At 38.0% G+C, this 54085-nt stretch overlaps 1 protein-coding gene and 1 long non-coding RNA gene across 3 annotated transcripts in view; both read right to left on the bottom strand.

Annotated features, from left to right (window-relative positions):
- Window positions 1-32681: 32681 nt before the first annotated feature.
- On the bottom strand, window positions 32682-46930 carry LOC124626125 (uncharacterized). 2 transcript variants are annotated; one of them, XR_008393351.1, is made up of 3 exons: window positions 46596-46930; window positions 38425-38615; window positions 32682-33192 (listed from the first exon to the last, which is right to left on the bottom strand). It is a non-coding gene; the product is annotated as an uncharacterized LOC124626125 (long non-coding RNA). The 2 variants fall into 2 exon arrangements; XR_006980766.2 differs by lacking the exon at window positions 32682-33192 and having other exon boundaries at window positions 38337-38615.
- A 6566-nt stretch (window positions 46931-53496) lies between these two features.
- The window catches only part of nags (N-acetylglutamate synthase), a 10775-nt gene continuing 10186 nt past the window's right edge, over window positions 53497-54085 (bottom strand). Inside the window, exon 8 of the mRNA XM_017461971.3 lies at window positions 53497-54077. Coding sequence (XP_017317460.2) covers window positions 53900-54077 — 178 coding nt within the window. The 3' untranslated portion in view covers window positions 53497-53899. The remainder of the gene's footprint in view (window positions 54078-54085) is intronic.

The following is a 54085-nucleotide window of genomic DNA, read 5'->3' as shown; positions in this document are numbered from 1 at the left end:
GCATTGTTGCAGCATCACATCTATAATTAATTTAGCGTATACCACTGCTGAGGAATGCTCAATTCTGATTGGTCCGAAAGCAAAGTTATTATTTTTTAAATAACAGCAGCTCTGACAGTGTCACGTTATTAACGTAATGAAGGTTAGGACAGATGCAAGTGCAGATAAGAGCTTTTATAAAGAGAGGCAGGCAGACAAATCCAAATCATGAGGCAATAGCGTGGTCAAAAACAAGCAAAAGGTCAGGCGATCAGCAAACAGGCATAAACTGGGCAAGGCAAGAATCGAGAACGAGAAACAAGAAACAAGATCAAAAACCATGAAACACAACGAGGAACAGGGTACAAACGCTTGGTACGGTAATAACACTCAATACTTTCCAAAGTCATTGTGTTCAAACAGTCTCTTTATACTGTGGATGTGAGTGCTGTGAATTTGATGCGGGTGTGCATGATTAGAATGCATGTGAATGTTTCTGGGAATTGCAGTCCATGGCGGCCATGTTTGTAGGCTGCAGTGCAGGATGGGAAATCTAGTCACTGGTTTGCTGTGACATGACAGACAGTAGTACCAGCTGCAAAGTTTATATAATTCTATTTATCATTCTAATACATTATTATTACTGTAATAACAGTGTACCCAGGGATTTACACAGGATACATTTATTTGGCATTTTTGAAAGGGCATTCAAGTGACAATGCTTTGTAACACTCAGAGGTAAATCTATCAATCCAAGTTTTCTACCATGGGAACATCTTTAGCACAGAGGGCTTTGAGGTTTCTCATTTGCACAAGCTGTGTTTTTCTTGTCTTATTAACTTCAAGAGCAGGAATAAAGGACAGCCTTTGGGAATGACTGTCTATAGCTGTTATAATGTAAGTGATAACAGGAACCGAGCATTAAACTCAAGTGTAAATGCACAAAAATATGATGTAAAAATAAATAGTCATCATTAGGAAATTGCAGTGGTATAAGAAGAATAAAACACTTAAAGATGTGCTGTTATTGGTAAACACCCGATTTCATCACACTACTCTGTTGGTGATTATTTTCCTGTAACAGCATGCCTTATTATGCTTTATTACTTCCTTGGTACTGCCAACAATAGATACACTTTTTATGACAAGTGGTTGTTTGATGTGAATGTGGTCCTTATTTCCTATATACTGTACCATGAACTTTTGCGTCACAGTTGAAATTTTCCCCTCAGATTATAGGAAATGTTTAGATATGAAGCTACCTACTACACTGAAGGTGGGGATTGCCATTTCATCCATAATTAAACTTTCCTGTGTGTGGAAAGCAGCAGAATGCTGTCCGTTTACGGTCCTAAAGCAAAGCATGATGTCAGGTGAGGACTCCAGGCAAAATATTTCAGTCTCACTAGAAATACCTAGCACAGGACTACAACTGCAATGGAGTTCTCTCTCTCTCTCTCTCTCTCTGTGTGTGTGTGTGTGTGTGTGTGTGTGTGTGTGTGTGTGTGTGTGTGTGTGTTTTCAAGAGATTGAGAGAGAGTAGATGATTCATGTTGAAGAGGCTCAAACACTGTGTTGAGACAGATAGAGACCTCATAAGGTATACTTATGAAAAGAGGTATCTTAACCCCGAGGTGTTCAAGGAGTGCCGTCTAAACGCTTATTTACCCTTCATAAAATGTTTATAGTTGTCAGATTCAGCCCAGACATTGTAGTCTTGTACACTGCATGGTAACAAGACCAAAAGACACAAAAGAAAACCTTGATTAAATCGATATATACTCTATGCATCACACGCTATATAGGTGTTCCTAAATATAATGTTTTTTGTATTGTTCTATAAAGCAGACGATTTTAAAACTATATCTCACACGTTAAAAAAAAGTATGGTTTTTAAAATAGGGGCTCAAGCATAGGTGTCTCTTATTGAAGTATACAGTGGTGCTAGTAGTATTTTCTATATATCTGCATAAATATGATCGTAATAGTATCCCCCTGAAGAAAACAGATCTGAAAACAAATCGAGTTAAATGAGCGAGTAGCGTGTTATTGCAGTGAAATATTTAATATTTTTAATATTGTATTTCACCAAGAGTGATGAATAATATAGACGCATTGTTAAAATTTCATCGCATTTTAATGAAATTTTAGGGGGGGCTGGACTTCTCATGTAGCAATCACCTCTGATTTAAACATACATTACTTCCACTACATACAATACTTGCAAACTTGATCAAGTAAATCAGGAACGATGACATTACACCCTGGTGCCTACACAGAGATCTATCGGGATGAAAAGGGACAGAGTGGTGCTGATAATGATAATGAGTCTTTATTAATCACATATACATTATAGCGCAGTGAAATTCTTTTCTTCATATACCCCAGAATGTCAGGAAGTTTGGGCCAGAGCGCAGGGTCAGCCATGATACAGCGCCCCTGGAGCAGAGAGGGTTAAGGGCCTTGTTCAAGGGCAGCTTGGCAGTGGCAGCTTGGCAGTGCTGGGGCTTGATCCCCCGACCTTCCGATCAGAGCCTTGACCGCCACGCCACCACTGCCACTGATGACTTAAACTTTATGCAACAAGCTGTATTTTTCAGTCCCTTGCCCTGCCCGCACATCCTCTTGGTGCAAGCATGGCAGCACAACTGCTTTGATAACCTCCTCACGTTCCAGACAAATAACAGGGTGAGTGAGGGGGAGAAATCAGCCTTTTTAGAGCCACCTTGGCTTTGGTGGAGACGTTTATGAATCTCTGTCATTAGCATCAAGGTAAATTCAACCCTAACAATTACAGGTGCCCACCAAAGCCCTCCCTAGACTAATATATACAGATGGTGACCATGGCTAGATGATAAGGGGGATGAAATGGGGGAGCACAAGGCTCTCTATCCTTAGATGAATTAGACTAAAACAGTGGTAGATCAAATTTTTCCGTTTGGTCTATGTATTTGAGGCAGGTTTTGATTGGGTTTATAAGAGCTGAGTCAGCAAGATGGTTTAAATACATCCAGATGAGCTAACCACACTTTAAAACCACAATAAGAGATAATTTTTTTAAATCCAGGCAAAACATTCACAGATTTGCATATGAATTATTATGCTATCCATTCCTTTTCTGCATGTAGAACTGCTTCTGTAGTTTATGGAAAGATAGTACACCACCAACTGCTTACTTCAGTCAATCAAATCAACCACTGGGACAAATGAGAGAGTCTCTAATGCCAGTCAAGTTACGATTACCTTAGTATTAGTGTATGGGTTAATTTAGGCCCATCTCTCTTGCAGTCAGTTTTGTGTTGGTTGGAGCGATTTTGTGTCTCTATGAGAAAAGATACCCAATAAGCAAGCAAAATGCCCAACAGATCAGAATCCAGAATGTGTCATCTCTTTCTCAAAGTTTTCACTGGGATTCTTTTCTCCTAGAAGGTTTATTATATTGGTTCCTATTGAACATATAGTTCATATTGTTTGTAAAAGAACCTCTGTGTGGTCTGTGTGGTAATCCCAAGACATTTCATGCCTACAAGCAGATCTCTCATTACTTAAGCCCTGAATGGGCAATGCCACACCATACTTAAAGGACATACTCAAGGGACACTTGCTGGAGGTGCCCATCATCCTGGCACACCTGTATGCCACGCTGTACCGGATGCCTGCTCCTCTAGAACCCAACACAAACACAGACAGCTGTAATGATTGGGCCCAAGTATCCTGAGCCAGGGCCATGGAGTCTGCTTGTGTGTATATGTGTGTGTGAGAACGCCACCGGCAGAGCTGTTCCCCTGCCAGAATGTCCCAACCAAAGCAGTGTTTTTGGCAAAATGAAAGGGGACTCTAAGCTGGTTGGGCGGGGTGCAATTACAGGGTTGCTGGGTGTCTTCCTCACAGTTCACTGGCATCACAGAGGATGCATGGAGTTTTTTTTTTACATTTTAGACATCCTTGTGTTATACAGTCTATGATTTTACAGTCTAAGACTGTACCAGGATCAGTTTTGTTGCTTGTTTAAATACCTGGCTATGCAGCATTGCACAACATATAAACTTGACTGAAAGGTCAAAGTCCTTTGGTTTTTACCTTTGGTGGAATCTAAAAGGTATTTGTTGAAGCCTTACAACAGAGGTTTCCTATTAAAGACGGGTCCATATAGAAGCGAAGAGCACCTAACTACCCAAGAAACCTGGGAAGAAAATGTAGAATTTTCAGATCCAATTAACAGCAAAAAGGTATCATGGTCAGAAAAGAAGGGGGGAAAAATGTCCAAGTTTCACTCATCAGCATGCATGTGTGAAACAGCTGATGAGGTTTAGCAGATCAGCAGAGATGAGGCAGAGAAAGGGAGGGCTATTCTTATAGCTGAGCTAGAGAGAGGCTGTAATTTGCTGAAGCACTTGGGGAGAATGGAATGATATTTTTGTGAGGCTTAATTTAATCTTCTCTCCATCTGATTATGTGTTTCAGGTCGAGGCAAGGCTTCCAAACCCCTCCTCTTCAGCCTTTTTGTTTTTCTGAGCAAACCTGACAACTCTGCTTACATGATCAGAGAATGCAGCTGATAAGAGTATAAGAGAATAAGAGTGAAGGAATATGGAAATCTGAAACATCCTCATAGCTCAGAAGATTCATTTATCTTATTATTTAGATATTCATTTTAATGTAGCCTATATTATTTGTCACTACAACGGCTTTGTTAGCTCGACAAGCAACCAGAAAACTACACTACCCATCATCTTCACCCAGACTATATGTAAAGTCATACTCACAGGGATAAACCTGCAAAATACTTATCCCTGTTATCACTCACCACTACTGGTAACAATCACATGTTCACAGTCACACACACTCCTTTCAAACGGTCCTTCCAAAGATTCACTCCAACTATCTAGTCTGTGACATTACTGAGAATCTATGTCAGTCTGATGCCTGCTTTGTGATTGCCTTACCTACTACCCATTTTTTATTTTTTTTTTAATTATATTGTCTGACTGCCTGACCATTATGGGTTGTTTTTTTTTTTGTTGTTGTTGTTGTTTTTTAAATTATCGAAACCAAAAATCCCAATCAGCACTTGCATCCTCCTGTCTTCATCCTTAACTTGGACACAGTAGGTTTTAATGACTCATGTCAAACCATCACAGCTCAGGGGTGTGCACTGGCTGAGCAATGACTGTGACCATCCATGCCACATTGGAAAACTATGCTAACCAGCTGTTCTTAGCAGTTCCTAGCCCTGTTCCATCAGTGCCCATAACTCAGTCTGAAAGGATACTAGATTTGACCATTTTAGTTTCAACCATGCAGTCTTATGACAGTCTTATGATTGATCTGTTCCACAATTTCTTTAACCACTTGCATAATGACATGTAGTCAGCGAATGCCTCTTAACGCTAAAAAACACAGAAAACCTACGCCAACTGAGTTTGCTTATGAATTCCACACTGGTTGTGGGTAGTGTTTGGAGTGAAATGACTCTCATTGCTGCTTTCTGTTAGATGTTGAGAAAAGGCAGTAACTTGTCACTGGATGCCCTCATTGTGTTAGCCATCAATCTGTATAAACTCCTTTCTGAAAGAAGAAAGCTTGTCACAATTCAAGCCTTGTCACAAGAAGGCCTGCCACAATGAATTGCCTCCTTACCATGGAGAAGGAGGCAAACGCCAATCCAGAACTCATGCAGACTGACAAAACAAAACTGAACATTGGTCGACAGACACAATCACAACCTGGCCTCACCACTGCCACAACATATGTATAGCTTGCCCAGTCATAACTATAACATTCATGTCAGTAGAAAGCTGAGGTGGTTCAGTCAAGCAAAATTCCATCCTGTTATGCCAAATATTGAACTTTTTTTAAAGTAAAGTCCTGCCTACTCACAGACCCCATGAGTGTGCCAATGGTCTGCTCTCTGATACTACTGCTCCTAGGTTAAGTCTATTTCTAACCGTGCTGAAAGAATAACCAGGGAAATATATTTTCCTGAAACAAGACTGTATTTGACCTTGAACTTCACCTGCATATGTGCATGGTTCTTTTTCATTTCAAAGTAGGGGGTCCATCAGATCTGTATTAAATGTTGAGATCTTACCCAAATCGCAGTCAAGTGCTGACACCTGTTACCCCTGGTACCTTCCTTCCTAAAACTTCCTCAAATCTGTGACTCGAATTACATTTACAAGGGAATGACTGGAAGATGGCCTTCAGCAAAAGTCCAGTCACTATAATTATTTAGTGATACTATATGTCTTGGTCAATACCGACTCTGTGCTCCAGGCATTTATTAATGATGTTCTCTGGGGCAAGCAGGGCAAGTTTGTCATAACATACATAGATGACCTCTTAGTATAGTTCAGTTACCTACTTGATCATACCCTACACATTTTGCATAGACTCATAGCCAGTGACAAGCTGATATTACACTGATAATGGAATGATACATTATGAATGTCCTAATGTGTTCATTCTCAGTCCGTGTTGTGCTGAGCTTCTATGAGACAAAGAACGCATGGCATTAATATGAAATTTCTTGTTATTTCTCCAGCTGAAAAAGCAACAGTTGCAGTCACACGCAGTCAAAACAGTTTAAAACCTGGAGTCACAGAGGTCGGGAATACATTCCATTGTATTGGCCAGGCAGTACTGCTTTACTAAGTGTGCACAGTGAACGTTATAAGGCAGAAAGAAGAGTGAGAGAGTTGATGGAAAATATGACTGAGTCTGCACTGCCAGCAACAACAGAACAGTAGAGGGACGACAGGAATGAGGGAGTTAGAGAAATCTCTTCTTAAAGTGGGGGAAGGGTGGAATCTGGATTTTAGGAAGTAGGGATGCAAAAGTGAAAATGGTCAGAGGGACTAAGGTATGAACATATATCCAATGTAGAAAATGGATTAAGATAAGATTATTTTCCCTAAATACATAAGATAATAAACGCTCAGGCTAGATACAATGCAAAACTCAAAGTAAAACTATTTTGAGGAAAACATAAGGTAAGGTAATACCATTTCGACTTATTTATAGGTTGTACCCTTAGCGGTTTCCTTTCTGGTCAGATGAACCCTTAAAGTTTCTGTGGATAATGGTTCTATATGGCTCTAAATAGTTTTCCATATTCCACGGCAACATTTGAAGATTTTTATCATCACAAATCAGAGACATGCTTGGTCCAACTATATAAAAAGAAATAATAGAACCCTCTCTATTATTAGAGAATATTATTATTATTATTACTCTACTACTCTTAGAAAAAAGGTGAAATCTAGGGTACTTTGGTTCATCTCGCAAAGAACTCTCTCATGTTCTATGAAGAACCCTACAACAGAGTTTCCATTTTAGATAAGGCTCTAAGCAGAACCTCTTTAGGAGGATAAAACTATCCAAAGAACCCTTAAGGAACTAAGAGTGTATATTTTGTGTAACAGTAAAGGATTTTGAAATTTCAGTCTTGCAGTCATGAATGAAGCAAATTTACCAGTGTGAAAGCACAGTTTACCTGGTACACTGAAAATAATGATCTAGAACACTTAATGGCTCTTTGTCACTTTGGAAGAACCCTTAGATTCTTAGAGATTACCCATAGATCCCCTTACAGATTCTAGGTTGAACCCTATAATATAGTGGTTCCCTATACAAAGAACCCTTGAAGAAAGCTCATCTAATACAACCATTAGGCATCTATCACAGTTTGAGCATGAACCCTTTTTTTTTTTTTTATGAAATGATCATGCTATTTTGTAACCTCTGTTCACACTATTGGTGCTTCAGAATGTTTCCTTATGGTCTATTAATGAAATCTATCCAAGGCACCTGACTGACTCCTCATCACTGTACGAGGCCATTCCACTTTCTGCATAGGTGGACTCAGACAGGACAAAAAGGGTAATGGAATCTTCCCGACTGAAAGAACAAAGTAGATATAATAACAAGCCTTATATGAGAAGGCATGTTTTCCTAATTAGCAGCATGTGTTTTCATGCGGCCAGAAAAATAATCCCAGATCTCCAGAATTTTTGCTGTTTCACTGAGTTACTGATAATTGATGCCAATTGTTAGAACAATTTCCTAGGATCTTAGTAAAAATTCCCCACTGTCTTTTAAACATGTCTGAGAAACTGAGAGCTAAGCAAATCTTTCTATCCAGTTTGATATCTTTTGGTATTTTTCCAATCTTTTTTAGATTTTCATGGTTCAACAAAGGTGAACGTCATCCAATATGGATGTTGTAAGAAAAAATGATGAGGATGTCAAAGATCTCAATGAAAATTAGGAGAGGGTTGTCCACTAATCGTAGGGTTGGCGGTTCGATTCCGGGCCCACGTGACTCCACATGCCGAAGAGTCCTTGGGCAAGACACTGAACCCCAAGTTGCTCCTGATAGCAAGTTAGCACCTTGCATGGCAGCTCTGCTACCACTGGTGTGTGAGTGTGTGTGTGTGAATGGGTGAATGAGAACCAGTGTAAAGCGTGTTGTAGAACCACTAAGGTTAAAAAAAGCACTATATAAGTGCAGACCAAAGTACATGAAGCACTTCGGGTTCGTCAGAGTCAAAGTGAACCCCGAACAATATCAGCACAGACATTTTATACTGTTTTTCAAACTAGGTTTTCTTTGTTCAGGGATGGCTCTTGATGTCCCACTGCCGCTCCTATGCTATAACTGTGTGAATGTCACTGTAGGTGCTATTAGACACATGTTGCGGAGACTGAAGTGAATTGTCCCTTTGATAATTTTGCCGTTTTGGGGAACAAGCTTATCCTAACACATTTCGGGGTGAAATCTGCTGAGAGGCAGTCTGTAATTTCTTACAATGTGGATGAAATATCAATGTCTTTATATATCTTTAACAAGTTATTGAGTACAACTGAAACTTGGAGCACATTTCCACATAGCCTGTTACTTTAAACTACAGGCATTTAGTCACACTTTCATAGGTAATCATGCCTCAAATCTTCATTAGTGAAAAACAAAACCTGAATTAAATTACCATTGTATTTTGGTGCAAGGATTGGCAGACATCAGGTTCACCTGGTGCTATATCATGACTAGGGGCTAACAGACTGCATTTGTTTAAGAAATATTTTTGTCTCTTTTCTTCACCACTGTTGTTCATGTTCTCTATAGGTAAACATGCTTGACTTTAGTCTCAGTGGAATCGCAACATCTCCACATGATGTTTCATATTCAAAAGAATCAAACCAGTCTAGATAGGACAGTCAATTTGTAGAAATGTTCCACACAGGTACAGTACATGCTACACACAGAAAATGGTTTCTTAAGGGTTATTCAGATACTCCATAACTACATAAATGACTACTACTCGGAATGTTCTCTGACAGGGAAAGACTTTTATAGAAAATCATTAAGGTTTCCCACAGATTGACAAATTTAAAAAAATAAAAATAATAATAATAATAAAATAATAATAAAAAAATTGGGTGCTAGCTAGAACTGTTTTTCGAGGATTGCATGTTTTAGCCATTTTGTTTGCAGTGTTATTGGTTAATGTTATTCTTTCATCAACAATTTTCTATTCACATTCAGTTATATAGCTTACAACACATATAAACAAACTAGTCGTAAAAAATCAAATTGGTTCAAATTCTAACTCAGCTACATGTTTATTGGCTGATGAACTGTAAGGCATACAAAAATAGGACATTTAATACAATTTCTTGATGGTAAATCAGAGTCATACCAGGCTAATACTTCACAATGGTCAGGTTTCCAAACGGAACAACTTTTCCATTTGTACCACATAAAATATAATAATTTCCTTTTTACATCCTCAAACTGATATCCGATGAACTGAAGATTCACCAGGTAGAAGGATGAATCCGGTCTAATGCCTAAAACTAAAACTGCTATTATCCAACTGCAACACACACACACACACACACACACACACACACACACACACGTGCGTGCACACACTTTCTTTTTAAGGCCTGCAGAATATACTTTGTCCAGACCTGCGCTCTGCTGGAAAAATGTCTCACAGAAAGTCATCGACTTCTCCCTTCCCCCTTTCTGTGGTGTTCCAGTTGGGAAAATTAGTCAGAGAGTGAGCTCAGCCCCACGTCTGGAGAGCACATTACGTCCTCATGCTCTAGCAGGAGAAAGGGAAAAATGGAGTGGATTAAAGACTGAGGCTGAGAGAAAATAATGGAACTACAAAAAGACTCTTTTATATATATATTTTTTTTATTTCCTTAAGAGAAATTTGACTGTGTGGTGTATACAATTGAAACACAATCCCCGAGTAATAGTAGCGGTACATAGACAGCTACTGACATTAGAAAACCAAGATTGAGATTACATTAAGGTATGAAGGCACCAAGGGCAGGACAGAGGGCTTAGGGTTTTTTTTTATTATTATTATTTTTAATGCTTTTAGATGGCTAGTACTGAGTTCTTCCCACACTGCAGCACAAAGTCTTCACTGGAGGATAGCTTTTTAGCCTGACATCCTCCTCACCGCCCCTTAGAGTGACTCATAAGGGGACTATGTACGCAAACTTTCTCTGGGATGTATCCCTGTTCATAGGGGCTTGTCCAAATTCGTGAATAAGGCAGCAAAGGACTTCCTCGGACTATCATTGTTATTTAATTTATTAATTGTCAGATCCAACAGATCAGTGATATGTTTTGCAGGAAATACTGGTCCCATATGACCTTTTTTTTTTTTTTTTTTTTTAATAAAATGTTCTCCCCAGTGTGACTGGTGTTGCTGCAGAGCTTTGTGATGGTGCTTTTAATCAGGGCCTTATTTCACTGTCATGCATTAGCAAATTGTGAAGAAAATGTGACCAAACACTTTCACAATTACAGGCAATAGATTTGCCATGCAAGCATGCACTCTGCCATTAGAGATAGTTTCAGCACAGCATCAACAATGATGGCTTCCTAACAATAATTTGCTTATGCAATATCAACTCAGAAACATCATGAGAAAGCAAGTCCATTACATTTCCTAAATATCCAGTAGGCCTAGAAATATTATCATTTGCTGTAGAGTTATAAAATGTTGTAAGGGATGCAGTTTCCTCTTAGTTTCTGGACAATTAAAGATCTAGATTATTTAACTGCTAGTAGGAGGCAGTTAGTATTGTAAAAATAGCATCATGGTAATGAAAGTTGATTTAATGATAGCCACATCAGCATTATTGTGTGATTAGTATATGTTATTAATAATCATGTGGCTAAAATCTTCAAAAATATTTCTCAGAATAGAAACTAATATATATATGTACTTATACATACATTTTTGTCCAATGATACCCTGAAGCAAGTATAGATGTAGCACACAGACAGTATTTACTGTAAAATAGTAAACCAGAATATCATAGTATACCTAATTAATGCACAGACATTACACTTTATATATGTACTGAAATATACTATATTATACACTATAGACTATAACTAGTCTCACTAGTTTGATTGACTCCAAAGCAAAAGGACCATCTGCAATTTGTGCATTTTTCATTGAACATGTCAAGTGTCCCATAGTCAGTAGTGCTCAATAATGATGCACCATAAAGCCTAAAGGCTGCGCTTTCCTGTGTGTTACTAGCTCATCCAGCTGTTTCATGTTTCATTGGAGGGTCTGTTCAGGTCCGTGTGGCGCCTCCACCTCTGATAAAATTTAAGCAGCTCTTTTAAAATTCATACTGTAACTACTGTATAGGTTCCTACCTGTAGGTTATAGACAACATCTGCAATATACACAATCACAGCCATTAGACTGAAGTAGCACTTTTACCTTTGGTTATGAAATATGAAAGAATATTGAAACATTCTTTCATTTTCTGTGTTTCTGCTCTCACCTGTAGGAAATCCTCTGATTAAATCTGTTGTGTATTTGATCTCCACTCACATGCTGACATCAAAATATTTGACTGTTAATTGGCCATATACAAAAAAAAAAATTCCTTCAGTGCCATTCAAGATATGATGGTGGAAGCAAAGAATCACACAGAGGAAGCCAGTTTGGGGATAATAGAGGCTGAAAGCAAAGGTCTTATAAACCACCCATGCATGGATGGATTGATTTCTCTTTCTGATTCACTCCAGTCACTGAATAAATAAATCTGAGCAGTGGGTCAAACACACAATTTGACATTTCTGTGACCGTAGTCAACACATACAGTACAGTGTATATACCAAGGTGGGAATTACACAGATCGCACAGTATCTTAGGACCATGTAGGCATCTGTTTCTTTAACAGGACCCTGCTTTCATCCTTGCTAACCTTTGTGCCATTTAGCCAACTGGGATTTAATGTTTGAGGAAGTGGAATACAACATGATGCAAGACAATCACAGTACAAACAAAGACCTACTTATATTGTGGGGAAACCTATATATATATATATATATATATCCTATATTATATTTTAAAATCTCAATATAATATCATCATTAGAGTGCAATAGATACATCTCAGAATAGGGCGTTCTGCAATAAAGCAGCAAAAAACCCTGAAGTGGTTCAAACTGCTAAAAGGTGCACATATGGAAGCTGTCAATCTAATTTCATTGAACATGTCAAGCCAACACTCTCACTTTCAGTATCACTAGCTCTCTTTTGCCCTCAATATTAGCACACGCACACATTTATCCTAGTATTCATGTGAGGATCTTCCACTGATGTAATTATTAATACAACGAATTAATGTTATTCTCTTTTTTGGGTTTTACCATAGAAAAAACAGCAAAGCATTGAAAGAACAAACACTTTTTGTTAAAAAAAAAAAAAAAGGCAAAAAAAGAAAAAAAAGAAAAGAAAAGTTTTCCACGTGGTCAAAACTGTCAAATTTTCCTATCCTTGCAGGGACATTTGGTTCACACCAAGATTTTAGGTGAAAATTTTTAAAAGAATGTTAAATTAGCCCCAAGCATCAGTGTATATGTTTATATGAGTGCGTTTAAATCTTAGTAGGTTTCTTATTCAAGAAATAACAAGCTAACAAGCTAGAAACAAAAACAACAACAAAAAAAATCAAGTCATCAAAAGAGACATTTTCAACTGTGCAGATTCAGTGAATTTCCTCTCTTTCTTCTGTTTTGTAATGCCCTATTTCTATATTCCGTATGCTTGTGCCATATAAGGTTAAGACATTTAAAATGCTGCAAATTATGGTCACAGTACCATAAAAATGCACACACCCTTCAATCAGACGTTGGCTTTGCACTGGGCGTCTAAAAAAAAAAAAAAAAAAAAAAAAAAAAAAAAAAAAAAACACACAAAGAAAGAAAATCCTGGAAAAATCCTTTAGCACTGGATGGTCTTTAACTGAGACGGAGGAAGAGATTCACAGGAGAAGAAACTCAAGGAAGAAGGGGTGGGGGTGGGGGGAAATGAAATATTGGGGTGAAATTCCAGATCAAACAAAACTCCCTCTGCTAGAATTTTTTGTTCCCTGGATGAAACCAATGAAACTATTCTCTGTGATTTTGGACCGCCCACCTCTCTGCCTCAATCCCATTGGCAGGTGTTTAACAGGAAGTAGCTCTTTGGAATAGATTCCCTTCACAGCCACGTCTCGCTTGGATGTTGCCCAGCTTGACAAGACAATAGCAGATTTTACGTTTGCTCAACTGCAGTGCAAGGTTTCCCTACTTTTATGACCCAGCTTTCATACATTCCTACAACTGTTACTGCTGACTTTTCTGCAGGAGTCTTTGCACTGTTTCTATGGAGTATATTGTGATTACATTGAAATACCACAAGCTAAATGCTTTTTCTTTTATTGTTTACTCCCTCCTTCATGCATATGGTCAACCTCAATAGGACATGATAATCACTGACCCTAAGTGAGCATGTCATCCAGTCAGGTACATGGGTGCAGCTAAGGTGTGGCCAAGGCTGAAGTATGGCCACCCCCTGACCACCCCAGTAAGATGACATTCTTCTTCTTCTTCTTCTTCTTCTTCTTCTTCTTCTTCTTCTTCTTCTTCTTCTTCTTCTTCTTCCTCTTATTATTATTATTATTATTATTATTGTAGGGGGCACAGTGGCTTAGTGGTTAGCGTGCTTGCCTCACACCTCTGGGGTTGGGGGTTTGTATCCCGCCCTGTGTGTGCGGCGTTTAGCATCTTCTACCTGTGCCTAGGGGGTTTCCTCTGGATACTCTTGTTTCCTCCTGCAGTCAAAAGACATGTGTTGTAGGCTGATAGGCATTTCCAAATAGCCCGTAGTGTGTGAATGTGTGTGTGAGATTGTGCCCTGCGATGGGTTGTGTTCTACCTTGTGCCCTGAGCTGCCTGGAATAGGCTTCAGGCTCACTGCAACCCTGTGTAGGATAAGCAGTACAGAAAATGGATGGATGAATATTGTTGTTGTTGTTGTTAGTCAGTGTGGTTACCAATATGATGTGAAAACAAACAACTTGATAAAGCTCTCTGTGATAGGCTAGTTTGAATGATAACTACAACATCTCTGGGGAAAAGTCATTGTTCAGTGGTGAGTTGAGCTAGCTAACACTGAAGCAAACTATTTTTTCAGTGATAACAATATTCATTATTTGGAGGATTAACATTGGATCTCTTCAGTTCCTTATTAACTACCTTTAATATATTAAATATGTAATGCTAGTGTACTTCATAAGATGTAAGCCTGGTGGTATGTTAGCTGTAAGTTTTTATAGCATGCTACACAACAAACAAATGTTGCTTAGGTGCGTGCCTTTTGGGGATCCTTCTCAAGCCATATAATGATTGGGGAGCCACATTACGGCATCTTCTATGGATGCACATTAGTATTTTGCCTCAGCATAGATTACTACCATAATAAAGTCGTTTGGTCTTAACTGGCCACCCCATTGTAAAAGGTTTGGCTACACTTCTGGTTTGATGCAGATGAGCCCTGATGTCTGGTCAGCAATCCTTTCTGGAGCTATTTCACACTCTTCCCAACTGGATGATGGCCCTGCACACATCCTATATTAAAGAGTTAACCTTGCATGTGCCAGCCTTACTAGTCAAGTGGTCACTGAGTGGTCTCACCAAAACAGGATTTTTTTTGTTTTGCTAATTCATATGCTGTGATCAAAGAAACAAAATTCTGTCTGGTCTTTGCCTTAGAATGAATGTTTACGGTTTAAGGTCGAAATACACATGCTAATTATATGCCTAGAAATTTCAGCTCAGAGTTGGACAGGGAACACTCAATTTGCCGTAGGCAAGAGGATAAATATAATGTAGACATAATTTCTATAAACAGAAGATGTAAAATAAAGCAAGTGTATGGATCTTTGTGTTACTACAAAAAAAAAAATCAAACAACCCTGAACCGTATAAGTTGAGTAAATTAGACATTTTGAGTCTTGATATTCAATTTTTGTTTTCTGATTTTCACAATTTAAAGTGAGTGGTACTAGTAATAGCTAGTTTTTATAATCAGTACAAAGAAAACTCAGATTTGAGCATGGGATGAAATAAAATCACAAGGTAATATGGCTACACTGAAGAAGAAGAAAACAGTTTCAGACCATTAAGTAAATGTATGTTAGTAAGTGGGCATGGACTAAATGTTGAGCATGAAGGTTATGAAAATAGAAGTCTGTAAGAAGGTTCTGCTTTTGCTTTTGCAAATTGAGCTTTAGGTCAGGAGAGCTTTCCCTTGAACACACCACAGAAATGTAAAGAACGTCTCACTAACTATAATAGCTTTTCTCCTTCCCATTACTCTCACTCTTTCCCTGTCTGCCTCTTTCTCCAGTTTTACTCTCTATCTGAAACAGCCATGTTGCACACTTTCATGATGATTTTTCACATGTACAATTCCGGTATGTGTGTAAACCCAGCTGTTTGGAGACAGGCACAGATCTTCCAAACGGTATGGATGTGAACTGTTCAAATACCTGCAACAATTTCAAGAAGGTGGGAGGAAGAGGACAATAAATGGAAAATTCGACTTTCCAATAACGTGGCACGATGACGCATCACGCCTCAATGGAAATCCACCGAACCAGACCAGACAGACAGGAAGAGAAAGACAGAGAGAGCAAGAAAGAGAGTGAGAAATCAAGAGAGATAAAGAATAAGAGTCAGAAAGAGAGAGAGAGAGAGAGAGAGAGAGAGAGAGAGAGAGAGAGAGAGAGAAAGTCATTTTCGAATATGGATTTCGTACAGTGAGCTTTGCTAAAGACACATATTGCTTGGATTAAAAGGGAGAGGGAAGGAGGGGAGGAGAGAGGCTTTGAATTTTTTTCCATTGAGGTCAGTCTTCACTGCACTCAGAGAGCTCAGCACAAGCAGCACAGACTTCCACGTCTGAGCTGTCATTCCGCTACTGCTTGCTATTCCTCAAAATAAAACTTCTCTAACCACTTCTCTTCTCTTACCTCCTTTTGTCCTTTCTCACCCAGTGCTATTAGAAGGGAAGCTACCTGAAATGCCAGCTTTAATTTAATAACAGCACTGATCATTTGTTTACCCTGCAGATGTTCTGGCAGATGTTTTGATCAACCCAATTTAATGCAGACTTATCTAGTCAGTGAAGCTTCATGACCGTTTCACCATTTTAACTTGTAAAGTGTTAAACAAGCGTACGTGCCAAAGGGAAGTTGGCTGAAGAAAAAGTCCACCCTGAAGGACTTTCATATTAATCTTGTGATCTTCTGTGGCATACTACATTACCCACAATGCTGTTCTACCTGCTGATAGTGGTGCAGCCGATGCAGCAACGATGCAAGCTGCTTTTTGTCCAGGAGGTTTCTCACGTCTTCTTCAGTAAATAGATAATCTTCAACTTTAACGCTAATCCTGCCGTAAACGCCATTGTGCCTGTCATCTCGTAGATCGCTAACTAGCCGAGCAACTCACAGAGCAACTGTGTTTCACAGCTGCATTTCAGTCTTTCTGAGTCGCTATTTCTATATTGGATTTTGTTAATAATATGACAAATGGTGAGTCAGAAAAGAAGCTCTTGCTTCTTTGTTTTTCTGCAGTGAAACCTAGCTATTGTCGCTTTTATGTTTGATTGTTTAAATTTTTTCACCTGTTAAACTTTGCTAACAATGTCCCCATGACAATCAACAAACTAGCAAAAGTATCATCGAGCGCATCAAAAATATTTCAATACAAACATTATTTAACGTATTTTGGGCGGGCGTGGTGCCTTAGTGGTCTGCACATTTTCCAAGGTTGGGGGTTTGAATCCCGCTTCCGCGTTGTGTGTGCAGAGTTTGCATGTTCTCATGGGGTTTCCCCTGGGTATGCCGGTTTCCTTCACCAGTCCAAAGACTCGCGTTGTAGGCTGGTTGGCATTTCCAAATTGTCCGTAGTGTGTGAATGTGTGTGCGTTTGTGGCCTGTGATGGGTTGGCACCCTGTCCAGGGTGTCTCCCGTCTTGTGCCCCAAGTTCCCTAGGATAGGCTAGAGGCTCCCCCGCAACCCTGAGGTAAAATAAGCGATATGGAAAATGGATGTGTTTCAGGGTGGACTTTCCCTTTAATGCTTACTCTTTCAACAGAAGCCATCAACTCTTCACTCTAAAATTCAAAGTTGATGTACATGATCTTGATGATCTGCAGTGTTTCAATAGATGGTGTGTTTAGATGGTAAAACCTCTTTTCCAAGTCTACATTTCCAAAGTCTTATTGAATCTATATTTCTCATTAAAAAGTACTCATGTTATAAATAACCACACTTCCTGCTTTCAAAGCTGAATTATTAGGAAATGATCAGAAATAACCAGCCAGCCTTCAACCAGCCCAAAAGGACCCATGTTAAACCCCTCTTCATCTCCCTCCACTGGCTTCCTGTAGCTGCCTGCATCAAATTCAAGGCCTTGATGCTCATGTACAAGACCTTGTCCGGAACAACACCCCTCTACCTCAACACTCTCCTGAAGACTTACATTCCCTCACGCAATCTGCGTTTGATTAATGATTGACAGTTAATAGTGCCTACTCAGCGTGGGTCAAGGTCCCTTTCCAGAACCTTCACACTATCTGTCCCTCAGTGGTGGAATGAACTTCCAACCTCAATCCAGAAGCAGAATATGTCACGATCGTCAAAAAACAGCTAAAGACTCACCTCTTCCGTGAACACCTAAAATGCCAACCCCACATTATCCTAAAAAAACCCACCTACTGTGGCACTTACACCTCTACTCTGTGCACTTTGCTTCTTCTAGAACTAAATTAATGGATCTTGTAAGGTAGCACTACTTGTATTGTTCTCTGCTTGATATATCACTTTGTTTGTATTTCCTCATTTGTAAGTCGCTTTGGATAAAAGCATCTGCTGAATGAATAAATGTAAATGTAATAAAGGTACACAGCATGTGACAGCATTAGTTCATGGCTTAAGTATGGAAACCTATAGATTATGTAATGGGGAGTGAATTTATTATTTTAGGTGGTACATTATAGTTTAGCATCTGTCGTACTAAGCCACAAAACTATCATTGCTTGCAGTTTAAAGATTTGATGAAGTTTTTCTTTGTGATATCTTTATAATATTCACTCATCAGTTAGCTGGTTTATAAATCTGACTATTCTTTCTGTATTTTGCCAGACATTACTGATCTTTTTGTAAGGTATAACAACATACGGTATGTGTGAGCCTGACTTTCCAATTCAATCTTTTATTTCTTAAACAACCAACATGTGTTTACTGGAATTTTTTTAATAACTTTTTAAAAATTTTATTTCACAATTTCACATACATTTTTTTGCATTGGGGATGTTTCATTGGCCTGCATTTGCAGAAGTTATAGGGAATGACATGAATCATGTTCACAGTGAAACTGCAGAAGAAGAGGAATTTAATTCTATGGTACATGCATATTTAGGTCTGTCATACTGTTGCTTTTTTTAATGGAAAATTGATTATATTATTGTTGGATGATAGCAGGACTGGATATGTGGATGACAGCAGGACTGCTGGGTGTTTGCTTTTGCTTTCCCAGGATTAGGAACTTGTGCTTTAACTTCAGCTCCTGTGGTCATCTGAGCTTCAGCCCAGCCCACTACATCCTTAAGTAAACAAAGGCAGACATCTGGGTATAGTCAGCAGCCCCCTATCCCCGACATACACACACATACACACACATACACACACATACACACACATACACACACATACACATACACCCACACACATACACACACATACACGTCTCTATCTGACACTGTTTCTGAACCATAAACAGATTTCCCCAAATGTTAAACACACACATATGATCTATCTGGATTTTTTTTTTTTTAATCTTCATCTACCTTTTCAAATCGAGGACTACCTTGTCAAAATGATCCAACAATATCCAATAGTCTAAATGATTGATAGCAACCACACAGATATCTACGACTCCTGAACCTGATTTTGTCATTAAAATGCTTTCATCCCACTTGGAGCAGGCAAAGACCATCATATTCCACTTCGAATCTGTGTAAAGGTTATATTACTTTAGTAAATTTAGCCTTATGCAAGATATATGTGCAGAGATTGTGATGAATGTGAGTGCAGATGAGCAGAACTCATAGCCCAACTGTGCATGTGGAGTCTGGCTTCTGCAATCAGCGAGAGAACACTCACTCAGTCAGCACACCTTCCACAACCTGTTTGCAATTTCTGATATTTTATCATTAACATAGCCACAATGTACTTGTCATTGTGACATGAATATGCTGGTGGAAACGTTGTCTTGCTGTTGATTACTCAGTCAACAGAACCCATCAACCCATCACTCCTATGTTTCCTATATAACTATGCATTTAAAAAATTCTTAGTAGTTATATCAATAGTGCACAACACAGGCCTTGTGGTCTGACTCTGCAGATGGACTTCTGAAATCAGTAAAGGAGAGCATGTCTTTTTTTTTTTTGGTGGCTCCCAGAATCTGTTCTCAGAAGAAATTTGTATTAATCTAATCAAATAACAGCAATGTGCCTGAAGTTAATATAAGTTAATATAAGAATGAATCCATAACAAAACTTATGAATGCTAACTTTATCCTTAACAAGCCTGGTCATTTTTTTTCATTGGCTTTGATTTGTGAAAATTGATAGAGAAGGAAAGAATACTGTAAGAGTAGTCTTAGCACTATTTGTTATTGATCCAAAATATTATTGCTAGTGGATTTTGCAGACTAGCTGAGCAGCTGCTAAAGTCTGAATGGCTTTTCAGGAAGGAGCTAAGTGAGCATGAAATAGTATTTCATTGCAGTGAATGATGATCCAAATTTTAGTTAACTTAGTAAGCTCCAGGGACCAGCCAATAGGTAAGCCAGGAAAAAAAAGAAAAAAAAAAAAACCACTATCTGAGCCTGGACTGATCATATGTCCCTCACTGCTACACTTCTCTTTTTGGTCATCATTATTCTCTCCTTGGCTCATATAATTTTTTATTCCCATATTTTCCCAATTTTTTGTACCTGATCTGCTCTCAGTGCGCACGCTCGCTCGCGCTCGCTCTCTCTCTCTCTCGCTCTCTCTCTCTCTCTCTCTCTCTCATGTTTATTTGGAAGGCTCGGCAGGGCAAAAAGGTTCATTGCATGGCTTTTGTTTAAATGAGGAAGTGACTGAGTGTTGCCTTTGGGCCTGCTCAAACCCTCCTCTGTCCATCAGAGCAGGATACAACTGCTTGATATCTCAACTAGGATAGACTGGGGTGAACAAGCTATCTATCAGTTAAGAAGTGATCTCAAAATGAAAATAAAGTGCTTCATTTATCACTCTTATAACGATCATATATCATCTTTATTCTCCAGCTGAGTCAGACTCAACATTTTCCCCAAATATAATCATCCTACTGGAAATAATAACATTTTACACATACATTCTCATTAGTTTAGGTTATAACCATAAATCACAAGTCATTTGCATGCAGTAGCTCAACATCCCAATCAGTCGGATGTGTTCTTGCTGGGACGGAGAATTATGTAAAAAGTATGATGCATATTCTGCATTTTTCCACCTGGATGGTTTATATCTTTATGTAGGAATGTTTCCTGAAGGCATGATATTTCATGATATTCCCACTGTGCAAAAATTTCACTTTGCTTTCAACAGTGTTTCCAACTGTTCCTGTATGCTCACCAAAATTTTCAAATGAATGTGCTTTCTTCTGGGTTTTTTGGTTCTTCCCCCCACCTCCCAACAAATGCCGGTATGTGGATTGGTCACCAAATTGTGTATGAATTAATGAATGAATGAATGAATGATATACCAGACGTGGGGGGTGTTTTGCAGGTAACTTCCTGCAATAATTTTCTGAAAAACTTTATTTTATTTTGTAAAAGTATTTACTGAAGATTACTGAATGAACATGGTAAACTTGTGAGCAACCCACCACATCTAGTATGCTCCAGTGGTAATGAACTTTGTTTGTCCCACAAGCTTCATATCTTACTGCCTGCTCCTGGTCTGTAACCACTAACACCTGCAACTTTTTGTTGTGTCCCACAGGTCCCATGGAATTCCAGTCCTGACTCTCTGGAAGCATGGGATTCAGTCCTGACTCTCTGGAAGCATGGAATTCCAGTCCGACTCTCTGGAACCATGGAATTCCAGTCCTGACTCTCTGGAACCATGGAATTTCAGTCCCAACTCTCAGGTCCCATGGAATTCCAATCCAAACTGTCAGGTCCCAATGGAATTTAGTCATTTATTTTCACTTATACCATGATCTGTCGGAGTACTCGATTCTGATTGGTTGGAAGGTGTGCATTAAAACCCTGTATACCACCAGTCAGTATAATCACCATTCTAAATTAACATACAGTTAAACTCACAGCTTCATTATTAGTAGACAGATGCCATAATTCTCACACTCACAATCTCTCACTCTCTCTCACTTGCTCTTTCTCTCTCTAATTACTATTTACCATAGTCAATTATATTCATTCATATGTCATCTTATCTCACTACTTTATTTCTCTGTATGTATGATTTCGAGTGGGCATAATTCTAGATCTAACAGCCCATATATAAAATAACTAATAAAAATTAACCTTCATCTGTATCCTTTAAGTAAAATTTTGCGCCGCAAACATCAATGACAGATTTAACTTTTCATTGCTGGCAAGTGACCATGGTATAAACGGGATAATCCACAGGATAATGTACTCTGCTTCGCATCATTGTGCATTAAAATCATGTAACGCACACCTAGCTGTGGATTCTCCCTTACGTATTATGTTCAGTAATTACACTATGAAGTTCTGTAAAGTTCAGTATTAAGTAAGTAAATACTATGTGAGGATAGTTGAAGGTTCTTAGATTCCCAAAACGGATCTAGATCCCTAAAGGGATTCTACTTTGATTGTGAACCAGAAACCTCTGGGTGTGGGGTTCTACACAGAACCTTTAAGGGTTCCTCTAGAGAGTCAGGGATCTAGATTGAACGCACATTAGTTTGTTACACAACTAATACTAGGTTGGCATTTTGATATATCCATTTTATATGGCTATAATTCTATCCACATATCTATCCTCATGTTCAGTCAGGCAGTGTAAAACTATTATTAGTAGGTTTACACAATCAGCATGGAGTAACTTCTTTTTTTTTTTCAGTCCAAATGTAATATTTTAGACATCTGGGAAAGAATGCACATTTTTATTATCACATAGGTTAGCCCTGTCATTAATGCAAAGAGCAGGCCTCTATAGATAATGAAAGATTGGAAGTAGAGATAGCGCATGCCAATATTGAAAGGGACTAAACGGCATTTTGCTCTGGACCCAGATGTTTAATCAGTGGGTTCCTTTAACAAGCAGGATCACACCCACACAATACTTAGGCTGAATATGTGTTACAGTGTTCCATTGTGTTTCATAGGATAAAATATATGTGTATCTTCTTGTCTTGATTTCTCTCATTATATCTTTGATCTACATTTAGCATTCAGATTATATTCAGCCTCTTCATTCTTGATACTGGTCAGGAAAGAGTATCATATTAATCGTTTTTCATTGGATTTTGGTTCCCAGTATTTAAATCAAGACTTAACCATTAAAACAATTTTACGGTGTTATCACCAAATATTTTTAATTACTTTCTCAATTGTAAGCATTTTAGACAGATGCGTTTTGTGCTCAACTCTGTTAGAAACCTGTAAATGTAAAGCTAAAGTGCCTTCATTACAATCTGTACCATAAAAGACAAAAAGAGAAATAAATGTAACAGTACTGAAGGTTGGGAAGAGATCTAAAAAGTATATCAACAGGTAAAATACACTTATAGCAGAAATTTTTATCATGAAAAAGAATCCTTTTTTCCCCCAGATAGCACTTAAAACCTGTCTTCGTTGACCCAAAGCACTCTGTAATAGAATGTGTCTGATTCATATATCACTCTGTAACTTATAACCCACCAGCACTCTTTCCTCCCTCCATCTGCTTTTGACAGAGAGGGAAAATAATAAAAGCATCTGGAGCAGCTATGGAGCGTCCCTACAGATGCCTGATGAAAACAAAAACTTGGATTGGTGAATCCAATCACTTGGAAAGGATGGATTGGTATTGAGGAAAATCAAAAATGTGTCAGACACTGGTGTTCTTGGGGGGGTTAGTAGATATAATTTTGAAAAAATATTACTAAATAGTATAATTTTAATCTAGATGGTGGCATTACTACTAGGTATCTATAAATACAGACTTCTTCTAAAATCTTCAAAGCCACTTAAATATTTAGATTCATAACACTACTGTCCAAATAGAATCGGTAATAAATCATGTATGAGACACTGACTGCTATATTGCCATGTCTTATCTTATACATACCCTATTTGTGATAAGCAACATAAAGTTTGAAATAATTTGTATGTGATTATTATCACAGGTCCCAGGTCCCCAGTTTGATCTTGGGCTTGGGTAACTGTCTGTGTGGAGATTTTCCAAATTCTCCCGATGTCCTGGTGGGTTTCCTCTGGGTTATTCGGTTTCCCACGCTTTTTAAAAACATGAAGGTGGACTGGCTACGCTGAATTGCCTATAGTTGGGAATGTGGGTTTTGGCAGGTGCCCTGTGATGGACTGGTGTCCCATCCAGGGTGTATTCCTACCCAACACCTAGTTTTCCTGGAATGCATCCATCACGACCCCTGACCAGGAGTGGTGTGGTGTTAATTAAACGCTGGTGGTTTTATTGCTGCAGATTCGCAGCTTTACTTGCCCTGTTAAACTGGAGTGCATTATGACATACCCATCCTTAGCCAATTAAAGCCATATGATCAAATATTCGATTTTTTTATGATAATACTGACTGATGGTGGTGCGGTCTTGTCTGCAAATCCCTGTTGTCTCATATACATCTTCTCTTCTAGATATTTCTCTAATGTTTGTTTGCACAGGACCTTCTAAATTGGGAGATGCCAGAAGGTAATGCATTAAAGCTTTGCTCAGAAGAAAGCATGCTAAGGCGTGAATAAAATGTCAACCGATGTATGAGTGCAAATAATGACAGAAAACAAAGCAGGTTACTGCTGAGATCGAGGCATTGTTCAAACAAAGCTAACGAGAATATAATATTTTGAGGAAGTTTTTCGAAGGCGTTTTGTTGCATAAATAAAGACTAAAATGTATCTAGAAAGATCTTATCTTGGTTCCTTTTATGACTCATAAAAAGAATAGAATATAACTTTATATTTCAAGCTAAATTGGGCTGCTAATTGATTGTGTTAGCAATCCAAAGTGTAATGAGCTTTGGCAGGAATTTTTGAAGATATATCCAAACAGATGCTGTATCAAAAGGCAGAGGAGAAGATTCAGGGTTAAATTGCTCAACCTAGCCAAAAAATGACATTTTCTAAAATGTGCATGAGGTCTTATTTGAAATTGAAAGGTAATTAAAGATTGGAGTGATTTTATAGGAAAAACAGTGGTCTCCAAAAATTTAAATACTGAAATCCAGTTTCTCTCCTTCTTATCACTCCTCTCACTGTGCCAACATAATGAAAAGCTGGAAAGCCTTTTTAGTAGGATTTGGAAACTCATTGAGTTGGATAACAGATCTGCATTTGTCATTTCAGGCTGACTTTCTCTTGCATTTTTCTTGCAACAGAAAGTCAGATGAGTGGTGCAGAAGATATAACCGTAACCACATATAGAAATGTCCATCAATCAGCCAACCGGTCCAGTTTTCTAAAATAAATTCCTGTACTTGAATGAGATTCAGAAGCAGGCCTACGATGTCTACCATGAATAAAAAAATTTTAAAAAAATCTTCTTCTTGCTAAGAGCAAATACTCAAGCAACCTGCAATACTACAACTCAAAAGTTAGTACTGGAATTGTTACGAACAATTTACCCTCAAGTCTCCATCACTGAACAGTTAATAAACTTCAGTTCGATACAATAAACTTTAAGTTAAAACTATAATGAATTCAGAAATGACTCGAATACTCAAACTTGTAAGTTGCTCATAAGCTCATAAGTTCCTGCTAACACGTTTAGCCCTTTTTGACTATACAGTATACAGTTATAGAGGAGAATTTTTTTTTATAATCCAACTATCCAGTGTCATCAGAAGAGGATGGGTTCCCTTCTGCATCTTGTTCCCCTCAAGGTTTCTTCCTCATGTCGTCTCAGGGAGTTTTTCTGTTTTTAAATCAAGCTTTATTGAATGAGTTTTTCCTTGCCACCATTGCCTCCGGCTTGATCATTAGGGCTTAACTGAATACATTTAAAATTTATATCTGGAATTTATATATTTTTGTAAAGCTGCTATTTGTGACAGTGTCCATTGTTAAAAGCACTATAAAAAATAAAAATTTAATTGAGTTGAACATGCTCTAGTATCTATGATCTGTTCATGAAATACTTCCAGAAAGCTGAACACCAGTGGTAGCTCATGTATAGGGACAGGTGGGGCAGAGCCTAATTATATACGTACTGTATACTGGATGTTCAACAAATGTTAATAAAGTCCTCATTTACAACTTAATAAATGTCTTTTAAACACATTATGAAATACTAATAAGCTCTTTTGAGTGAAAAATGTCGCTACTGGTTATTAAATTAAATATTACTATTTGACAGATGTAAGCCAGTGTTGTGCAGATCATGAGGCAGCATCCTCACTGCCCCATTTAGCTCCATAGAGTTTTTTTTTTTTTGCACCTAGTGATCAAAAACCGAAACTACAACAAACGCTAGTAGAGGTCCACTGGGGTAGGAATCACTCTGCCCCATATTAATACCGTCTTGTCCCAGTTATATCTATGGTCACAAGCTGCTAGGGCTAAACACCTCTGTCTCTTTACAGGAGTGTCATCGGGGAGCTTTCTTTTTCAATACTTAAACACAGAGAGAGCCTGTAATGATGTTTCCTGAGCCTAACAAACACAGGTCATACATTCTTATCATTCAAACACCTCTATTATTACATTACCAAATAATGACCAGAGAGTAGAATAATTAGTTTACTTTAAAAAGATAAAAAATTATTGTGAAGTGCAAACATCTGAACACAGTTATAACAAAATGAAGAAGACAAAGAAAGAAAACAGGGCTAATATATCAACAAGTCATTTAGTTCATTAGGATTCACAGTCTGTGATATTAATAATGAAAAAAATATAGCCTTTGTCTATTATTCTTGACATTTCTATTTTATCTCTGTCAGATCGTAACAGTTGCCAGAAAAACATAATCCTGTCTATAAACCTTCTCTTTTGGTTGTTTTGAAACTATATTTCTGTTGTTGAGGCATATACAAGTTGAGTTTGCCGTGTATAGTTTGTTGTCTTGTTGCAGGTTGCGTGCACATTTTTAATTGAATGTTTTTGGAATTATATTTACTTATAGATAAGTTGTAAAATAAGTGCACATTTTCACTTTTCTATTAAAAAATGCACTGACGTTTTTTTCCTCTGGTAAACCTACTTTATGGTTTTGTTTTCTCAATCGTTTCCCATTTTTCATGGAATTTTGGATTTCTCTGTTTTAAAAAAGGATCTCAGTTTTATTATTGTAGTGCTTAGCACATTCCTGTGTTAACTGTAGGTTTTGGGGACCCCTCTCTTTACAACCGCACACCTGGACCTTGGCACACAGGTGGTCATTACAAGCAAGTATCAGCCTTCAGTAAGTCGCCATACTTTTCCACTGACTCCAATTATCTCACCTTCTGTTCTTCCTACAGCTTCAGGTTATTGTAAACACACACACAGTGCTCCAAAACCATATGAGAACTGTAAACCTGTGGATGTTTGTTCTGTGTAATAATTCATTTTAATTATTGATCCTGAAGGCACCACTGGGGAGAAGCAAAAGGGAGTGCAGTTATATGTGACAGCTGTCAGCATGTGAGAGGAAATCAGATCATCTGGACACTTGAAATAGGAAAATGTAGTGACATCTGACATGAATTCATAGGAATTAATTCATAATAAATAATAACATATTAAATAATAATTAATTATTTATGTGCAACTAAAGTGTGTTACTACTACTACTACTACTACTACTACTAATAATAATAATAATAATAATAATAATGCTTTCACATTTTACATTTACATCAATTTAGGTTCTATATTGTTCTCAAAATGTAGCCACCAAAGGAACAGAGAGTGACATGTGGTGTCCTAGTACTGATAGGCTTTACAAATATTTGAAAATTTTATGCTTGAATTCAGTGTGTGGTTTAAGCAGTTTATAAACCCCATTTATATAACCCTGGTTCTTCATGTTGCCCCTGATATCTGAGTACAGCTATGGCTGCTAATACACACTTGATAATCAAAGAAGAGCAGTTCATCCCATAACTAAGTGAATGCCATCAATAATTAAAATAATTTAATAATAATATCAAAGAACTTTGGCTAGTTAACAGTTCTAGTTTTTTGAATGGGTTTTTACGTAAAATATTTTGCGAAAGGGAAATCCTCTGTTCTACATAGAAACTTCAAGTGTTCTCTCAGAGGAACAAACTGGAGGACTTTTTAGGGTGCTAGAATTTTTGTACAATGCAGCTCTGGAAAAAAAAGACATCTATTATAAAGACACATGTTTCTCTCTCTCTTTCTCTCTCTCACTCTCATTTATATATTTTAGAAGAGGATTGTGTGTGTATGAGTGTGTGTGTGTGTGTGTGTGTGTGTGTCTGCTTCCCCTAAATTTAGGTTCAAATTCAAAAGCACCGATTAACCTCATACAGTGAGAAAACAGCCCAAATGTTTGAAGTCTGGTGACTGAAGACGATTGCCTGAGCCTGTCAGAGATCCTGAGATGGCGGGGGAGGGGGGGGGGGGGGAGCAGAGTAATTGTTGAAGCCTTCTCTTTGTCTTGGCTGAAGGAAGGTCAGACCAGTATAGAGCTGAAAATAAACTGAAATGAGAGGCTATGCAGACGTGGCTGGACCTCTCAGCCTCACGCAGATTACAGTGTAGTCAAACAGCCCTGAACTGCTCTGACCACCAGTCTCCTGCATGCTCCTCTCTGTCTCTCCTTCTCTCTCTCGGCAATAAGCAGAGTGGAATATGAGACAAGAAGAGTGAGGATAGAAGAACTGAAAGCGGAAAAAGAGAAACAGGACAAAGCAAAAAGAACAAAAATAGGAGGGGTAGCAATACAAGGTGACTGAAAGAGTATAAAAGAAAAGGAGCAAAAGAATTAGACAGACTTTGATGAAGAAATTATCCATCCAAAATGTATATTCATCCATCCATTTTCCATACTGCTCATCCTACACAGGGTCGTAATGGAGCCTGAAGCCAATTCCAGGGAACTTGGTGCACAAGGCAGGAGACACAGTTGCACACTATGGACAATTTGGAAATGCTTATGAACCTACAATCGCTGGGGGAGGAAACCGGAGTACCTGGAGGAAACCCCCAAAGCAGAACTTTCCCCCAAAGGAGAACATGCAAGCACAGGGTAGGGGTAGGATTCAAAGCCCCAACCCTGGAGGTGCAAGGCAAACATGCTAACCTCTAAGCTACTGTGCCCCTGAAGAAATTAGTAAAACACTGAATATGGCTCTTAGTCTAAGACTTAAGTCCTAGAAATAGTTTTATATATTATTATAATGATAATTTATTCATTCCTTCATCTTCAGTATTCATCATTCATCTTTATCCTGGTTAAGATTGAGGTGGATCCAGAGGAACACTAGGCACGAGGCAGGAACATAGTCCATCACAGAGCACCATACACACGCACATTCACATCTATGGCCAATTTAGTGTAGCCAATCCACCTACCAGCCTGTTTTTGAAACCCACATGGACACAAATTTTTCAGTATTCATGAATATTTTAGTAATTTACAAGTAACCCAATAATACATAAGCCAGTTCTTGCAGCTTTTCAAGATAATAAGGTAGATATACAGTTCAGTGAAAGAGTTTGATTAACTCTGTACAATCTGGAAAAGTTTTGGCAAGCACACTGCTGTGCGGCAGTATACAACCTACACTGATTATACACAGAATGCGAATTATAGAGTAGCATTCAGGGTGATCTGCTAGCATTCAGTAAATATGAAAGAATGAACCTGTTCGATTTTTACTGAGCATGGCAAAAGAAGTACAAAGATGTTACAGATGTAACATAGCTACAAATGAAAGGCTGATTGAGCAGCTAGCAAACTAATGGCTAGCTAGTAGCAAAACAGGTTATCCAGCTAAAGATCACAAATAGCTAGTGATTTATGCTCCAAGTGATTTGGAGAAAGAAACAATCAGGTCTAATTACTTATTAGAGACATCTAATTACTATACCATTGACATTACAGACTTCTGCAGGACAACTAGTTTCCTACTAAATGATGTGTTAGTAAATACAAGGTGTCCCAAAAGGACTATGTTTGCCAGCACCACGTCGGTTGTGCCTTTGTCAGTGGGTGTTCATGGACATCCACTTCTTGCTTTGTCCACAACACTTCCAGTAAGTCCAACTAAGTGCGAAAATTTTAGAAGACAGTTTGCTAAAAAGTAAATTACAGTAAATTACAGCGGCAATATGAAATCTAACAGCTCAGCAGCAGCTTTCTTTAAATTTAGCTTAATGTCCTGGTTGCACTTGAAGTTTGTTTGTGATTTGTGGCTGAAGGTTTATCTTCAATAAACGAAAATCTTTATCTGACGTACCTCCTATATATTTACCCAATTTTAGGAGGTTTTTGACCAATCGATCTTAAGCTTAAGCAAACAGCAGATCCTTTTCCAATGTAAACCACTTCCATATAGTGACTGACCACCTTTAATGTCAGTCATGCCTACATAAATACATGAATCTGATCACACAAAGAAAAAATCATTACTTTGATCAATGTAGTTTGACTTGTAATGGAATTTGACATGCTATGTTACCAAACTAAACATAATGCTCGATGTAGAACAATGCATGCAGACTGTATGAAGAAACAATAAAATCTCATACAGAACATTTTCATTTGCTAACAACTTGCTAAAGAGCTGTGTGATAATTAGGTGTCATGGTGGTTGAAAGAAGAGAACAAAGTCAACATTAACTGCATCTTTACTGCATTTGTACATATATCTTAATGTACACATTTAAACCTGTTGGGCCTTTTACAGTAGAGGATCATTCAGGAAGTAGCAAGGTCTTTTTTTCTGCATTACCTACATTTTATGACCAACAACCCCTTTTTTAAACCCTAGGATCAAGGCCTCAGGAGCCTGGGCATGCTGGGTGTCCTGGTGAGTTAACAGGGGTTTGGGGGCTTTCAGCTGGTTTGATGGTGTTCCAGGAACCAGTAGGGGATTTTGTTGTTAAATGGGTAAGGGGGATTTTAGGATCCTTTGGGAGGGAGTGAAATGGTACATTACTGGGGAACAAAATCCCTTGCCTCTGTGGAAAAAGATTACAAGTAAATGTACACATGTTGGCACTGAATTTTAGCTACAGTTAGCAACTCTATTGTTTTAGCTGATTATCTTCTTAGGTGTTGCAGTATCTCATGTGCTGGTCAGAAAGGAATTTTGTAATTTCTCACACAGGTTAGAATTAAAGCTTGCCTAAAATAAGCAAACAGAAATACAAGAACCTGCTATTCAAAGGTTCATTTCATTAATCACTCTATAACCTGATGGCATAAAGTCTGCTGAGAACCAAATTTGTTATGCTGAAGCAGCAAAACCTTGGACTGAGTAGATGCCAAAATCTTTCACTAATTATACAGATTAAAGAATGCTGAATCATTTCAATCCCCTGATTACCTCTGCTCTTTCACATAATCAGGTCTGTTGTGAATACCTATATATTTTTATAATGATGAACTATTAGGCTTAGATCGGTTAACGACCGACACCTGGTAGTGCCTACTTAGCAAGGCATGAGGTCCCTTCCCAGAACCTTCAAACTGACTGTCCCTCAGTGGTGGAGTGAATTTCCAACAGCAGTCTGGACCACAGAATCGGTCACTATCTTCAAAAGATGTCTAAAGACTCACCTCTTCCGTGAACACTTAACTAACCCCTAAGTTACTCCCCCCCATATATATATATATATATATATATATATATATATATATATATATATATATATATATATATATATATATATATAAATAAAACATCCTGCACTTACTATGGTTCTTACACCTGTATTTACAAGCATTACTTGTATTGTCCTCCGCCTGATATATCGATTTGATTTCCTCATTTGTAAGTTGCTTTAGATAAAAGCATCTACTAAATGAATAAATGTAAATATAGTCTTTCCAAAGGACTGCATACATAGTAAAGGGTTGAAGACACTAAACTGCAGTTTAACCCCGGTTTATCCTTTTAACCCCAAAGGCTTGAAGATGACATTAGCAGGATGAGTGTCTCATTAACACTAAACCTCTATGAGGTTCGTAATGGCCTCTGGGCCTGGAGGAAACAGGCCAGCTTCCAGCGGTACTTTGCCATCCCTTCTATAAGCAAATGGCTTCATTACCTGACCCAAAAGAGGACCTTGATTAGGACCAGCACCGGAATTGATGACTTTTACTCACAGTCCCTAGCAGGAAGAGACTTCAAAAGGTGCCCAAGGACCCTTCCATGCCTACAGAACCCAACTTCCCATAAACCCCTTATTGAATCCTGGTGAGATAATAGGCAGCAGAAGGTAGAGTACGAGGGAAGATGGCGCGATGGGTCTTTTTATGATCTTCCGAGCCCATGGAAACGACCATTGAATGGAAACACACAGGAGCGACCTCCATTAAAAACATTCCTGTTAAAAGGCTGCTGTTCTGTGTTTATCAGCCAGCGTGGCAGGATTGTACATTGACATACATTAGAGAACAGGTCACCTTGTCAAAAGGCCATGAATATGAATCAGTAGATTATTTTTAATTATTTAAAAAAATTATTTATTTATTTTTTTAACAGAATTTCAAAGGCTTGAACACCACTTTAATTTTGAAACTAGTAAGAAGCTGCTTTAATCCAGATACCTTTGAGGAAATGCCTTCAAAAGAAATATTTATTTGTTTTCTTATTTTTTCCAGTCTCTCTCTTCAGGGAGTTACATGCTATTCTGATGAACTGCAGAAGAATCCCTGCCATATCCAAATCGATGAGATGATGTATTAACCAGTGATATAGTGATTAAAACTGATTCGAGATCAATGGATACACTTAGTGAATAGTCCCACTCACTTTTCAGAAGAATTGTAGATTGTAACTGGATATGAGGAGAATAGGAAAAAGATCTACAGCTCTTACTCTATGAATTAGCCACCTAGTGGTGGTGGTCAGATTAATAATGCCACAAAAAAACAACAACAAAAAAAAAAACACACACACAGGTTTTGTATGTATAGTAGCAGGTTTTTGGATATGGCGTGCTGAGGATAACAAGACACTAGACATTACAATTCACATCACGGCAGCTACTGGAATTTCAGTAACGTCAGTGTAACTACTGGGATTTTGGCTTGTTCAGTATGGTTCATGGTTATTCTTTGTTTCAGAGATAAAGACATTCATGGTGAACACGCATACATGCACTCACTTTAAAACATATATACAACAAATATATTATCTTTGTTGTGAACGGTACAAACAATCCCAATCAATTACTATACAGTTCATTTATTTTCAAAAAGGGATGAGGGGATGAAACGAGACACTTCTAGCCAAGCTTAGACATATTTCTTGGTAGGAGGAGTCCTGCACAGTTTTGTAGCTCATTTATTGGTCATTGTTGAAGCAGGGAGATGAGTGGCTGCAGGATGGACTTCTGTATACTGCTTCTTTCTTTTTTCTGTTTTCTCTCCCACCCATCTCTGTTCTCAAGTTGCTTCTTTCTCAAAAACAAAGAAGGAACAGGAACCACATTTACTTCATAATCATAGGCAGCATAGGTTTAGCATTAACTTAGAATTATAAGGTTCTACCAGGCATTTTGGGTGAAACAGAGTTCAATCTGTATAAAAACAGGCTGAAAAAAAAAACTCCAAAACCAAATACCTCATAAAACCAACCAACTTATAGATTTTCTTAAGAGTTCTACTACAGCCAACTGATTAGAACCCTTGATATCAACTGGATATGAACAGGTGACAGATGCAGTTGCTTAGTTTACAAAGTCCATTATCTACTCTAGACACTGGAGCTTCATTTGGCTGCATCGATCACTTTACTTATGACTTCGTCAAAGTCAAATAAATTTATATAGCACATTTAAAACACGAGTGTTGACCAATGTGTTGCACATCATGCGTAATACGAAATGCATTAAAATAGAACATGATATAATTTAAATAAATATAGAAACAAATAATTACTATAAGGAAACAAAACAGATAAATCCAAGACCAAAGAATAAGCAGGGAAGAAGCCTGACACAAGAAACACGTTTACAGGGACGATTTAAATGAATTTATTGTAGGGGAAGATCTGATCGAGAGGGGCAAGCTATTCCAAAGCCTTGGTGTCATTACAGAAAAGGCCCTATCGCTTCTATCTATCTATCTATCTATCTATCTATCTATCTAACCAGTTAGCTATAGCCCTCCTCATCAGGTAAGCATTATGCAAAAAGGGAGAACTAGCTAGTGAAAATCTTACTGTGGTGTAAATATAATGACTCATCCACTGATTTTCTACAGTAAAACAACAGATTGAGCACATGAGATATGTACTAAACACTTCAGTACTCATCTTAACCTCCTATTACGTTATGGGTCAATTTGAACCATTTCCACATTTGAGATGTCTGAAATACTGGTTAATCTCTCCTTCTCTTTGAATTTTTTTTAAATTTTCCTTATTTAGCGTCATGAACGTATATGCAAATATTTATTCTTATCTCTGCTATATGATCTTATGTCAATATATGTGTGGCTTTGTTTAAATTAAAAAAAAACAAAAAACAAAACAGTTAAAAAACAGTTGGTATTATACACCAATGGGATTATATGTTTGATACCTGGTCAGACATATACTTTCTGAATATCTCTGGATTTTAATAACACATACAGTCATACATATAGTTGCAATCAAAATTATTCAACCCCCATTACAAATCAGGTTTATTGTCAAAATTTACAGACTTTCAGCTGTTTGCAGTGAACAAATCAAACAAAAGCAATTCAAATAACTAAATACAACCAATGCTTCAAGTGGTTTCCCCAAATTCAACTGAAAATGCAACTTATAATGATTTCTCTAGTTTTAAAATTATTCAACCCCTCCATGGCAAGCATCTTTAGTACTTAGTAGAGCACCCATTTGCTGTTATGACCTGCTGCAAATGACATGCATTCATAATAAAGAAAATGTGAATGACATGTATGACATATTGAACTATAAATATGGATTGATGTGGATTACTTAAAATGAAACCTACTATTTTCACTAATGTCTAATGGATCTACCGGACCATTCCTAAAAGAGGTCCATGTAACGAAAGTTTGAGAGTTCAAATCCTGATACTGCCAAGCTGCCACTGTTGGTCCCATGAGTAAAGCCCTTAACTTGCAAATTTGTATAAAAGCATCTGTAAAATGAGTAAATGTAAACATAAATGTAGGTCACAGGTGAAGAGAAAGGAGGAGTGAATGAGAGATGCCAGTGGTGGAGCATCACCAGGTTCCAACATGTGATTGAACCCCCAACCCTGGAGGTGCGAGGCAAACATGCTAACCACTAAGCCCCCCTAAGTTACTAATACCAATAATATAATCTAAAGTATTATACAGATTATTCGTTTTCAATAATTTTCTAATATCTGACCATATGTTAAAGTATGGCATTCATTTACTGTCTGTATTACCATCTGGTGAAAGTCGGACACCAAGCACTTGCTTATTTCATTTTATTTCAGCTATTATTGCTGAGAAATTATCTGCTTAAAAATCAGAATGGTCTGGGGCATTTCCCCTCATAACATTTTTATCTTTCTCCTCCTAAAATAATCAGAGTACTCATGTTCCATTATATCTTTTCTCTCTATTTTTCCAACTATAATTTCATGTGCCTTGGTTTTCACCTATGTGTATGTGTCCACTATGTGTTGGAAAAATAAATGAGATCCATATGAACTGGTGCACCTGGTCAAACCATTATAAAGTAAATCAAACATCAGAAATGCTTTCATGCCAATGGCAGCAGTGACTGTTACTCAGATTCCTCTTTGTCACTGCCTCACTTTATCTCTTTCTTTCTCTCTTTTCAGAAAAGACTCATCTAACTGACTGCCACATCAACATTGGGAGCTTGCCAGAATATGAGGGAAGAAAGCTTGAGAGGGGGAAAAAAAAATATCCAGAAAGGGTGGAGTAAATGGGATGTCCCAGGGTCGAACTCAAGAATAGGGGAGTGGAAAGAGGCAGACACATGCCTCGCAGCTGATTTCTATTGAGAGAGAGAGAGAGAGAGAGAGAGAGAGAGAGAGAGAGAGAGAGAGAGAGAGAGAGAGAGAGAGAGAGAGAGAGAGAGAGAGAGAGAGAGAGAGAGAGAGAGAGAGAGAGAGAGAGAGAGAGAGAGAGAGAGAGAGAAGAAAGGATCAAAATGTCTTCCATTTTGTCTCTCCATAATTTTGGCTTTCCCAAGTTTTATAATGAACTGTGTTGAGCACTTGGTAAACAGTGTGTAAACACTGAGCATTGCTCATATTCAGTATCCTTTGTCACGTTTTTCTTTCTGACTGAATGAGAGACTCATTTGTGTCATCACGTTAAAAGAGAGATCGAGATGATGAGTCATTTCTGTTGCCCTTAATCAAAAACATGCATTGTCTGTATTAAAGTTAAGTACGGTTACGAGTTAATCATTTACAATCAAGAACCCACTTTTATATGAAATTCCAAGTGAAACATATTGATAAGAAAAAAAGAAACACTTAAATGTAATTATAGCCCACCATTCTCAGCTTTGGCATTACATTTATCGGTTTAAATACAATATAAACAGCAAATTCATGTCAAATACAGTTCACTGACACGTTGCAGTCGACCAAAGGAATGCAAACACACATGCTGTAGTTATTTTGCAAGTCAAGAGAACTGTATATAAACTTTTTTTTTTAAATTCCAAAATAAAATACTTATACATGAATATAACATCTAGGACAGACTAGAGAGCGTTTTGAGAAACATTTTAGTGAGGGCAGCACAGTCTAGCAGGAGGGAGGAGCTGTTTATATCTCGGAAAGCATAGGGTCTCCCTCCATTACACACATTTCATGTCATGCTTAAATGCTGTCCAAACACTGACCAGTTGTGACGTGCTAACAGCCATTTTGTGAGCCCTTGCAAGTGATACCATTCTTCCTCACAAACAGGAGAGGGGGATAGAGCTTAGCACCACATAGATTTAACTCCCTGGATAAGAGAAATAAAAAGAGGGTGAGGTATAGAGAGAGAGAGAGAGAGAGAGAGAGAGAGAGAGAGAGAGAGAGAGAGAGAGCTGGACATGGATTGGGTCTTCTAAATGATGTTAGCAGATGTGAGAGAAACTGACAGTGATGTGTTTGGAAAGAGTAAGAAATTCAGTCTGTGTGCACGCACCGTAAGAGAGACATTCAAAGAGAAATATAAAGCTTTAGCAATCAATATTAAGTTTGTTGTCTCACATTTACTGTACATTTACCTACACTCTGATACATATAGGCCTGCTGTATACTGTACTAATGGTTAGCACTTTTGCCTCAGCCCTCCGGGGTTGGGGGTTCGAGTCCCATCTTTACTGTGCGTGTGTGGAGTTTACATGTTCTCCTTGTGCTTCCAGGGTTTCCTCAGGGTACTCCAGTTTCCTCCTCCACTCCAAAGACATGCATAGTAGTGTATAACTAAGGTCTTATTTAACCTACTTTTATATAACTAAAACAGTAATGTTAATATTACTGGTCTACAGTGGCTAGCCAACACATAGCTCCTAAAGTGCTTATTGTTCAAGATTTTTGCATTGTGAGACAACAAACTTTGCAGTAGTATAATTTTCCTTTGAAATTATTTAATTAGCCATGTGTCTGTAATTATATCTATACATGTTTTTGACCACCTGAATGATTAGACTTACCAGTTTCCCACCCTTCTTTGACCTCTTACTAGGGACTCCAGTCAAACAGCAGGACCCAGCCCATTCTCCACAAACTTGGCACACAACATGCTACTTAAATATCTCCGTCTCTTTCTCTCTAACCTCAGTGTGTGAAGTTTTCCTCCTTGCCTGTCCCTACCTGTCTGCAGCATAGCTCGAGTTCTTCATTCAGCAGCCTGTTCTCCTTTCGGGAAGAGCTTTTACATCAAATTACTGCAGACTTTTCAAATACAATACCTGGTCAGATACAAGTGTACATTCTGCTTTATCATCTGCACAGTCAAAACAAAGAACATTTGTTTAACATACCAAATACATATGAAAGTCTATAAACCAGTACAGCATGGATATTTTTCCAAATTTGATAAATGCACAGACTGTGCATCTTCAGGATGAGATTTTGAGCTTTGCTAAATGTAAAACACCAGTGAAAAGATGAAAAAAAAAGAGAAGGGATTATAACAAAGATGAATAATGAAAAACATGGAATAGATACTGGATTTACTTTAAGACCAATAAAACACATGTATCAAATAATAGAAAACTGTAATAAAAGTAAACTGAATAATTGAAGCAATAGTATATAAAACACACACAATTAGTTTCTATTTGGTGTTTAAGGGTCCAAAAATCTCAGGTGTGCAGGAATAGAATTTCAGAGCTTGGTGCACTGCCCCAGGTCCCTTAATTTTTTACCCGAATTTCTGGGAATATTGCTGTGATCAGAGTCACCTGGCAGGTCCATATCTACTCAAGTCAGTTCAGTTAATTATATAGTGCAATGTTTCAGAAATCCATATTTAGATCTAGCAACCCAGAAGCAACATTAGCCAGGAAACCTGCCTTAAATGACATGACAAAGAACCAGACTCAAAACGGAACCCATCCTCTTCTGGGTGACACTGGATAGTAGGTAGATTTTAATTATTATAGTATAAAGTCATATTGAGGGAGGCACGGTGGTATAATGGTTAGTATATTTGCCTCGCACCTCTGGGGGTTGGTGGTTCGAATCCTGCCTCCACTCTGTGTGCACGGAGTTTGCATGTTCTCCCCGTGCTTCAGGGGTTTCCTCCCCCAGTCCAAAGACACACGTTGTAGGCTGACTGGCATCTCTAAATCTTCCGTAACGTGTGTGCACAATTGTGCCCTATGATGGGTTGTGTGCCCCGAGTTATGCCCCTGGGATAGGAGAAGCAGTATGGAAAATGGATGGATTGACTGTCATATTGAGAAAAGACAAACCATGCTAAATGTACTGAAAATATACATGCATGATGATATTGTTAATAAAAGTCCTAGGGTAAGCAAAGACAGTATTTGTAATCTAGAATTCTTGCTAAGATAGAGGGCAGCAAGGTGATGAAAACTGAAAAACTTTAAAACAAATTTTAAAAGCTATGAGCAACTTCCGAGGTGTGATCAGAGATTCTGGCAGCAGCATTAACAGAAAAAAGATCTTTACCTTTATTTGAAGACAAAGACAACATGTAGGGACATGAACGGACATAACATTTAATTCACTTTGTCCACTAAAAAAAAGGTTCTCATCAAGAAGGAAACTCCAGTAATAGCCAGGCTCTTTCCACTTTCTACACGTATTTCAGCTACTACATAGTAGGTAACTATGCAGATTCAGATGCAGCCCATGGCTTCAAGCAGTCGTCCATTTGCACGTATAGCATGACAATTAACTGCACTCGAAGCTTTCATAAAATTAAAAATAATACACCAAAAACCGTATACGGTACCATAATGAAGACAAACCACATGAAATTCTGGAGGGAACGTCGGACCACGTGGCGTGGGGACGTAATGTGTGCTTTTAATCGTTAATAGGGAACATGAAAGGAATAATCTAAAAGCAATTAATGTAAACACCTTATTCTGAATAAGACAATATTCTGATAAGATCAATAATTAGATTATTGCTGTCCAAGTAAACGAAGTCACAGTGCTCAGACCATGTCAGGCTAGTGTGGACAAGAACAATAACGTGGACAACATCATTTGATTAATTGTATGCACTTTGCTGAAAAATCATACTGTGCTTCTCTACACTGGGTACACTGACCATTTTATTGATTTTGCATCAACAAGCTGCATGCCAGTAGACATGCAGTGCATCAGACTGACATTATTATGTTGATTTCTTGTCTAAAGAAAGAGGTGAAGTCAATTGAGGTTAAAGAAAAGCACCACGTTGGAATCTTCTGGTCTTCCCAGACGGCAGACAAATCCACATTCCAAATGGTCCTCGGAAAGAGCTGAGCTTCCTTGGCTTCCATTCTCTCTTCTCCAGCCTTCTCCCTCAATACCTCCTCCTTTCTCTTCCTCCTCATTCTACCACTATCACCATCCCCTCTACTTTCTCCCACTCCTCTGAAATTCGATCAGACAGGTCAAGAGTGTTGCCCATCAACCAAAATAAAATGGACTCTTCACCAGCTGTGGTTGATTATTTTACTCATAATATATGCTGGAGATTTACATTCTATAGATCTAAAATAATTAAACAAAGAATTGCAATTGCAGAAGTACAATGTCTCCATCGTGTAAAAGAGGGGGTGTGGGGGGGTGGAAGTGAAGGTATGCTGCCATCTTCCGGACTTCTTGTGCATCCCTGAGGGGATTTGCATAACGCTATGAAAACTGCATGCTCAGGGTTGCAAGAAAAGAATTTGTGCACATGAATGCACTTTGCCCCATCACCATAAAAATACAGTAACAGATTTTATACTGTATCTATTCATCTCTCCCAGTCAGTTGACTTTCAGCCTGCTCTGTGCCAGGATTGTGCGTATATCCAGGCTTTCATGGAGGGGGGAGGGGCACTGGGTTCAACCAGAGGCAAGGAATAGGAGTGGACATACCACATAGCAGAACAGACTGATCTGAGATCAGCTGGAAATGTCTGTAACAGTAGCTGAATGTGGAGGCCTGAGGGAAGAGCTGATCTGAGGACAGAGTCAGATTGTTCTGTGAATGACTGAAGATGTGACAGGGGTAGGGTGATAAAGAGAAAAAACATACACAGACACGTGTGTGTGTTACAGTATCAATAAGGTCTGTATTTAAGGGAGAATTTAAAATAAGTCCAAAAGAAGAGAAATAAGAAGGCTCAGGATGGACATAGAAAAAGTGAATGAGAGTTGAAGAGAAAGCCACAAGGAGCTGGCCCCCACTCAACCTATCTCAGCTGTGTCATACACTGCACTCTCAGATAAACATGTGAAGAGGTGGGGCATATTGTGTGCTCTTTTAAAAGCAAGGAAGAAAGAAAAAGAAAGAAAGAAAGAAAGAAAGAAAGAAAGAAAAGCAGCATTCACTGTTCAAAACGTCTGCTAAAGATTTACCTCTAGAGGAGAAAAAAAAAAGATTAGTAGAAAGGTAGAAGATATTAGAATATTGTGAAGAGTATAAGAAGATTGTTACCGTTCCACAGCAATTTAAATCCTTCCACCATAAGGAATTTAACCAAATAAGACAGAAGCTGGGAGCTAAACAGAACTCTGGTTAGTTTTACAGACCTGACACTGAAGACTGCTTTTAAATTCCACACAAAAAGGATTCCTCAAGGGCTTGTTTAATTAAATTGTATACTTTATTATGAGGACCTTCAAATCACAATTATTAATGCAGCTAATTAATGCTTGATGTTCATCCCAATCAAACTATAAACATTAATCTCAGTAACTTCAGTGGCTTTTTGTTTAAAAAAAAAAAAAGAAAGAAAGAAAAAGAAAAAAAGGAAAAGGTTCCTCTTGGGGACCAGAAAAAGTCTCCAAGACAAGGTCAAAACTGTCAGCTATGTCCATCCTTGTGGGGACATTTATTCCAAACCAAGATAAAAAGCAAACAGACGGAACTATAATTAGTAAACATTGAAATAAACATGGAAGAAACATTCCACTCAAATATTTTACAATCAGTTGAGAATTATAATTATCCCAATCCCATAACTAACACATTTAAAATCGGTATAGGTTTTGGTAAAACATTTTTGAAATCCTGGTGGACTGCTGTTCAGTTCCCATGTGATATATTTGGCTTGCCTGCAGAAGAGATATTTTGCAATTCTGGCCCCCTAAAGAGTGATCATCGGCGTCCTGCTGGTCAGACATGTCCAGGATGGCCCACAGGACAAGGCGAGAAAGCTGCCGACTCAGAGGCTTCTCCAGCATAAACACATCTATTCTCTAGAGGAAACAGATCTAGCACAGCCATCTCTCCTTCAGGAATGAGACACTGGATTGGGAGAAGTGAAGGGTTTTCTTCCATTTCTCATATTTCAACATGTAAAGTTATAATCTACTTCATTATTCATATTTATTAGGAGCAGCATAATGTTATAATGGTATTTAATTATTTTTTTAAGAAATGTTTTTGTAGTAGCACAAGTTAATTATGTTAACAGTGTTGAATGGTTCAGCTACAATGCACTGAATTCTCTGTTATTTTTTTATTATTATTATTGTTTGTTTGCCATGAAGCAGAAAATTTCCTAATGACATTCCTGCTTCTATTTGTAGCATGATACATAGACATTCATTAACAGGGTTGCAAATAAAATGTGGGACACATGACTTCACTGGCAGTTGTTTATATCTTTTATAGTTCAATGGCAGTAAAGTAGCCCATACCAAAGCCCCCAGTTGAGGAGGAGTGATGGGTCCAATTTGTGGGTCTCTGTTAGTCAGAGAATTGCTCACAGCTGATAATGGTATTTGCCTGCTCACACATTCTCTCACACACACACAGAGCTCCAAAAACCCCCAGTCAACAGTGTTGTACATAAATTCCGACAACATTTAAAAAGGTCAGTGGTTTGTGGATTTGTGTGGCGATGTCCATTTCTTTGCTCCGCCTTTTCAGGTAAAAGGCAGTCCCTCGTCTCATTTATCAACGAACCAACATTAATTTAGAGTCATTCTTTAAGTGTTTTCAGGGAAAAGGCTCCAAAATGTTTTCATTTTTAGTGCCAAAACCTAAGAGACATTTTTATAAGCATAGAAACTTTGCAAATACAAGTGATTGTCAGATAGACATGCTGCATCCCAATTCACAGTAATTCAAGTAAAAGTATGTACTCTTTTGTGAAGAAAAATTTGGTTGAAATCTGCGAAGCAAGCCGTCACAAAACTCCTCCTCCCTCATGCAAGGAATTGTGAGCAGTATTAGCTGAGAAAGTGTCCACAGATCCACACTTCAGAAATCTATCAGAAATTGTAAGCTATCTGGGTACCTTTGGGATCCTCATTTCAACATTATACATCAAGATTTGGGACACACTAATTCTAGTTCTCAGGTACTATTTCAGACTGATAGTAGCGAACTGTGATGCAGCAGCAGAGTTCTTAGCAAATACAAAAACACAACTGGAATACAATAGCAATTGCTTCTTGTGAAACTTAGTTGTATGTATAAAACAGTTTCTGTTTAATTGGTAGGTTTTGGCTTTAAATTAGCTCCATACAATCCCACAGTTCTGTTCAACGGAAATAAAAAAGAGGATTGGATTTGGAGGAATTGGGAAGGACAGCGCAGCAGTACAGACACGAGTGTACACACACAGATTTCACTAGTAACTTTTGTACTAGTACAGCATGCATTCATGTCAAATGTATTGCAGGTATCCTTGTAAAACTGTGCAAAAATGTAAAAATGATTTTTTTTGAAAAAAATCATTGCCTTTGCTGAATCTATGCTAAGGCTCCAACACACTCTCCCTGCTGCAAAACCACACATATTGGAAGCAGCTGGAGTTACTTGGCTGCTGTACAGCTGGAAGTCTCGCCAGAGGGTCAAACTAGCCAGCTAGCATACCCATGGGAGAGACACATCTGGGGAAGAGAGAGAGAGGAAACAAATCCCAGACATATCCCAACTTCAGTATTTCTACCTCTCTCTTTCTTTCTGTGTGTGTTAAGAAAGAGTCTCTCACACACACACACACACACACACACACACACACACACACACACACAGAGAGAGAGAGAGAGAGAGAGAGCCTCTGTTGATGCAAAGCAGGAGATTTACAAAACATATCCTCACACTGTGGGAGCTGGGATTTTTGTACATGTGATCTTTTCTCCACCATCTTGTGAATCACTTAATTCTGAAGATGTTTATCTTTAGCAAGCCTTCAGTTTGTATCAGACCCAGAACAGACCTCAAGTGTTAGCTGAATAATAACCATAATATCTCAAGTTGAAACTTTGTATCTACTTTCACATTCTAGAGAGTTAAAACTTGATGGCTCAGGAACTTAAAATCACAGAATTGTCAGATTAAACCTTAAATCCATCGTCTTGATTTTGTGCATCCATGTTTGGATCCTGGCTTTAGGAGATACACTTAGGAGTTTTTTTTTTCCTGCTCCAACACTGCCTGCCCACCCACTGTTGCTCTCGCAGCCCATCCCATATTTCTCTCTCAGGCCCTCATCGCATTTCTTTCGCTCCCTCCGTCAGACTTACTGCCTGAGATGCAGTGTTACGATGTAGAGAGCATTAATTAAAATAAACCTCAGAGGACTATACATAGCCCAAGAGCCCAGCAGACACAGGCTAATTACGTATTGTGGTAAGCTGTACAGTACATGCGTGGCACACAACGTTCAGGCCAGCTCTCACTCGTACTGTGCTGTGAGCTGCATACTCCTGCCCACGCTCTCCAAACACTGAGCATGCTCAGCAGAAGCACCTTAGGGCAAGATTTCTGGGAAGACTTTGTGGTATAGAATACAGCACACACACACACACACACACACACACACACACACACACAGTAGCTGTAACACAAATCCTGACCTCATTTTATAGAAGATTGACCTCAGTTAAACAGTATGTCCATTTCAAGTTACAATAAATTCCCATAGACACTCCAAGTTTAGTGCAGTCTTCCTTGGAAAAAAAAAATTCTAACTATAATATAGTTTGAAGAACTAAATTTTTTACTTATTGCACAAAAACAAACAAACAAACAAACAAACAAACAAACAAACAAAAACAAACATTTATCTTCAGTAAACTCTGGTCAGGTCCACGAACAGTCAGGAGCCTATGGGCATGAGGCAGAAATACACTCTGTACGAGATACCAGTCCATCATACACACACACCCCTAAGGACAATTTAGGAGAGTTGTGAGAAGCTGATGAATCTGAACCTGCTGTAAGCTCGTGCCACCACGACTGTTTATGTTTACTATGATTATTATGTGAAGTTAATTAATAAAGAAAGATTTGATTAGAGTTACCCTTAAGTCTACTAGTTTTTCACCTCACTATATTGTATTGTTAAGCAACTATAGTATACCAAGTATTAGGCATTGTACTTCGAGCCTCACAGCTCCAGGGTCCCTGGGTTTCCTCTGGGTTCTCAGGGTACGTCTCAATCAGCTCCCTAGTACAGTAGTCAGGACACTGATCAAGGAGTCAGCCATTTTAAGGGTTGTCTCAATCACAAAATTCTTCCAGTGCACTGGAATTCTTGCTCCCTAAAGAAAAAATTATATACATCTCCTACAATGCGCCGCAAAAACCAGGGAGCATCTATGTTCACTCTGTCCCCTTACTAGAAATGTTCCCTCTAAGCTTGACAAAAATGGCTGACGAACTCTTAGCCAACTTCATCTACAAATGTAAGTAGCTTGTTATTGTTGTAGCACTCAAATGATTAACTTACATTAGTGATTAACTTTATTTGATTTGAATTGAACTTTACTTGATGTTCTGTATGCGGTTTGAGTCTAAGGACTTAAGAATTTAATGATTTTTTTATCCACTAGCTAGTGTACGATCCTTCTTGACGCACCATGACAAAAATGTGTGTGATTAAGCTAACAAATTTATGACAAAACTTAAATGTGTCTATGTTTTTAATTTTTGGTGATATTTTACAACACGAGTACAGAATTTTCAACAGAAATTGAGTCATCAGTGGCCAATGTATAGTAAGCCAGAGTTCTTACCAGTGCCCAAACTCCTGTACATGATATAGGCCTACTGATTCACCGCCTAGGGAGGTGATTGAGACACACCCTCTGTTTTCATCCCAAAAAGCATGCATGTAATTGCTCCTACATGTGAATGTGTATGTTAATGATGGCCTGTGATGGACTGCCATGTACTCCCACCTCATATCCAGAGCTAAAAGGGAAGGCTCCATGTCCACCATGAACATGATAAAGCACTTAGTGAAGAGGAATGAATGAACGAGCAGAACTATTATGACTTTGCAACTAGGAATGCAGAATCAAGGCTGCAAAACTTCAGACTAAGAGCCAAACACACTCAAGCATTCTCTTAGCTAATTACCTAATTTGAGCCACTTTATGTGTGTCCAAATAAGACACTATACACTTATACACCATGTACACAACCATGTAATGTATGAATTTTATAAGGTTACTTTTTCATTCAACAATAGTGTTGATTAAGTGTATCATCAGGGTATTTAAAGTAATACTTTTTGTATTTGGAATTTTCAGTGTGAACACAATTCTCACACTATTTATACTACAAAATGCCATAGAATAGTGTACAAGTATGTGAATTGGGATGCACCTTTTTTCTTTCCACTAAATTAGTAAAAAATAAATAAATAAATAAATAGATGATTAAGCAATTAATTAATTAAGAATAATAAAAAAAAAGTTAAAATCACAATAACATTTTAGGGAGTCCATAAACATTAAGATTTGAAATTTAAGGTTGTTGGTTACAAGATTTACAGTTTAGAAAAATGCTACTTACAACATTTTGCCCATTGCATGTAGAACAGTCGTAGCTCAGTGGTTAAGGCATTGGGTTACTAATCTGACAGTTGTGAGGTCAAATTCCTGCACCATTAACGTTGTTGTGCCCTTGAGCAAGGTCATTTACCTCATCTGCCAAGTTGTAAGTCACTTTGCGTAAAAGCACTAGCCAAATGAAGATAGTTTAGTGTATTAATTTGAGTGTTGCAATACACATTTTGGGACACATTTATGTATACCAAACAGCACACTATAAATTCATTAATGTGTTTACATTGTAATTTCACCATCAAATGTACTGACATACAACTTAATAAAGTAGTATTCAATATAAGAATACAGTCTTTATTGAGCATATCTATTTGACTTTTACTGAGTAATACATGAAAAATCAACCACTCACCTTTAAAAAGAGGTTGTGTTTTAGCTAGGTCACTCTTTTGGCAGAGTTCTTGGTCTGAGCTCACAGCAGTCTGTTTGTGCATTACGACCTTGATCACAGATCCATGGTGTCAATTGAGCAAGCTATCCAATCAGTGCTAACCAATTAAGAAAAACACAACTTGTGGAGAAAACGCTTGCTCTGATTTGTGTGTGAGTTTAGTATAGTTCTGGGGCCAGTGATAGCAGACTAGCCATTTACTGTAAGATTAGCTAGCTAACTAAAAGACAATGTAGAGCAAAGGTCTTCAAACTTATCCACAAAAGGTACTTTCATTCTAGCCAAACAGAAGCCACACCTGATTCCACTTTAAATTTGTTAATCTTGGTCTCCAATCAAGTGTGCCTCCTATTTGATTGGAATAAAAGCCTGCAGCCACACCAGCTGTTTGTGGAAGTTTGAAGGCTGTTAGTGTATTGAAAAATAAATAAATAAATAAATAAATAAATAAATAAATAAATAAAAATAAAAACAAAAACAAAAACCAAAACCAAAACCGCATAGCTAGTTTCTGAGATTCTGGTCCATGTTGACGTGACTGCATCACATAAATCCTGCGGATTTTTCAGATGCACATTCATGCTACAACTCTCCCGTTCTACCACATCCCAAACGTGTTCTATTGGATACAGATCCGTCACTGGGAAGGTCACCGAAGAACATTGAACTCATTATCATGTTCGAGAAACCAGTTTGAGATGACTTTTGTGATATGGTGCATTATCATGCTGGAAGTAGCCAATAAAATATGGGTAAATTGGGGCCATGAAGGGATGCACATTGTCAGCAACAATACTTAAAGAGGCTGTGGCATTCAAGTGATGGTTGATTAGTATTAATGGGCCTAAAATTTGCAAAGAAAATATTCCCCACACCATTACACCACCTCCACCAGCCTGGACTGTTGAAATGACCTGGTCTTTTTCCAGTCTTCAATGATCCAGTTCTGGTGAGCCTGTGCCCATGATAGCCTCAGATTCCTGTTCTTGGCTAACAGGATTGGAACCCAGATGTGGTCTTCTTCTGTTGTAGCCCATCCACATCAAGTTTTGAGGGTTTGTGTATGCTGAGATGCTTTTCTGCTCACCCTGGTTGTAAAGAGTGCTTATTTGAGTTACCATAGACTTCGTGTGAGCTCAAACAAGTCGTTCTCCTCTGAGCTCTCTCATCAGCAAGGTGTTTCAGCCTGCAGACCCTCTGCACACAGGATGTTTTTTGTGTTTTGCACCATTCTGTGTAAACTCTACAGACTGTTGTGTGTGAAAATTCCAGGAGATCAGCAGTTTCTGAAATACCCAAAGCAGCCCATCTGGTACCAGCAACAATGTCACAGAGATCACACTTTGATTTTCTTTCTTCGATCTGATGTTTGATGTGAACATTAAGTGAAGCTCTTGACCTGTATCTACATGATTTCATGCTTCGTGCTTTTGCCACATGATTGACTGATTGGATAACTGCATAAATGGGCAGGTGTACAGGTGTTCCTATTAAAGTGGACAGTGAGTGTATGTTTCTTTAGGAAATGCTCGCTTAGAGGCTCAGTGACAGTGGTGATTCTCAGCCTTGTTAAGCATTTACAATTTTACTTACTAAAGAGTCTCCTCTGTGGTGAAAGTGTCTGGCCCCACAGGTAAATAAACTTGCATCCCAAAGACAAACTGAAAGCAGCAAGCCTCAGACATGTTGTTTTCTCTCCAAACAATTTAACTTTGAATGTTTTCTGCTTTACACAACTTCCCTTTTTTATGTAGAATAACAGCACGGTTTCCAATTTCTACAGTTTTTGTCAGTCTTCCAACTGTGTTGTCTGTTCTCCCTTTATTTCCACTTACAACCAGAAAGCAATACAATTATTTATATACTATTTATACTATAACATGCAAATTTGTAAATTGCTTCTGAAGATTTGGATCTAGAATGTGAGCATGCTTCTCTGCTGTTTGTTTTCTGTTGAAATGGTTTGTCCGTTTTTTGTGTTTTTTTTTTTTGTTTTTTTTTGTGGATTCCACAGCGAGGTGGTGTACATACACACCATGAGCAAAGTAGAGCAGACCGATTGTGATGAGTCATAGGATTCCTCTCATTACTCTTACTTGATACTGGCCTATTCACGTATTTTTAAAGTATCTAGACTCTTCAAATTCTCCAAACAATGATTGAGCAGAAAACATGGATAAGAGAGAACATTTCATCATTGTTGCAATAACAGAAAAATGGTCCTTCTCTCTATTGTCTCATGCACTATTTTTTTCTAATGTATTTTAAATTTACAATGTAGATTTGCAGCTTTAATCCATTTGATAGTTTTAGAACATACCACATTTGCTTTTCTTGGCTGATAGATAGATTGAAATGAATTAAAATTGGCATTTCATTAATATGGAAGAGTAGGAAGTAAAAAGTAAATCACTCAAAATAAATATTCAATCACTCCACAACAATTGTCAAGTGTTTAAAAAAACATTTAATGCCCTGTTAAATGATGTCATATTAAATATTGTTAGTCATCGGTCAATGTACTATTTAGACTGTTCAGTATTTTTAATGAAATATTTAAAACCACATTTACAATTACACTATGGAATCAATATGCTAGGCATATATGCACATAGTGAAGAACACTTGCACAGAATTCCAATAACCTTAAAAAGAAAATTGTTATATTGCTTTATTGCTTCAAAAATTATCCAGGAAATGTTAAGTCCTGCTATCAGTAAAAAGAATGTCAGCAACCCTGAAGCACCCTAATGATCCACATATCTGGCTCATATTTAGTGGATTAGTAACAAAAATAACCCTAAGTAGCATAATAATAATAATAATAATAATAATAATAATAATAATAATAATAATAATAATAATAATAACAAGCTTAATTTAAAAAATGAATCAATAAAAACGATGATTTACTATTGAAATAATTCTAAAATGCCAGAATTGTACTGCTGAAAGATCCATCTACAGCCACATGTCCTAGCAGAGGCAGTCAGCTTTATGTTCTCATTAGAATTCACAATACCATCAATTTTCATAACAATCCCCAATGCATCAATGACACACCACTATATTTCACTTTCAATATGAAAATTTGATTTTTGTTTCATCGAACCACAGCATGTGATTCAAATAGCAGTTATGATGAAGCTTGGTGAAGTTTAGGCACTGCATGTTGTAACTTACTCTGTAAACTACTTCTTTTGTGTAACTCTTTGATATAGCCTGTTGTTGAGATAGTGGATTATGAAACTCCAAGAGCTAAACTGTGGAATTCCTTTGTGGTCTTTCGGTGTCAGTAAACATAAGAGAACATAAGAGAAAAATACTGCTCTTTTAAAAAGTTCTGATTAGTATGGTTTTTGATGAGAGTTAAGTAGAATTTCCAGTTGCTTGAATGGAAGTGGCAGATGGGGGGGGGGGTCCACATTGATTGTAACTTTGTGTAATTTTGTTTGCTGACTGACACAAAGCAACAACAATGCATTATGTTTTTGTCCATGTACTTGTTTATGATGAAAAATGATTCAATCTTCACGTTTCCACACTTGAAAAGGCATCAGAAATGGTCTGTATCGCCAGCTTGTGGTCATTCATGAGTCGTTGCCGCCCTCTAGTGGTGAGAGGTCTCAACCTTTACATTTAATAGCAAGACACATTAACTATTACAGCAAAGAATAATAAATAACAAACATCAGTATACATAATTAGTTCATTAGATGCTCATATTATACCAATTGATCGCTTATATTTTGAAGAACCAATCACAGAACATATAATTTAGCACGCTTGCCTCGCAGCTCTGGGGTTAGTGGTTCGATCCCTCCCTCCGCCCTGTATGCGAGGAGATCGCATGTTCTCCCTGTGCTTCAAAGGCTTCCACAGAGTACTCCAGTTTCATCCCCCAGTCCAAAGACATGCGCTGTAGGCTCATTGGCATCTTTAAATTGTCTGTAGCGTGTGAATGGGTGTGCGAGTGTGTGCAATCGTGTACACTATATGGCTAAAAGGTTTCCCAAACTGCTGCCACAAAGTTGGATGCACACAATAGTTTAGGATGTGTTTGCATGCTGTAGCAGTACAGTTTCTCTTCACTGGAACTAAGAGGCTCAAACATGTTCCAGCATGACAATACGTGCTCTGTGAAGACATGGTTTGTCAAAGTGTGGAAGAACTTGAACGGCCTGCACAGAGCCCTGACCTCAACCTCACTGAATACCTTTGAGATGAACCAGAATGCCGAAGGCACCCTAGACTTCGCATGACATCAATGCCTGACTTCAGTAATGCTCTTGTGGCTGAATGAGTGCAAATCTCCGCAGCCATGAGAAAAATTAATTTTAGGAAGTCTCGCTGAAACATGCAAATTAACATGAGTATAATTTAGCCTGTGTGAAAATTGTGTAATTTTTGTTTTTTATTATTATATTACATTATTAATACACTGTATTATATTTTATTTATCATAAACATCAAAATATTTTAAGATAGGATTACATAAATCCAATATGAATGGACTACATTTGACAGACACCCCTATCCAGAGCTACTTACGTTTATCTCATTTTATATAACTGAGAGTTAAGGGCCTCAATCAAGGGCCCAGCAGTGGTAGTTTGGCAGTGCTGGGATTTGAACTCATGACCATCCAATCAGAAGTCCAATGTCTTAACCACTGAGCTACCACACCACCTGGTCTTTTTCCACTCTTCACCTGTCCAGGATTGATTATCCTGTAGCCTCTGATTCTTGTTTTTGGCTGACCCCATGTGGTCTTCTGCTGTTGTAGCCCATCCACCTCAAGATTCAACGTCATGTTTTCTGAGATGCTTTTCTGCTCACCACGGTTGTAAAGAAGTGTTATTTTAGTTGCTGCTAACTTTAACCAGTCGTGCCATTCTAATCTGATCTTTCTCATCAATGTGGAGTTTCTACCTTTTTTTGTTTTTAACATCATTCAGTTTAAACTGTATAGATTTCCGTTCATTAAAAAGTACAGTTTTGAAAACTAGTATGTAAATGAGCAGGTTTGAGAACCCTACTATATTTTCTTCTGGAGTTAGCAGGCTTAAATCAAAGTGGAATACCAAGCACAATATTTGTTTTTGTGGATTAATGTAAATAATTATTTTAGGCGCACATCAATACTTGCTGTTCTCAAAATATACTGGTTAAAATGTTTCCACATTTCAACAACTGCACGTTCCTGTAGGTTCATTTTGTATAACATCAAGAAAATCAGACCCTATCTCACTGAAGAGGCTACACAGATACTAGTCCAGGCTCTTGTCATATCAAAACTGGACTACTGCAACTCACTACTCTCGGGCCTCCCGGCCAGCTCCATTAAACCCCTTCAGATGATTCAGAATGCAGCAGCACACCTCATCTTCAACCAGCCCAAGAGAACCCATGTCACACCCCTCTTCATCTCCCTCCACTGGCTTCAGATCAAATTCAAGGCCTTGATGCTAACATACAAGACCTTATCTGGAACAGCACCCCCCTACCTTAACTCTCTCCTGAAGGCTTACGTTCTCTCACGCAATCTGCGATCGAGTAACGATCAAAGTTTATTAGTGCCTACTCAGCGTGGCTCAAGGTCCCTTTCCAGAAACTTCACAGTATCTGTTCCTCAGTGGTGGAATGAACTTCCAACCTCAGTCTGGACCACAGAATCTCTCACTATCTTCAAAAAACAGCTAAAGACCCACCTCTTCCGTGAACACTTAACTAACCCCTAAAATGCCAACCCCACATTATTTATTTATTTGTTTTTTTAAACTTATTTAAAAAAAAAAAAAAAAAAAAAACTCTATTCTGCGCACTTTGCTTCTCTAGAACTCAATTATAAGATCTTGTAAGGTATCACTACTTGTATCGTTCTCTGCTTGATATATCGCTTTGCTTGTATTTCCTCATTTGTAAGTCACTTTGGATAAAAGCATCTGCTAAATGAATACATGTAAATGTACTGATTAAAAAGGCCTCAGTAACAGCATGTCTTCTTTGACTGCAGAACATCCATTTCACCAGCGTGTCACCAATATGTGCTTTGAACGAAGTTTCGGCGTGCGCCAGCCGAACTTGTTAAGTGACTCAAAGATTTCAACTTAAAGATTTTCTAGGTTTTCCTTCTCAAAACACATTTCTTTGTTCCATAACTAAAAACAGTATAAACAGTTCCAGTATCAAAAACAGTATATTGATTTGTTTATACATGGAACCCTGTTAAGCATGCAAGCAAATTTCATTTCATATCAAAGAATGCAAATGAAACCTTAAGAGGTTTTTATTGTTTTATTGTACACCCACCCACACACACACACACACACACACACCACTTCATACTAGCACACAAATGTGCTAAGCCTTGCTCCAAAACATTCCCTAAAAATTTTTAAAGTAAAACTATCAAAAATACAGAAAATTATATATGTTAGAAAACCAGCTCTTCAGGGATGTGTGTACTGGTTCCATGATGCTTTAAGGCCTAGATAAAATGTCCAAATCAAATCTGATTTTTTCTGTTTCATGACCAGTTTCACATGTGAAACCTCACACACAATAAGATACAGCACTTTAACCCAATGTTCCTGTGTGAAGGAAACTCAGGAAAATGCTGAGGAAAAAAAAAAGAAAAGGAAACCTTAGGATTGAGGTACACCACAATACAGTAATGTACACCTATTAAGTACATTTCCTCTACCCCAAATTTTAAATTCAGCTGTATTTTACAATAATGCTTTGTAATCTGGGATTTACATTACTGACCATCCTGATAATCAGACTTTTAATGTCGTTGAACAAATTAGTGACTTAAGTGACTGTCAAACTTAAGAAATAGCCATCAATAAGTCTGTCATAACTGGTTGCCTTGACCATTTAATATCAAAATAATAATAAAAAATATCAGAATAAGTTCTTAAGTTTCATAATCCACAAATGGTGAACAGTTCCACAGTGTACGATTGACACAATCTGCTGGAGAGTATACTGTAAACATTTTTTATGAGGAATTTTAATGCTTTGTATTTCCAGGTGAAAGTCCTCGATAATATCCTGTACACCTCCAGTGTAACAGCAGGACTGCCAGAATGGACAACCTTCACCTAAAATCAAATCAGAATGAAAACTAGCAAACCCAAGTAGGAAGCCACTCTCAGCAACACCAAATTTTAAAAATAATGCTATACATCAGGGTCATGTGAAAGGCACACAGGGATGCCTATGCTGAAATCCAGGGTGTGAAATCCAGTGGGAGGTGTTTAAGACCCAGCGGGCGCCTGCTGGATAGATGGGTCACTCTCGGAGTTTTGGCAGAACGAGTCAGGGAGTTGCTTGGCATACTCAACCAGCTCGTATGAATCACGTATATCTGACAGACCGAACCAGAACACGATCCAGCAGCCGTCCACGAAGCTGCCATCACAGTGCTTGAAGTACCTGAGGAA

Source organism: Ictalurus punctatus, chromosome 2 (assembly GCF_001660625.3).
Source record: "Ictalurus punctatus breed USDA103 chromosome 2, Coco_2.0, whole genome shotgun sequence".
NCBI classification, from domain to species: Eukaryota; Metazoa; Chordata; class Actinopteri; order Siluriformes; family Ictaluridae; genus Ictalurus; species Ictalurus punctatus.
The sequence above is the reverse complement of the archived record's forward strand: the minus strand, read 5'-3'. Positions and strand labels throughout refer to the sequence as shown.